The sequence below is a fragment of the Miscanthus floridulus genome, chromosome 3 (assembly GCF_019320115.1).
Source record: "Miscanthus floridulus cultivar M001 chromosome 3, ASM1932011v1, whole genome shotgun sequence".
Classification (NCBI taxonomy): domain Eukaryota; kingdom Viridiplantae; phylum Streptophyta; class Magnoliopsida; order Poales; family Poaceae; genus Miscanthus; species Miscanthus floridulus.
In genome coordinates this window covers 13,781,936-13,854,024 of record NC_089582.1, presented here as the reverse complement: position 1 = coordinate 13,854,024, position 72,089 = coordinate 13,781,936, and the positions used below count along the sequence as shown (strand labels likewise).

Sequence of the window (72,089 nt, the reverse complement as noted above, 5' to 3'; positions counted from 1 at the left end):
GTACTCAATATAAATCTCCTCAGGTGGGTAACAAGGCGCGTGAGGCGCAAAAAGACCGTCCAGAATCAGAGGTGATGTGTTACGCGACTTGTTTTTGAGTGCTGAAATATTACAACAAAAATAGGTTTGAATAATTTGCTCTGGGATTTCGTTTAATGACTTAGCTAGATTTCCCGTAGCTATTTCCATTGCAATTGCAACATATTTGATCTACGCCTCCTAATGGGGTTAAACCCACCCCACCCTGCCGCTCGTGAGACAACTCTGCTGCCCCAACCCCACCCAATATTAAAGCTGTTCAACGCACCCCGCCCCAACCCACTTCACCGCTCCAACCCGCCCAACCCGCAGCTCGCAGGTGCAGCACTCAGCTTCTCCGAGGCGAAGAACATCGAGGGAGTCGCAGAGCTGTTGCAATCCGTCCGTTCCATCTCATGCTTGTCGGCCTGCGCAAGAGCTGATCCATGCCGGCTGCCATGGCCGTGATGATGGCACCCCAACCCGCCTTTTATCTAAACCCGACCCACCCGAACTGAGATTTCCACCACTCCATGCACTTAATAGTGATGCTGATCCCGATTATGTCGGTGTCCTCCGAGATTCGTAAGCTCGACCATAGAAAGAAGGATTGCTCAAGCTTCCTGCAATCATCATATGCATAATACACAGTATGACCTCTACGCCACACCCATCCACAATCACGGGATATAGGTAGAAACTGAGTGATTGGCTTGGTTTCTTTACCATTATTTCTCACCCGACAGTTTTCCCTTCAAACAGATGCCTGAGAAATGGGTAGCGGGAGGTGTCGCGCCGGAGTGGGCAGCTAGACTCACTGCTAGAAATTCGAATATTTCTGTGGGTGATAAATTGTTCTGTGCGTTTTTTTCGGCACACACAGAAAAATTTGTTCCAAAATATACCGACAGAAAAATACGAAAACCCACAGGATAATTATATCATTTTTCTGTGCGTGAGAGTACACACAGAAAAAATTCAATTATTCTGTGTGTATTTTTAAAACACACAGGAAAACAATGCGCACACATAGAAAAATTGTAATTTTTCGGTAGGTTTCTATATTACCTACAGATTAAAATTACGTATGCATGGAAAAATAATCCGAAACTTAAATCCCCACGACCGAAGCCTCTTATCCTCTAGTCCGCATTCACCCCCGCAACCCTCCTCCACCCATCCGCCGCCAGCTCTCTTCTCGTCGCCCCAGCTCCGCTGCTTCCCCTCCCGACGCCCGGACGTAGCCCTCTCGTCGCGCGGCCGACGCGCGGGTGCGGCCCTCCTGGCGCGCCGTCCCTCTCCCAGGCGTGGCCCTCTCAGCGCGCGGCCCCTCCCAGGCGTGGCTCTCTGGGCGCCTCCCCCCAGCGCACCGCCCCTCCCGGACACGGCCCTCCTGGGTGCGTCCCTCACGGTGTGCCGCCCCTACCGAGCACAGCCCTCACGGCGTGCGGGCCCTCCCGAGCATGGTGGATCTGGAGCCCCTTCTCAGCCCGACGTCCAGATCTGCAGCTCTGAGCTCAACCACATCAGGGCAGTTGCAGCTCCGAGTGCAGCCTCCTTCCAGTGGCCGAGGTGAGCCCTTTGCCAACGACAAGCACCCACAACACAAGCCAGGTATGCATGTTCCTTCTCTTCCCTTTTGTGCAAATTTGAGAACGAACCCTAATTTAAGCTATTTGGTTATGTGTATTCAGAACAGATCTGATCTAATCCCATGTGTATGCTGTAGGATGTGGATTGAATTTTGTTAATATAACTAGTACTGATTTTTTTACCAGAGCAATACATGTTGAAAAATCTGTACTATCCTATTTTCAGTATTTGACTAATACATTTTTTTACCAGAGCACCTGCCTTGATGTTAGTCCTTATTTTTTTTGTATGCCATTGCTGATAAAAAAAACAGACATACCCTGTTAGGCACTAGATTGATGGAACCGCAACCGCAGGAATTAGGTTTGTGACAATTGGCATGAAATTGGATATTTGTTGTTTGATTTGCTACTGGTACATACATAATACATATAGGTTGTGCTGTAATTTGTCTATTCATTTTACTTCTTTTGCGTAGCATGCGTTCTTAGTCTATTCATTTTCCTTCTTTTGCGTAGCATGCATTCTTATTTGTATTGATCAGTAACTGCACTATGTGGGCTGAGCAGGAGAAAACAAAATTTGAGATGGTAGGAATTTGTCTTGCATTAATTTTTATGTCCCTGTTTTGTATGCATATGGTGGTCAAAATTCAGGTGTGCGGGGAGTTTAAATGGGACTTCTCACTAATTCAGGTGTTGTTAGCTCATCGAGTCGTTTTATTAATGTTTCAGAAATGGTTTGTAAAGTATTTTGCTTTTTGGTTGGGTGTATGAGAACACTAGCTATTGTGTGACCAATAGACTGTTTGATGGAAACAAAAATGAGGTAGCTAGGTTAACTTAGGGTAACCTGTAACCGTCTGAGATGGGAATGAGGAACTTTCATGTGGTTTAGCCGTCTAGGGGACATACTGACATACTGTAGTGATGCTTGAGTTTGTAGCATAAAGAATGGATGTTGGAGTCAGGATTGAATTTGATGATGCCCTTACAAATAATATTAAGAGCATAAAGAATGGAGGTTGGATTCAGGATGTTCTGAAATTTCAGCCTCTTTTGCATAACTATCCATCAGCTTTAAGATAATTCATCAAGTATGGGCCAATGTCCTTCAAATATTTAGATTTATTAAGAAGTCTTATTAAGCCTTTGATTTGTGTGAATTAATAATACTATGACATGGATATTATCCAGTTTCTTCAGGATGACAGCTTGTAGTGTGACCTCCGTAGCAGGTTGTTGTATTTAAATTATATGATGTATAATTTAGTTGGTTCAATTATATGAATGTATAATTTAGTTGGTTCCTGGCTCTGCAAAATTTCTTCTTTCTTATCATCAGTGCGATTTCTAAGACCTGTTTTGTTACTCTATGCTCTATCTTTGTTACCCTTGTTGGGTTTCATCTCTAGCTTACCACAACTTGCTTATAATTAGAAGGTTTTGGTGTTGTTATGCTAAGTGGTACAGAGAGATAGTATCTGATAGCTCTGCATAAAGAGCATGTCTTATTGGGATGCTACCTGATTTGGAGTCCTTTTTTAAAAATTTAAAGTTCTGTTGCTTGGCATATGTGCATGTAAAACAAAATTCCTCTAACAACTCAAACCATAGTTCGTCATTTTATTAAGGTGCTGCATTTTGAACACATTTGGATGTGTAATATTTCTACGAACTACCAATGTATTCTTACATATTTTTTGTACATGACTAGATACATTCTTGATAAACAGTCAGATATTTAGGTCTTTTCGTTGATTAATGCTATCTTTACTGATCATGCTTGAAACTAGTGCATTCTGATTACTATATTTGCCTTCCACAGTTTTATTAAGATCTCTGAAAGATACCCATGCTCATGCGCTGTAAATTGTATGTTGCAGGGAATGGGTAGCCTAATGTTAGGTCCTGATTGCATATCTATTGGATTTGGTTCTGTGACAAGATAATTTTTTTATGATGATAAGGTATGTTGTTTAATCTGTTTGTTGAAGTTGAACCACAGTTGAAAACGTTCTCTTCCATTTGTTTGTCTTTGTACTTGTTTCTTACTTTTTTTCCACTCTTGGTACTATGGGTTATTGCATAGAAAATGAACTATAAGTTATCCACATTGACAAATATGATGGTAGGTATTGATGTATGTTGTAGCATGGATTCGATGATTAGACCTACATCAACTCAGTGCCATACATCTACCTATCATAATCCAGTATGTCAAAATCCTGGTTCTGGACAAAGACTATAATGGTCGTTTAAGGAAAAGCTGGAGCTCTGGTTGAGTATGAGCACTGCCCAATTGCCCAATTCTTGAAGTTGGCCTGTGGCTGCTGATTTGTTCTGCAGCTAAGGCTTACTTCATTAATTCGCATAAACTGTAAGCCTTTCCCTTTCCTTGCCTGTGTGGCCTCCTTGAGAGAGAATTATGTGTCATGATGCAGGCGGTTCTCAAGCAGTTCAGTACGCGATATAATCAAGATCCTTCTCTTGTTGATGAAGTGGAGCTTGAGTGCCACCAGAATCTCCAAAGGCTTTACAGTACTACAAGAGCAGCTAAGGTCTAAGTTAACTTCAGCTTATCACATGCCTCACAACAAATACTAGCCTAGCTGATTGTTTAAAGGTTCTCTCGGCAAAAACTCTTGTTCTGTAGCATTTCCAGCGAAATATTGTACGAGGGGTGGAAGGTTTCATTGTGGTTAGCACCAAACAGATGGAGATAGGTGAGTTTTGGTATTAGTTTTTCTGCTATATCTGTGTGCTTCCTTATATCTTGGGATATTTTGTAATCGTGGTACGATGTTTCTGTAGTGAAAAAACTAGCTGAGGATTGTTGTAAATATGGAAACGACAATCAACATTTTGGTTTTGCTCTTGCAAGGGCATCTGAGGAGTTCGGTAAATCTCATAAACAAATAGAGAAAGAACGGGAGGATCTTCTTAAAAGTCTTGGAGAGCAGGTGATGAAAAATTTTCACTTATTGATAGAATTTTCAGGGTTGTGAATGCTCTTTAATCCCTGAAGTAGCCTAGATCATCTAAGTTGATATATCTTTGATGTTAACTTTAGCTTATTGGCTTTATTGACAATTTTACAGGTTTTTGAGCCTCTTCGAGAAATGATAATGAGTGCTCCTCTTGAAGATGCTCGATTGCTAACTTACCGCTATCAACGGATCAGACAGGACATAGAGTCTGACTTGTTTGTTTTGCAGTGGATGTACATCATTCCGCTTGGTCTTATTGTCATGAATGCTGTTACGTCAGCGGCCAACATACCATAGGAAGCTGCAGGGCAGGGCCAACCTGGAGCAGAACGGGCACCTGCTGCTGCTGCCGGGAGGAGAAGATGATGGGTGCCTCTATGTTTTCCCATACCGTAGGTATTATCATCCGTTTAACTATCGTCACATTGTTTTCTGTTTTTTTGGGTATGGTGTCAATATTACCTTGACTGCATCATCTGTGGTACTGCATGATGATGCCATCTTTTGCTTGTGTTGAAACACGTAGCGTATGCGTATCCAAGATGAATTGATGTGGTTCCTATACATCTATAGCCATTTTTGGTCACTAGTTTGCCATTGGAGACCATAAACTTTAGGACCTGAAGCCTGCCCACACATCATTTGCAGTGATGACTTCATACTTGATGCTGTAGCAAAAACACATACTAATTTCAGCTGTTGAATTTCCTGCTGATAATTCATGCTTTCATTCCTTGTTCATGCTGAGAATTTATTCTTTGTTTTAGTAAATAAATTATTAGTTTTTGGAATGATGAGCTTGCTTCTAGCTTCTATCTAATTTGAAGCCTTGTGACTTTCAGATTCATGGGTAATGGTAGGAGATTGAACCTGTCTACCTGGCCAGAAGAACACATTTGTTGTGCGCTGATGGGCTGATGGGCTTTCTTTTCCCTGGCTGTATTGAGCTGCTCTATTATAGCAAAATCACCTTCAATGGTGTGGTTAAACACATTTGTTGTTGAGAAACTGCGATCAATCTTTAACACAGTTCGAATATATGTTTTGATATTAAGTAGTTTGATATATGAAATTTGAATGCTGGATGCATTGTTAGACCACCCTTATTTTGTGCGCTAACCGAGACCGACAGAAAAATAAAAAATTTCCTGTGAGTGTGCCTCTACGACTCTATCGGGACAACATCGACAGAAAAATGATTTTTCTGTCGGGCTTTTCCTTTTTCTGTGGGGATTAACGCACACAACATTTAAATTTAATCTAGGCTAAGGTAAAATTTCTATGCGTGTAACACCCACAGAAAAATCATTTTTCTGTCGGGCTGTTCTTTTTTTCTGTGAGGATTAACGCACACAACATTTAAATTTAATCTGGGCTAGCGCAATTTTTCTGTGCGTGTAACACCCACAGAAAAATTATTTCTGACGGCGAACACACAGAACAATTGAATTTTTCTGTTGTTATATTTCTGTGGGTATTTTTCTGAGAGTACACCGTCAGAAAAATATTTTTCTGACGGTATTCGCATTTTTCTGTGTGTTTTCGCACACACAGAAAAAAGCGAGATTCCAGTAGTGACTCCACCTCTGCTACAAACTTTTCGGCCCAGTCTGCATACCTCTCCCTTAGAGTAAATAGGAATAATACCATATTGTCTACCCACATGACGTGTTAGTCCTCTATATCCTATATAATCAGCCCATGAGGCCAAATGTAATACAACCATTATCCCACCAATTCTATTCTCCTTTATGGTATCATTCGCCTAGGTTTAGATCCTCACCCTAGCTGTCGCCGCTTCAACACCGCGCGCCCCTAGGGAGAGATCGAACTCCGCCGAGGGCAGCGCCCCTATTTAGGCATCTGATCCTATTGATCCGGATGCCATCGTCGTCATCACATAGCAGGTCGGGATCTCCCCTTCGTCATCGTCGGGTCACCACCGCCTCGTCCCCAGGCTCGTCGCTGGGCAATCGCCGTCAACACCTTCCTGATCTTCGTCGCATGGAGGCAGATGGATCTCGCCCCGTCCCATGCTGCCGTGGTGGCGGCCAGGCCCGGCCACATGCCCCGACCCTGAGCTGCCATGGAGGCAGCCAGACTTGGCTTGTCGCTGCTGTCGGGCGGATCTACAGCATCTCCACCACGTCGATCCAAGTCGGCGCCTTTGACCCCGCGCGTCCGCGACCGGCGTGCGCCCCACGCCGCCCAATCGAGTCGCGCTGCCATCGGCCAGGACGAGCCACGCCGATGCGCACTGTTGCTGGGGGCGCCACCTAATCGGGTCGCGCCGCCGCCGTCGTGCCATCCCACTGGGTACACCCGATCCCCTACTGTTGTATCTTGTCGGTTCGCCCGATCACTGATCGGGATTGAGTCACCCACCGCTCGTCGACCTCACGCGTACTAGTCTGACCACGACATTGACTTCACTAGCACATCATCGGTTCGTCATTGATACCATCGCTGAGTATTGCACGCATCTTCTCTGAGCAACAGGACTGCTGTTGTGTCGCCTCATCGGGCCGCAGCATCGCCACCCATGTGTCCTCTTCGCCGTGCATCCACATCGCCATCTCCTATGCATCGACGACTGTGCCACGCAATCTTTGCTCCACCATCTGTCTGCACAAGGCCTTCGTCCTGCTGATTGGGTCTTCATCATCGAGTTGCCGCTACCCACGCCATCGTTGAGCCATGCTCGCCAGCTGCTCCCTCGCGTCGTCGCTGAGCCCTGCTCGCCGATGCGTCCGCTCCCGCACTGCTTCTTCTTCGTCTAGCACAACCACGTCGCATCCCCGTGGTTGAGGCCTTCTCCTTTGTACACCCAGTATTGGCAACACTGATGCATGCTTTTGTCCCCGACGCGCTGCTAGGTCTGGCAAATCTAGCTAGCGCCTCGACGCACAGGCGGCTTGATAGCATCGACTTCGGCATCGACCCTCCCGTTCCCACCCCACCTTTCTTCTACGTCCACGACAGCCCTGACTACGTCAACCACGACATCGCCCCCTTCCATGATGACTGCCTTGACGCATCTCCGTCATCCCCATGGCGCCACTTATGCGCCTGCTGCTCCATCGACACGGCAACCCGACCACGACTACGTCGACCTCGGCAATATTCAGCACGGCGTCTTCGACCATGACTATTGCGCCCTCACACTCGGCTACCTCAACAACAGCATAAAAAGGGCTACCGCCTTGCATGAGGACTCATCAGCTTCATTTCCAGCCACAACATACACGATGCACCGACTGTTATGAATGTGGGGGATGTTAGCTTTAGCTTCTTCTCTAGTCTCACTGTTTGTGGCGCTCCCGCTATGACTACGGGGGAATGTTAGAGTAAAAAGGAATAATACCATATTGTCTACCCACATGAGGTGTTAGTCCTATGTATCCTATATAATCAGCCTATGAGACCAAATGCAGTACAACCATTATCCCACCAATTCTATTCTCCTTTATGGTATCATTCGCCTGGGTTTAGATCCTAACCCTAGCCGCTGCCGCCTCCGCACCGTAGGCCCTCGGGGAGAGATCGATCTCCGCCTGGGGCAGCGTCCCTATTTAGGTGCCCGATCCTATTGATCCGGCTGCCATCGTCATCATCGTGTAGTAGGTCGGGATCTCCCCTTCGTCATCGCTGGGTCACCGCCGCCTCGTCCTTGGGCTCGTCGTTGGGCTGTCGCCGTCAACACCTTCCTAATCTTCGTCACATGGAGGCAGATGGATCTCACCCTGTCCTGTGCTACCATGGTGGCGGTCAGGCCCGGCCACCACTACCAGATTCAAAGGCCGATATACACTCGGCAAAGCCATTGCCGAGTGTTACACTCGGCAAAGGGCGCTCGGTAAACAGTGTATCGGCAAAAACCTCTTTGCCGAGTGCACTTTATCGGGCACTCGGCAAAGACTTTGCCGAGTGCCAATCCGACACTCAGCAAAGAAAAGTGGCCGTGACGGCGAGCGCCACCGTGACGGCGGCTTTGCCTAGTGTCAAGGTCAAGCACTCGGCAAAGGTCCCTGCTTTGCCAAGCGTCGTCGACTTAGACACTCAGCAAAGGTGGCCACTATGTCGAGTGCTGCCGGCAAGACACTCGACAAAGTATGTGATGTTTGCCGAGTGCCTGTCCCGTGGCACTCGGCAAATCTGTGATGTTTGCCGAGTGCAATGGCCTTTGCACTCGGCAAAGCATGTTCTCAGATAGTTCCCAGGTAGTCACTTTGCCGAGTGTCATGGCCGTTGCACTCGGCAAAGTGACTGAAAACAACCTTTTTAATTTGTTTTTTACATCCTATCCAAACAAACAGAAGATATATATAACAAACATCACCAACATCACATATATATCATCAATAGCATATATATATCACCAACACCACATATATATCACGAGGGGGTGGATTATGCACGCTAGGGAGGTTGTCACCATAGTATGTTGTTGTGAAGTTCGCCACCTCCTCCATAATGTATGCCTCTGCAATGGAAGCCTCGATTTTGCATTTATTTCTACATTTCTTTCAAAAAACCTTTAGACATCTCTCGATTGGATAGCACCAACGGCCCTGCATAGGCCTCCCATTCGTGCCTCATACGGGAGGTGCAAAATCAAGTGCTGCATCAGATTGAAGAAGTCGGGTGGAAAGATCTTCTCCAACTTACAGAGCAACACAGGTGCCATTCTTTCCAAGTCAGCAATCACGGTCCGAGATAACTCCTTGGCACAAAGCTGGTGCAAGAAATAGCTCAACTCTGCCAACACTAGCCAGACATGCTCAGGGACATAGCCTCGAACCATCGTCGGAAGAAGCCGCTCAATCCATATGTGGTAGTCATGACTCTTCATCCCTAAGACTCGCATAGTAGATAAGTTCATTCCCCTCCTCAGATTAGCTGCATACCCATCAGGGAACATTAACGTCTGGATCCATTCTAGTACTTCCCTCCTTTGGGGCTTGCTCAAGACAAAATTGGCCTTAGGCCTTCTCCATGTCTTGCCGCGACTAGGAGGCTTCATATGTTGGTTTGGTCTATCGCATAACGTTGCCAGATCCACTCTAGCCTTAACGTTGTCCTTTGACTTGTTAGGAATGTCCATGATTGTTGCCCAAAGTGCCTCGGCGACATTCTTTTCAGTGTGCATTACATCAATGTTGTGTGGAAGGAGAAGGTCATCAAAATAGGGGAGCCGAGTCAAGCCCGACTTATGAGTCCACTTATGTTGCTCTCCATATCCCACAAAATCACCTTCTGGATTGACCACGAGACCATCTATCTGTTCACGAACCACGGCACCAGTCATTATCGGTGGTGCAGGGTCTATCACTACGACACCTTTCGTAAAGTTCTTGATGTCTCGTCTGAATGCACGGTCAAGAGGGGGGAATTGCCGATGTTTGTTGGATGATGAATACTTGCCACCCTTCTGCAACCAAATGAACCTCAGACCTTCCTTGCATACTAGGCATGGGAACTTCCCGTGAACACACCAGGCACAGAATATCCCATACGCCAGGAAGTCATGCAGGGAGTAGTGGTACCAAACATGCATTTTGAATTTTTTCTTTGTAGCTCGGTCATATGTCCATACCCCTTCCTCCCAAGTATGGACCAATTCATCAATCACAGGCTCCATGAACACACCCATATTATTCTCCGTGTGTCCAGGAATTATCAATGACAAGAATACGTTCTGTCATTGAAAGCATACGCGGGGGGAGATTGAGGGGGATAACGAACACGGGCCAACATGTGTATGGGGTAGCCATCATTCCATAAGGATTGAACCCATCTGTTGCCAGCACAAAATGTACATTATGAGCCTCTTTAGCTTTCTCATGATTAATGCCATTAAAGTGGGTCCATGCTTCACCATCGGATGCATGTACCATCCTGTCAGGATTATATCGTTTGCAATTTTTGTGCCATGTCATCTGTTTCGCGGATTTCTCGGTCATGTATAGCCATTGGATCCTCGGTATGAACGGAATGTGCCGTAGGATTGTCGCAGGAATATCAAGCTGCCTCTTCTGGCCATCACCAGAATCTACCTCTAGCAACCTAGAGGATTTACACTTTGGACAGTACTTTGCTTCCACATATTCTTTACTAAATAGGACGCACCCCTTCGGCCAAGCATGTATCTGCCCATACGGCATCTTAAGTGCACGAAGGAGTTTTTATGACTCATGCATACTCTTTGGCAGAAGGTGACCCTTCGGAAGCAGGTTGTCAATAACTATCAACATACCATCGAAGGCGTCTCGACCCAGGCTATACTGGGACTTTAACGCCATTATGCATCCAATGGCATCCAGTTGAGAAACCTTTGTCTGGCCGTGAAGGGGTTTCTGTGCCATGGCAAACATGTCGTAGAACGCCTTTGCGGTTGCCTCTAGCTCATCCTCGGTACATCCTTCAGCGAACTGTGCCTCATGATAGTCATTTAACATGTCTGCTACCCCGGCATCAGCATCATAATCCTCGGCGCGTGGTCTCACCACCTCCTCTCTCATACGATCGGCTTCACCATGGTAGACCCACCGGGTATAGTCTGCCGTAAATCCATTCTTCCAAAGATGTTCCCCCATGACCTTCTTTGTTTGTCTTTTCCTGTTTGCACATTTGCTGCAGGGACAACAAACTTTAGTCGCTCCTTTAGCAGCCACGCCAAATGCCCGTTCTAAGAAAGCATCGGTCTTGTCGATCCATTCATTGGTGACCTAACCCTGACTTGCGCGGCCCATGTACATCCACTCACGGTCCTCCATCCTCTAACATATATAGCGACGAGTAATATAAACATCAATTGCATCTACACGACGTTCCTACTATCTAATAAGTGAGGATAGGTCATAATCCCATGCGAGGATCTGTAGATGAGGTTAGTTTCCATGCTCTATTCCTATCCGAGACAGAATTTCGGCAGCACCTCCCTGCTGTTCTCCAAATACACGTCCTGCTAGGGAGAGTGTGTATCTGGAGAACAAAAGGGAGATGATGCCGAAACTCTGTCTCGGATCGTGTAGACCATGGAAACTAACCCCACCTATGCATCCGTGGGCTGTCCAAAAAATGTGGACAATTCGAAACATATACGGTTTTAGATATGGAAATATCTGCATATTTCCAACCGTATCTCTTTCGAACGGGAGACGCCAAACTAGGTTACGTGATCTACGACCATGATACGGAAAGAGGGGTTATACCTAGGGTGGCGGTGGAGTCAGGCTAGAGGGGCCGTGGCAGGTCGGTGCAGTGGCGAGGCGACGCGGTGCAGGCAGACCCGCAACGGCGAGGAAGGCGATCGGGGTCGCCGAGGTACTCCGGCTCCGCTCCGATGGGCTCTTCTCTGCAAAAAAAGAAACATAAAACTGACAATACAAAATTTCGGCAGCACCTCCCCTGTACGGTGAGGTTTCCAAAACCTGCAAGAAAACCAACGACATGATGGCCGACATGCACATATATATGAACGGCACGATGGCCGACATGCACAAGATTATGTAAGGAACACCTCAGCCTCCTGCGCTTGTATGCCCGCCTCTGCTAGAGCAATGAGCTCACTCAGTCTGGCAGTGTCGTCCGCATCCTCGTCTCCCTCATCAGACAACACAATCGGTGATTGAACGGTGCGACCAGCTCGTGATCTATGGTCATCTAACCTCTTATCCTCATACCTTGCACGAGCCACCTCTGCGGCATGTTCCCCGCTGCAACCAATCCCTTCATGTATAAAATGCAATCAGTTAGCAACACGATTATATTACATTTAAAACCAGGCAATGAAAAAAAAGGTTTTCAAGCATTCACTGGCACATAATGTAGCAACATGCTCGTTCAAGACCTGCATCTGTACTCTTGTCTCCTCCCTTGCCTCATTCCTTGCCCTCTCCTCCTCTAACATCATCTGCCTCTCCAATCCCCATTTGTTAAGCCCAACATCGATCGGGTTACAAATACCGCGCTATCTAGCAAACTCACGCATCTTTTCTTTGTGATGTTTAACGAATAGGTTGATGTAGTCAGGTCCATATCTCCTCTTCCGTGCAATTAGTTGCCTCTTCTTTAGTTCATCCAAGAACTTAGCTTGACCATCATAACATTCCCAACTGCATTTCCTAGTGATCTGTTCAAAAGAAATATTATATCATATATGTCTTAGCAAAACAAACAAAATACAATTTCATGTTTACCAGAAAAATAACGAACCTCATCATACTCAATCATATGGCCGCAATAATGGCCTATTCCAAGCTCCGAAGGGACTAGGCCATAGTTGGATTTTACACCACATTCGCACATGACAGGAGGTGCTTTATAGATTACCCTTTCTTTCTTCTTTTCCTTAACCCTCCGCGGTTCTTCCGGCCATTGGTTCTTAGGACCATACAACCACTCCTTGAAACGACACTTCGCCATTGAAAACACCTAAACAATGAGACATTAGTACATGAACACATATAACTCAAGATTTTAACACATACACTTTGCACTTACTTCATGCTTGTTTGGACACACAAACTCCAACGTATTCTCAGGGTTTATCACAGCTCGATCTCCGCAATCGCACAGAGGAGGTTCCTCGAGTCGTCTAACTGTGGCTAGGTGCTTCTCCTTAGCCGTCATTGCCGGAGGGTTAGGGAGGGGCGGAACCCACCGCTTGAAGTGCTCACGTGGATGTCTCCCTCTAAACCAATCGTCGAAAAAGAGGTACCTAGAATCAAACTTGTCTGCACCATCGATCCATTGAAAGAAAAACCACCTCTCATGGTCCTACACAACGAGATTCCAACAAAATATTAGTACCATACTTACACAAATAAAGAAAAAGGATAGTGCAAACAATTTCTTACATTAAACCGACTACATGTGTAGAAGCAACGCGCGGCTGTGTCCGGATGTTTCGATTAAAAAACATGGGCCGGGAAACTACAGTCACAGTTAGGGACAGGAAGGTCAGGAGGGACGGGGGCATTTTTGCTAGACGCGTCGGGGTATAATTCTCGAGGACGACCCCGTTTTCGCCAAAACTCCTCCCGAAACATTTCTTGCATCTTACAAAACGGATGTAATTTAACAAACATAAATCAAAACATCACAAATAAATATCAATGAGAACCATAACTACAATACAACCAATTTCGTTCTAAGAACCGAAAGCAGTTAACATTATACCCTAAACCTAGGGTTTCTCTTTTGATCCACAACAATGAACCCATACATAACTACATGCGCCTAGGTTTGATAGCTTTTTCCACGCCTTGGAATCAACCTACGGTTGTATAATACATATATTGAGGGATACAATGAAACCCTAAGTGATGACGATTCTTAGGTTCAAAAATCCGACTAATATATACCGAATCGATGCGAAAAAAACAAGGAGGTGAGCGAGGATACCTTGCTCTCGAAGATCTATGGATCAAATCAAGGTTTTCAAGGTCCAATATGTCGATTCATGAGGTAGGGCGAAGTGGGGAGAGAAAAACCCGAGAGGGAGGAGAAAGAAGAGGAAGAACGCTCGGGCAAGAAGGTTGGGCTGGGGTTAAATGTAGGGACCTCGGCGCCACTCAGTACGGCGCCGAGCTCGGCGCCAGTCACTCTGGCGCCGAGCCCCCTGGCAGGGCATCGACCATGCCCAGGAGCTCGGCGCCAGAGACGGTGGCGCCGAGCTCGGCGCCAGCATAAATGGCGCCGAGCTAAGGGTCCATTTCCTGAATTCTTTCTGTCAGGGGTCTATTTGTGAGAAACTTTCAAAAAAAGGCCAAATTGTAAAAAAATTCGGGGTGCCCGTGCATCAAAACGCTCTGTCCAAGAGCTGCACAGGAATGGCATCAGCATGCACGTGGTCTTCAAGCAGTCCTGCCGTCAATGGTTGAATCTGCAGCCTTGGCGCTTGCAGCTCAGATTGCCTTGTCACTAGGCATCCATTGCCCGATATTTTTGTCTGACAATCAATAGCTTGTGACTTTCTTCAATGGGAATGACCACACAAATTTGCCACATTGGGATATCAAGTGCTTCACACAGAGGTACATAAATCATTCGTCAAGGAATAATGCAAAGATTTTTAAGATTCATCGAAAGCTCGATACCACGGCTCATGTCCTAGCTAGTAAACAGCTGTCCTACAAGCACAGCCTTGCAATATGAATTGGTGACTCATTCACCATCATTGCAGCACACTGCTGCTAATAAAGTTTGCTTTTTATTAAAAAAAAGCACCTTGCTCTTATCAACCATTCCATTTGCAATGTGTAAGTGGAGCTCACCGTCATCACAGGCCGGTCGGCAATATATTATATGCTACAACTATAAAACGGTTTACATCCTTCTCAATGACTTGGCTTCCACAGGAATGAGAATATAGCACGAAGCTTCGTCTTGCTTTCCATGAACGGAACAGGGCAGTGAATGGGACGACCAAGCTTTACGGTAATAATAAATAAAAGGGGAGGGATATATTTTGTCTATTAGGGCTTGCTTGTTTCTCATGCTCTAAAATTTAATTAGTAAGCTAAAGTTAAGTACTAACTTTAGACTATTTTAGTTCACTTGTGTAGTCTAATGAACTAGTGACTCTTTTGTGAGGTTGGTTAAATTTGACAATATTTTAGACTACATGTTTGGAAATTCAAGAGCTAAAGTGGTTTAAAGTTTAGTGACAAAACTTTAGACCGTGGCATCCAAACGGGGCATTTTTGCTGCATTGCTCCCTTGTGTTCTTCCTACCGGTTCCCAATGTACCAGAGTCTTTACTCCTTATTAATTATCTAGTCAGCCAGTGATGTCACCATAACCAGTCCGTTTAAATGGAGCTCACTGTCGTCACCAATAACGGCCAATAATACAACTATAAAATGGTTTACAGTAGTAAAGAAAAAGGGGTGGTAGTAATTTCCATATAGGAGAAATGCAGTGCAGAGGATGCGTCGGTTTCTAGGAGAATAGCACAAGGAGGAAGCTGCAGTGTAACTTCCGAGCAACATGACCAGCAAACCTTGTCTGTCGCTGTTGGCTTTCACTATCTGCGCCAGTTTTTACTTGCGAAATTGTCAAACCAGCGATCTGAGTTGCAACTTTGCAAGTAGCAGTTGTTGCAGGGAGGTCTGACGGGCTTCTGGCGATGATTATTGGAGGCTGCAGACACCTCTACCTGCAATGGCGTGGGTACAAGGGGACAAACAGAGAACAACTGTTTAGTACAGTGCTAGCGATCCATTTCTCCTCTGTTGTGCTACGAATATGCAGGTCAATAATCGACCTGGATGCTATACGTGGAGAAATTTTACAATGGTAGAAAAAAAACATGGGTTATTCATTGGGCGAGATCGAACGGTGAAAAAAATAAGAGGTACTCTATTCAAAGTACCTGAAGGTACCAAATAGGTGGGGATAGTACCAAATTAGGTGGGACCAGTACCTATATTTATTTTTTCAGAGAAATTTAATTATGTAATTTGTGTATTTTCATTAAGGGCAAAACTGAGGTCTCGTATTCCATATTTGTTTCAATCTAAGCCCATTCTTGCTCTGTTTTCTTCTCCCCATCGTTAGGAACACCCGGACCGGGGGACGGAGGCGGGAAGAGAGAGCGGCACATAGGTGCAGGAAGGAGTGGAGTGGAGCGGGATGCTTTCCAGGCCACCGACCTGCTGCCATCTGACCACACCCGCACATTCTGCTTCTTTCTCCACCAGATTGCCCAAGCATCCACCGGTTCATCCACCTGTCTGCGTACTAGCTCACTGGAGGCCGGAGCACGTGATCCAGCGGGCACAATCGACACAGTCTGTACCTCGACATCAACATCGCCGTGATTGCTCACTTATGACTTGAAAGGTACAGAAGCTCGTCGAGCAGCACGGCGTCATCGGTGGGGGCAGCGGTGGCTAGGGGCTAGCCGAAGGCGGCGGCGCTGGATGCCCTGAGTGGAAGGCATCTGCGGACTGTGGCTAGCTAGTTTGAGACGCACGTGAGAGTGAGCCAGCGAGGCACCATGCTGCCTTGTCGGACAAAGGACCCTGTACGATAAAAATTAGATTTTATAAATACTCTTTGTCAGATAATTAGCTAGAAAATAATACAAATGAAAGTACTTGGAAGTACCAATGGTACTTTTCCAACCATGTCCAAATACATAGTGTCAGTTAGGACAAAACTCAAGTCAACATGAGGGCTAAAACTGAATTCACGCTAATTTCAATCATACATATAGCGATCAGTCGTGTACAGAAATACATCATAGCAAACTACAAACCGAATATTCACAGCCAGGCATGAAAAAGTAGTTTTTATTTGTCTGACAACGCTTTTTGAAGCGCGGACCTTGACAAATTTTAAAACTATATATATAAGACGGCCCCCCGAAATTGAAGTAATGAGCTCGTACATAAATAAGTCTAAGCACAAATCAGTCGCCACCTTTGAACTTCTACTGCTTTCTCTTATAAACCCTCCGGCTGGGTCTTGGCATGGCCTTCAGAGTAACGAGTGCAGCACCATGCGTGGAAACCCACCGCAGAGCATAATCCGTGGGTTCTGGTTCATGGACCAAATAATCGAGCGCATCTGATCTTGCTATCTCCTCCAGTTGTTGCACACTACCACCGTTTTTTCTTTCCTTTTTGCCCCCATACACAATAGAAATCTCATCGTTGGAGAACCAAGACACATGAGGCACAAAAATCCCGTCCAGAACCAGAGGTGCGTTACGCAAGCTGTTTTTGGGCGCTGAAATACAGCACCCAAAATAGATCCCAAAAACTGGCTCCGGAATTTCTATTGATGACTTGTTAGCTAGAGTTCCGCAGCTATTTCCATTGCAACATATTGGATCCGGGCGCAAGAATTCTGTATAAAAGGCATATATTTCTTTGTTGGAACTGGGTGGAAGAACATAGGAATGGAAAGTGTCCTGCAAATTAGGCAGCAGCGTGAGTTATCCTATTGCAGATTCAGCCACAAGCTTGAACTCAGATGTCAACCGCTGGACGCACTTAATACTCATCCCTATGATATCGGTGTCTTCGGAGATTCGTAGGTTCATATCTATAAAAAAGTGTTCCTCAAGCTTCCTAAGATCATTATATTCATAGCGTAGTGTGACCTCTACGCCACGCCCTTCCACAATCACGGGATGCAGGTAGAAACTGAGGGATTGGCTTGGATTCTTTACGATTTGACACCTGAGACTTTTCCCTTCAAGAAGATGCCTAAGAAATGGATAGCGGAAGGTGTCGTGCCGGAGTGGACAGCCGGACTCCACCTCTGCTACAAACTTTTCAGCCCAGTCTGCATACCTCTCAAATTTTTGGGCAACGGAGGAACTCAACTTTTTCTCCTTGCCCAAGCCAACAAGAGAAGAGATGGAGAAGTTTGCAGCCCGGTCGACAATCCGTTGAAGGTAGGAGGAACTCGTTACCACAACATGGCCATCGTTCTCATCCTGCGGCTTGTGCTTGTTGAGCAGTTCTATCCCCTCCATATAGACTCTCTTGAGAACCTTCCTGCTACGTAGCAATGAGATATATGTGGTTGGTATCCTCCCTGTCTTCTCAAGGGCAATATCCAAGCGAGAGAGTGCAATCTCGAGCCTTGCGATTGTGTCTGCTCTGGACGCCTTGTCTTCGACCTTGGTTGAGATGTACGAGAACACTGTGCTCACACCCTCCTCAACGACGGCTGAAGGTAGTGCCATCAAGTTACCGTACAGCTGTTTTGTATATCTGCTGAGGATACAAAATAATGAGAGCTGTACTTTGACACGCGTATGAGACAAGCATGAAGCCCAAAGGATACAGATGGAATTTTATCTTACTGAGAAGAAACATTATTTTAGACCTTTCTTGTTAATTAATTATCGTGAGACATGCTAGAAAAAATATAAATTTATAAACCTCTCACAAAAATTAAAGCATCAGGCCATTGATTTGTTATACTATCTAATTGTCATCAACAAAAGCAACTATGGGATCTACTTTGTTTCCTCAAAAATTATTCACCCTCTGCCATTATGAAAATACACAAAAGTGACCACGACATGTATCAAAATTAACAACATTCCCCTTATATCATGAAAGTAATCTAAAATCTTCATTTAATTAAAGAGTTAAATGCACCACAAGCCCCTGAACTTGTAAGCGTGTGTCACGTAGGTCCCTGAACTTGGAAAATGCATTTCTGGCCCCCTAAACTTGTTAAGTGGTACACATAGGCCCCTGAACTTTGAAAATGCATTTATGGCCCCCTAAACTTGTCAAGTGGTACACCACAGGCCCCTGAATAGTAATTTTTGCTATTTTTCCAAAACTTTTTTAGAAATCCATTTGCAACGCTCCGTATACACAGTCATATATATATACGGTACAGAGCAGCAGGGCATCCATCAGGCGATATGATGCAGCAGGGTGAGACAGGAATGCAATAGACTGTAGGTTTGGCATTGAACGTGTAACTGCATGCTCGGCGTGCATGCCTTGGTACAGCGGCGCCTGACTCGCTCGCTCTCTTGTGCCTGACTGTCCCTGCCTGCTGCTGCCTCCCTCCATGGATGGAGAGACACAAGGAGAGAGAGAGAGACAGACAGACAGACCCGCGCGGTTGTGCTGCTGCTGCTGCCGGCGTCTGGCCGGTGCTGCTAGTGTTGTTGGCATGAGGAAGAAGAGAACCGGTGCTGCTGCAGTGCGCGCATGGCATGGCGCATGCGACCCAGGCTGAGGTCGGCCGGCCGGGTGATCGGGTCAGGTCAGCCACGCACATGCATGCATGTCCATATAAGTCGCCATGCGCGCACCTATATATATGTCGTCGTAGCACATAGTACACCGCACACACGTCAGCACATGCATGCATGCATTGTACGTACCAGTGACCGACCACTCATGCCAACGCAGCAGCTCTGCCGACCCGGCCAGCCTCACCCTGCTGCATCATATCGCCTGGTGGATGCCCTGCTGCTCTGTACCGTATATATATATGACTATGTATACGGAGCGTTGCAAATGGATTTCTAAAGAAGTTTTGGAAAATAGCAAAAGTTACTGTTCAGAGGCCGGTGGTGTACCACTTGACGAGTTTAGGGGGCCATAAATGCATTTTCAAAGTTCAGGAGCCTATGTGTACCACTTAACAAGTTTAGGGGGCCAGAAATGCATTTTCCAAGTTCAGGGACCTATATGACACACGCTTAGAAGTTCAGAGGCCTGTGGTGCATTTAACTCTTAATTAAATGACCCACCTATATCAAAAGTAATCTACAATCTTCATCTCGATTACCCAACTATGCCATCATGAATGATAATCCAAAATACCCACCTAATCTTCATCTAATTAAATGACCCAGCTATGTCTTTATGGCGAAAATATAAAATAACATATAATTTTGTATTTAGGTGCGTTGTATCCTAAAGCCCAAAAGGTACAGCTCAAACATTTGGTGGTGAAATTCAACACCGAACAGATAGCTCAATACCTCATGCTGAGATTTTAGGAAAACACATGAAAAGCACGTGTCGAGCTGAATGTCAAAGGGGAGAGCTATGAATAGGGAGTGAAAAGAGGTAACTAAAGTTTATTTCAACTGGACAGAAAAGAAGGATCTGTCTATATATGTACGGCTGTTCGGCTGATGATTTTTGCGCCTGATAAGCCAGTTAATGCTGTTTTGTTGTGAGAGAAAAATACTGTACCATGGCTGATAAATTGGGCTGAAAAGTTCAAGCAAACAGGGCGAATTAAACTGTGAACCCTAGGTCTGTTCATGGATTTCTAAAATTCATCTCTCTCAAGTTACTAGCTTGGGCAGGAGCATGATTTATGGACTAGGAGCTGGCAGCACCGTTACCTTTAGTTTCCTGTTACTGCATCAGAGAGGACAGGAGCAAACTGGCGATCCCATCTTCGTGTAAAGAATAGGTGGCCGGAGTCACCAAAGTGTGGCAGTTTTGCGGATTCTTATGGAATCAAATGAGATGCATGCATGCAAGCAATATATATAGCAGTAGAAATGGGGGCATATCGAACATATTTTCTGGTAGTCACTAATCGAAAGGTACCATGTAGTCTTTCCTCGTCACTTGGTGAGCTCTCTCTTAATTATAACCACTCCGCTTGTCGTATTTTGTAAGTGGAGATCACTGTCATCTTTCTGACAGACTTGCCATCTTTTGCCAAGGAAAGACAATATAGCAGATGCTTCCTCTTGCTTTCCACGAAGCTGCGTTACTTGCCTTCGTAGTTCACTTTTGTCCTTACTGTAATGGAAGCTTACTATTGTTCTTTCACCAACCTACCACGCCCATTAGCATTTTTCTATGCTAGAAGAAAAAGTAGGAAGGCCTATTTCACGTTAGGGGGAAGTCTATATATTTTTGGCCATTTAACTATTTGCTCGAGTTTGTTTTTGGCCATAAAACTCTAAAATCAGAAATCTTTGAGCACTAACACTACTAGAGAACAGACTTTAGAACGATGTCCCAAATTAGCATTAGCCTCGGTATTTTTTGCCCCCAGGACTAAAGGACCCTTTAGTCCCGGTTGGTAATACCAACCGGGACTAAAGGTCCCTGCCCAACGGTCGTCCGCAGGGCAGGGATCTTTAGTCCCGGCTGGTATTACCAACCTAAAGGTTTACCTTTAGTCCCGGTTGGTAATACCCCAACCGGGACTAAAGCTTTTAGTCCCGGTTTGGGTGATACCCCGGGAATAAAGATTAATCTTTAGTCCCGGTTTGGACCCCTAACCAGGACTAATAATCCCGGCCTATAATTCAGCCCATTTCTTTCTCCCCGAGCCCGAGCCATTCCATTCAAACTCACTGCCTCTGTTCTTCAGCTTGCTGTTGTTCTTGCTCTCTCCCCCTCCATTGGTGTTGCTCTTCGATTTTGGAGGTAACAAACTTAATCCTCTTATGTTTTATCAGTAGCTTATCTCATTTTGCGATGTAGATGCATGTGTAACTTTATATGTTGGACTTTATTATGATTTTATATGTCATTTTTAGCTCAAAATCACATGATGATTTGCATATATGTTTGGATAAACAAAAGTTAAATTAGTTCATCAAAATCACGTCTCGCTTGTCCTCGCTGGAGCACGCGCCATCCTCGTCCCCGGTGGCTTACGTGATCTTAGAATTAATTTTTCCATGAAATGAAAAACTTAGAAAATTGTTAGAAAATTGTAGAAAATCCGTACTAGTTGAACTTGCGGACCGTGTTCAGCTCGGCAAGCATGTTCTCTGCCGAGCGGTAACGGACGTCAAGGAGGAGCTTTGATTCTACGAGGGAGAGCGGCAACGGTCGTGGAAGACCGTTTTCCCTTTCTCGTAGAATCGGAGCTCTTCCTTGGCAAGTACGGTGCCGTCCGGTGGAGAAATGCTCGCCGAGATGATCACGTAAGCAAGGTCAACTAGTACGGATGGTTATTTATAGAAACATGTTTTTGAGCTATAATTTGATGGATATTTGATAACTTCAGACCTACAAATGTCATCTACAAATGTTACTATCCTCGGCAACCTAAACGCTCACGAGCTCGCCGATATCGAGCAGGTCACTTAGAATTATTTTTTCCATGAAATGAAATACTTAGAAATCATGCCTTTTATTTTTTAGAATTAAATTTTCCATGAAATGAAAAACTTAGAAAATAGTTAGAAAATTGTAGAAAATCCGTACTAGTTGAACTTGCGGACCGTGTTCAGGTCGGCGAGCATGTTCTCTGCCGAGCGGTAACGGACGTCAAGGAGGAGCTTTGATTCTACGAGGGAGAGCGGCAACGGTCGTGGAAGACCGTGTTCCCTTTCTCGTAGAATCGGAGCTCTTCCTTGGCCAAGTACGGTGCCGTCCGGTGGAGAAATGCTCGCCGAGTTGATCACGTAAGCAAGGTCAACTAGTACGGATGGTTATTTATTGAAACATGTTTTTGAGCTATAATTTGATGGATATTTGATAACTTCAGACCTACAAATGTCATCTATAAATGTTACTATCCTCGGCAACCTAAACGTCCGCGAGCTCGCCGATATCGAGCAGGTCACTTAGAATTATTTTTTCCGTGAAATGAACTACTTAGAAATCATGCCTTTTTTTAGAATTAAATTTTCCATGAAATGAAAAACTTAGTAAATAGTTAGAAAATTATAGAAAATCCGTACTGGTTGAACTTGCGGACCGTGTTCAGCTCGGCCAACATGTTCTCTGCCGAGCTATAACGGACGTCAAGGAGGAACTTTGATGCTACGAGGGAGAGCGGCAACGGTCCTGGAAGACCGTGTTCCCTTTCTCGTAGAATCAGAGCTCTTCCTTGGCCAAGTACGGTGCCGTCCGGTGGAGAAATGCTGGCCGAGATGATCACGTAAGCAAGGTCAACTAGTACGGATGGTTATTTATTGAAACATGTGAAATCCGTACTAGTTTTGTTTAAATATATCATTTTAGAAAATATGAAATTTACACTAGTTTACAAAAATAAGTATAGAAAGTAGATGACAACTGGTACCGGATCATTGGCCTCTCGTTCGGTTGCGAAACGACTGAGGCCAGAACTCCCTCTCATTATCTGCGGCAAGTGTAAGCAGAAGATTGTGATGGAGTACCGAGTCAAGAGACAGGGACCCAACAAGGGTCGTGTTTTCTACAAGTGTTCGGATCGCGATGTGAGTTTCTTACGCATTTTATAATTATGGCTAATTGACCTGCTTTTCTTGAATATTTTTGACTAAATATTTTTTTGGCTTTAATTTCAGTGGGAGGGCAATGAATGCGATGGTTGGTACTGGGAGGAAGATTATGCTATATACGTGCAAAATTTGGGTGCGCTTGAGGTAGCGGCTGTTGCTGATGAGGCAGTGAGCCAGCAGGAGAAGCTTATTGATATTCAACAGAAGAATGATTTGTCTGTTTTAGTTGCGTACGATCACGAAATAATTATGTTACTAAAGTGCATTGTAGTTTTAGTTTGTTTAGTGATAGTTGGGATTGCTTATGTTGTAGCCAGACTTAGTTAATTAATCAACCGTGTGTGTGTCATTTATGTTGTGTAATAAAATACTTAATTATGTTCAAGGTTTTCATAATTTATCGTGTAATACAGATTATGTCACGCTATTGGATGTACAATGCCGATCGCCGCTCCCAAGACTTTATTGAGGGCTTGCACTATTTCTTAGGTGTGGCCGAGGCAAATAAGCGGGATGGTTTCATGTGCTGTCCATGTGCCCTATGTAAGAATTTAAAGGAATATTCAAGCTCAATGAGTCTTCATTCACATTTGCTTAAGTCAGGTTTCATGTCAAACTATATATGTTGGACTAAGCATGGAGAAAGCGGGGTCATGATGGAAGAAGGTGAAGGAAAAGATTTAGACATTGATGACATTATTGCTCAGTATGGTGCCTTTGATGATACTACAATGGGGGGAGATGAAGAAGAGGTAGCGGTAGAAGATGATCTCGGTGATGCTCTTGGCGATGCCATTCGTGATGCACAACAAGAATGGGAAAGTGAAAAAGAGAAAGTTAAGTTCGAGCGCATGCTTGAGGATCATAGGAAGTTGCTATACCCGACGGCCGAAGAGGGGCAAAAAAAGCTAGGTACAACACTGGAATTGCTACAGTGGAAGGCAAAGAATGGTATATCCGACAAGGCATTTGGGAATTTATTGAACCTCATAAAGATGCTTCCGAAGCCAAATGAATTGCCCACCACTACGTATGAAGCAAAAAAGGTTGTCTGCCCATTGGAATTAAAAATCCAGAAGATACATGCATGTCCTAATGACTGCATCCTCTACCATGGCAATGAATACGAGAATTTGGATGAATGCCCGGTATGTAAAGCATCGCGGTATAAGATCAGGCGCGATGATCCTGGTGACGTCGAGGGTGAACAACGTCCTAGAAAGAAAATCCCTGCCAAGGTTATGTGGTATGCTCCTATAATACCACGCTTAAAACGTTTGTTCAGAAATAAAGACCATGCAAAGTTGTTGCGGTGGTATAAAGAAGACCGTAAGGTAGACAATATGCTGAGACACCCAGCTGATGGGTCCGAGTGGAGAGCGATAGACAGGGAATTTCTAGAGTTTGCAAATGAGGCTAGAAACTTAAGGTTCGCCTTAAGTACAGATGGTATGAATCCTTTTGGAGAGCAGAGCACTAGTCATAGCACTTGGCCAGTTACTCTATGTATCTACAACCTTCCTCCATGGTTATGCATGAAGCGGAAGTTCATTATGATGCCGATCCTTATCCAAGGTCCGAGGCAACCTGGCAACGATATTGATGTCTATCTGAAGCCATTAGTTGAAGAACTTCTAGTTTTATGGAACAAACCAGGTGTACGTGTCTAGGATGAGTACAAACAAGAACACTTTGACCTACGAGCAATGTTGTTCGTAACAATCAATGATTGGCCTGCTTTAAGTAATCTTTCAGGTCAGACAAACAAAGGATATAATGCATGCACACATTGTTTTGATGACCTTGACAGTATATATTTGAAAAGATGTCGAAAGGTCATGTACCTTGGCCATCGTTGATTCCTTCCTTTGAATCACCAAATAAGAAAGAAAGGGAAGCATTTTAAAGGTAAGCCAGACCACCGGAAGAAGCCTCATAACCGAACCGGGAAAGATGTACTCGCAATGGTCAAGAATGTGAAAGTAGTATTTGGAAAGGGACAAGGCAGTGAATCTGTTCCCAAAGATGCTAAGGGACACGCACCCATGTGGAAGAAGAAGTCCATCTTTTGGGAGCTACCCTATTGACAAGTCCTAGAGGTCCGCAACGCAATCGACGTGATGCAGCTGACAAAGAATCTTTGTGTGAACCTGTTAGGATTCATGGGTGTGTACGGGAAGCCAAAGGATTCACTTGAAGCACGCTAGGACTTGCAGGGCATGAAAGAACAAGACAACCTTCATCCAGAGAAGACAGATGATGGACGTTATTACTTAAGTCCTGCTAGCTACACGCTTAGCAAAGAAGAGAGGGACAGCATGTTCGAATGTCTAAGCAGCATCAAGGTCCCATCGGGATTCTCCTCCAATATAAAGGGTATAATAAATGTGCCAGATAAGAAATTCCTAAACTTAAAGTCCCACGACTACCACGTGCTTATGACGCAGTTGCTTCCAGTTGCTTTAAGAGGAATTCTACCTCCATATGTACGTCTAGCCACCGTGAAGCTATGTGCATTCCTCAATGCAATTTCTCAGAAGGCAATCAATCCAGTGGAACTATCTACTCTATAGAATGATGTGGTTCAATGTCTTGTCAGCTTTGAGTTAGTGTTCCCTCCATCCTTCTTTAATATCATGACACACATCCTAGTTTATTTGGTGAAGGAGATTAGTATTCTTGGACCTGTGTTCTTACATAACATGTTCCCCTTCGAGAGGTTTATGGGAGTCTTGAAGAAATATGTGAAAGTCCGTTCTAAGCCTGAAGGAAGCATCGCCCAGGGCTATGGAACAGAGGAGGTCATTGAGTTCTGTGTTGACTTTATTCCTGACCTTGCCCCGATTGGTGTTCCCGAATCACGACACGAGGTGCGACTCAGTGGTAAAGGAACTTTAGGGAAGAAAACATATATCGGCATGGAAGACGATTATTTCAATAAAGCACACTACATAGTTCTTCAGAACTCGTCATTGGTGCATCCGTACATCGAGATACATAAGGAGTTCTTACGATCCAAGTTTCCAGGGAAGACTGAAGCTTGGATTAGGCGTCAGCACATGGAAAGTTTCAGTGATTGGTTGCGAAAAGAATGTCAAGGCGATAACAATATTGATGAGCAACTGTATTTGTTGGCTAGGCAGCCATCGTGGCATATCCTCACATACCAAGGGTACGAGATAAATGGGAATACATTTTACACAGTTGCCCAAGATAAAAGGAGCACCAATCAAAATAGTGGTGTTCGCATAGATGGCACAGATCCAAATGGGAATATACAAACATATTATGGCCGCATAGAAGAGATATGGGAACTAGACTACGCACCTAATTTTAAAGTCCCTTTGTTTCAGTGCCAATGGGTGAAGCTGACCGGAGGAGGAGTAACAGTCGACAAAGAGTATAGAATGATAACAGTGGACCTCAACAATATTGGGTACAAAGAGGAACCATTCGTCCTTGCTGCCAATGTGAGTCAGGTGTTCTATGTGAAAGACATGTCTACAAAATCAAAGAGAGGAAAAAACGAAGACATCAACTCAATGATCAATGAGCCAAAGCGCCACATAATTCTTTTTGGAAAAATAAATATAGTGGGAATTGAAGACAAGTCAGACATGTCAGAAGATTACGAAAGAAATGTCCGAATTCCACCCTTCATAGTGAAGAAAGATCCAAGCATCATGTTAAATGATAAAGACAGTCCATGGTTACGACAAGATCATAACCAAGGGTCATACGTCAAGAAGAAATTCACTGTTGTGCCCGCATGATACAACGATGCATGTTTAATATATTATGTTTTAGAGACGGATATTATGTAATATGTTATGACTTCACAATTGTAGATCTTGCTGAGATGATCAAACTTAGTATTCAGAGTTTTTCATCTGAGGTCATTTAGTGTCTCATTTGAGCAAGTTTGACCAAGTTAAATTTGGTCAAATAAAAAAACAACACTTTGACTCTAGTATTATGAACTCTAAATGACTTCAAATTGAAAAGTTTTGAATACCAAGTTTGTTAAACTCAAAAATATATACAATTGTTGTTTTGGTCAACTTTCCATTTGAGAAAGTTTGGACGGTTCAAATTTATGATTTTTAAATTTCGACGCCTACAAACTAGTTTTCGGAACCCTAAATTGTCTCAAATTGAAAAGTTTTGAATACCGAGGTTGTTAAGCTCATCAATATATACAATCCTTATATAGGCCATTTTTTCATTTGAAAAAGTTGTAGAACAAAAAATACTACATTTTCTTTATTTTTATAAGTTGAACAAAAAATTCCTATCAATTTTGGTCAAAAACCGAGAAAAAATTGAAACATTGACGTTACAATAATGTGATAATAAATTTCCTATCGAATAATATTAGTTTTATTAATTTTAAGTTACAAATATATTTTTGCATTAACAAAATACTTAGTATTAGTAACATTTATATTCTATATTCATAAAAGAAATTAAAAACTTTAGGTTACAAAATTTTCCTATTTACAATAAATAATTAGTTAATCAATAGTATTTTTTAAAATAAATATTGCAAAGTATTGAAGTTGCTATGGAATTAATTGATTAACCTAGTATTAAACAAAATCAAAATTCCAGGCCTTTCCAAATACGCTGGCGGGTTGCCAAAATTTTCAGGCCTTCAGTCCCGGCCCAGACCAAGAACCGGGACTAAAGGGTGGGCGGCAATTTCGGTGCCCGCCAAAAAATACCTTTAGTCCCGGCTGGTAACACCAACCGGGACTAAAGGACATTTAGTCCCGGCTGGTAAGACCAACCGGGACTAAAGGGTTGGACCTTTAGTCCCGGTTGGTCTTACCAGCCGGGACTAAATGTCCTTTAGTCCCGGCCTATATATATCGAACGTCTGTTCTATTTATCTTCGATCTCGCCTCCGTCGCTCAGCCCCACCCGGCCACGCCATCCGCCGTCATCGAGCTCGTCTCTGCCGCGCCGCCGTCGTCGTCTACCCCCACCCGGCCGCGCCATTCTCTCGGCCCGCATCGCCGCATCCCGTCTCCACCGCCGCACCCGACCCCACCCTCCGTCGCCGACGCTTCCCGCACGCCCACCGTACGGCCTCCGTCTTGATCTGCTGCTCTCGATCGGCCATGTTTTTTAGATTTTTTTTACAAAGTCTCGGCCTGTATGTTAGATTAAAATGTATTAAATTTTAATTAGTTGTTTATTGTTAGTTTTTTAGTTATTTTTTAGATAGTTTTTGATATATTAGATTTAAATGTATTAAAATTTAATTAGTATTTTATTTAGATAGTTTTTTTAGATAGTTTTTTATTATAGTTTTTGATATATGTTAGATTAAAATGTATTATCTATTACTAGTTTATCTAATTTCATGTTAGATTTATTTAATTGGATTTAGTAATTATATATTCTATCTCTCTATATATATTATATCTAGAGAGAGATTCTATATGTATACATATGTACTTAATTATTTCTATATGTATATATACATGTACTTATTTTCATGTGTTGAGAGAGAGAAAATTGTATCTAGAGAGACATTCTATGTGTATCACATGCATATCTAGAGATATAGACATATGCACTTATTTCTATGTGTTGAGAGAGAGAAAATATATTGTATCATTCTATGTGTATATATATACATGTACTTGTTTCCATGTTTTTGGATCGAAAGTGTTTTTGATTCGATTCCAAAGCCTATACCTTATTATTGTTTATCCTTATGAAATATTATGTGTTATTATATTTAATTGGATTTAGTAATTCTATATGTGTTATCACATGTACTTATGTTATGTACCATAGTAATTCTATCTATGTGTTATCTTGAAGATACAAATGGCTGCTCCGGATGATAACTTGAGTGATGACATAATGGCGGATATTATCAATGCCAGCACCAATGTGGATGTAGATGACACGAGTCAGTACTTTGCTGATTATGAGGATATCCTGAATATGCCGGTGGTTGAAGATCAACAAATTGTCGCGCTAGAAAATACTGGCGAGGTATATTCGATTATCTATCATCTCTTATAGATGCATGCGTACGTATATTTATTGTTAATCATTGTGTTTCTACTCATGTAGCCGGTCTCTGGATCTACATCAACCACCGACAAAAGTAGGAAAGTCCGAGGGCCAAAAAAGCTATTAGAGGGCCGTTTCATAATATCAGAATTCGACACCAACACCGGCAAACCATTGGGACCACATGCTCAGACATATGTCAATCAATGTGGGTTCGTTGTAAGGGATAGGATCCCAGTTAGTGCTCGTGAATGGAAGCAGAAGATATCCGCTCCTAATGTTAGTTTTGTATCTGATCGTGACAAGAACCTAGCTTGGAGAGATATCACTCAGCATTTCACATTACAAGCAGATGATGCTTTGAAGGAGCTAGTGAGGGATTGGACAATAAAGAAGATGGCAACATTGTTCCAGAGTTGGAAGAAGACATTGTATAAAAAGTTTATCTTGAAGAATGCTACGCCGAATTTCAATGCTAAGGCGTTTGTCAAGTTGGAGTCCCATTGGGATGCCTTCGTAGAATACAAGACATCTCAAGACAGTGAGGAACATGTGATGAGGAATCAGCAGAATGCCCGACAGAAGCAATACCATCATCGCATGGGATCAGATGGTTATAAGAGTGCTATTCCCAAGTGGCAGAACCTAGAAGCAGAGATTACTGCCAAGGGAATCATACCTGAAACAATAGAGAAGAATTGACCTCAACGCGCGAAGAATTGGTTCTACGCTCATGGGGGAAGCCTAGACCCAGACACTGGCAAGCTAATTTTCGGCCAAAAAATTGAGAGAGCAACACAGAGACTAGCTTGTGCTAGGGAAGAAGCTGATAGTGGTGTTTTCAAGCCCAACAGAGAGAAGGATGAATTGACATATGCCCTAGAGAATCCCGAACACGGTGGTCGAACAAGAGGCTATGGGGCGGTTCCGTGGCTACACGCATTCCCAGCAGACAAGGATACCTACAGAAGCCGCCAGAGAAAGAAGGATGAGGAGGCAGAACGAATCCGTGCATTGGAGCAATTTGTTGATGAGTCACGACAAGCATTGCTTGAATCGCGTGAACGAGAAAAATCTCTTGAGGCAAGAATGCAAGAGGAGATCAAGAGGCAAGTGCAGCTAGCAATGAGTCAAATGCAATCGCAATCAACGCCGGGAGTCACCATTAGCCCCGTTGGTCAGATAAAAAGCAGTTGTGCTTCTACGGAGCTGCCAGTTATTCAAGACGACGCTGGGTTGTGCTTCCCTATTGATGACATTATCGAGCCTCTTACAACATGTGAGCTGCACATTCCAGATGGTAATAATGCATCAATCATGGTGGCTATCGGGGTTGTATCTCCAATAGACCGAACGAAGACACCAAGAATCCATGGGTCAGTTATTCAACCTGGATATGCTAGCGTCTCGGTCGATAGAGTGCTCAAAGGTTACAACAATGTTCCTCTTGACATTGAAGGTGGTGATGGGGAGAAGACACTAGGAGAAGCAGAGAAGACATTTATTCAATGGCGCAAACGCTTCATCATCATTCCTGGGGCGCCACCGCTTCCCCTACCTCACCCTAGGTACGAATGAAAGTGAATGAAATATTATTTTCCATTAATTTTCTATTGGCTTCAAAAATAATTGACACACAACTTGTTTTTGTAGCAGGGTCTCCCCCTAGCCTAGCCTAATCATTCATTCCCCATCTCATCACAGTGTCGCGGGGGGCGAGACGACTTCATCCCCACGGCGATCGCCAACTCCTACACCGGCCCCATCGCCTCCACAACGATCTCCAACTCCTACACCAGCCCCACCGTCTCCACAACGATCTCCAACGCCTCCACGCCGGTCTCCACCAACACTGGCCACATCGCCTCCACGCCGGTCTCCAACACCGCCCCCACCCCCTCCACAGCGACGCACTACAAAGACGTCTAAGGTCCCGGCGGCAAAGAAGACCCCGAGAAAAAGGGTTATTTCTCAAGAAATACTTCCTGAAAAGACTGATGAGCAAATAGCAGCTGAAGAAGACAAAAAAGTGAAATATTTTTTTATAGATACCAAAAACAAGAGTCAAGCGAAGCTTAAGGAGAAGCCGTACTTTTACCTACCACGAGAGGTGCTGAGGCAGAAGGTCGATGCTCACAAGAAAAAGATGATTGAACTTCATAAGCATTCGCCACTATCAGACTATGACCGCTCCCTCGTGAAGTCACATGATGCAGATAAGAAAAGGAAAAGAGCATCAGGGAAGGATGTCCCACAGCTCGGACAACAGAAGCAACCAATGCAAAATCTTGTTGTTGCTAATGAATATGGTTCCAACATAGAAGTCTATCGACCAGACAACTCTGGAGAAGTGTTGGTTCAAGCCCTTAATGCTTTTTTTCAAGATACTGGTTTAACCTTGGATCAATTGACGGGCAAAGCTCCAATCCAGAACCTGGAAGTTGATACCTGGAAGACTTATAAATATGGCAAAAGTCTGTACAACCCTGCGGCTCTGAATGAATTGGGTACGCAAATGTACTTGCTCAACAAATGGTACATGCAGGCGTGTGGCAGGGGTGAGCAGTGGATCTTTGTCAGATTGAGAGACCATCATTACTTCCGTGGCGATGACATCTTACATATTAGTTTCGAAGAATTGCATCAACTATACCACATGGACGCTCTGGACAAATCAATCATTAGCTCCTTTTGTTTGTAAGTGATTCTTACTTTTATTTAATAAACTCACTTCCATGCGTACGTGTATATAATTATCCTCACATGTAACTTATATTTATATACAGATTCCAGATGTCAGAGCTCCAAAGAATACAAGACACCAGTGTTGGCTTCATTGATCCTTATATCGTATTCAAAACCGGTATTATTGTCAAGGAGCGGTGGGTATCTGAAGCACAGGAGAATATCATGATGTTCTTCGTGAAGCAGCACGACAAGACAACAATACTTTTCCCGTATAACTTTGAGTAAGTGTTAATAATAATGTAGTCTACACATTTTATATAATATCAATACAACTTATATGCATGTACGTGTGTGTATAAACCAATGCAGGTTTCACTGGATACTCATTGTCATTGAGTTAAACTCAAGTCGGTTAGTAATCTTTGACTCGTTGAGAAAAGAGCGGGCACTATACCAAGATATGATAGACATTATCCAGGGGTAATTTCGATCTCTCGCGCACAACTATTATTGAATAGACTTTGCCATAATTTATTAACGATCGTACATTATTGGTCGCATAGGGTTTGGAAAGAGTTTATTCGGCAACATCGCAAGGATTGCAAGGCACCACTTAATGTAGTTGAAATACCAGTAAGTTGTACTATATACACTTCCCCACGTGTTTAATTACTATATCGTACTTCAATTTACGTGTGAGATGATGAGAATAATCTTCTTCTCGTACAGTGGTGTTTGCGGCAGGAACCAGGTAATAACTTGTGTGGATACTACGTTTGTGAATTTATCACTGCACACATAAGAAGAACTCCTAAAGATGTCCTCAGAGTACGTATATATCAATTTTTTATTTATTTTTAAATGAATATATATATATATATGTATTAATACTTTTCCTTTTATTTCAAATGCAAGACTGAATGGTTGAAACGAAGGGTCATGCAAAAAGACCATCTAAAAGCAGTTCAAGAGTCAATAGCAGGATATCTTCTAGAAAAAGTGTTAAATCCCAACGGCGAGTTCTACTTTGATCCTAAGGAATAAATGATGTAAATTAAATGTTTATTGATATCGTTATTTTCGAGAACAAGATTATGAAAGTGTTGTATATATACATATATATATCTATAATATATATAGGTTCATACTTTATTCGAATATAATAATGCTCGAGATGAGAATTAGATGTAATTATATGCGTGCGTGTATTTATATTAGCAGCGTAGAATACGTACATAAAAACATATTATATATTAAACAAATACGTGTAACTGAATTGAAAACAAATTAAACAAAAAAAAGAAAAAGAAAAGGAACCTTTAGTCCCGGTTGGGGTTACCAACCGGGACTAAAGGGTGCCTGTGCCTTTAGTCCCGGTTGGTAATACCAACCGGGACTAAAGGTCCCTCTTTAGTCCCGGCTCGATGACCCAGGACTAAAGGTGGCACCTTTAGTCCCGGGATCGTTGTCCCGGCGCGGTAACCGGGACTAAAGGCCGTTACCGCTCGGGACAACAAGTCCATTATGTAGTAGTGTAATAAGCTGTCAGTACCGAACAAAATTGGTCAACTTGTACCAAAATAACTATTTGTTTTAATAAATGACAGAAGAATATTTTTTTAGATAACGAAATCACAGAAAGATATGAAATCTGTACCAGTTTTTTTTTCTAACTAAAGTTTGAACATTCTATTGGTTCTTGAGGAAACTACCTACGTACAGTACTGTCCTCTCCACCCGTTGATTTAACAAATGGGGCTACTGCTTTATTTTCAGGAGCACAAGATCTTCAGTAATTTATATGGCACTCATGCTTGGGATACTGATGGAATTAATGTAAGCCTAATAATCTTTACCTTAATTCTGCTATAGATTGCTCCAGCCACACGCGTGTGGATCACCAGCTGCACCCCGATCACAGCTTTGCCATTGAAGGAAGGGTACAGGTCTCCAAGATAAGGCGAGCTCAGGAAGAGAGTAGTGAAGGTGTGCACTGGTTGGGTATTCAGCCGGCGAGTGGGACGACCAAGCTTTTATAGTAGTAAAAGTGGAGGAAGGAGGTCCATTGTTTTGGGCCCAGTGTGTGAACAAGTTGAATTGGGTGCGCTTGAAATGAAATGAGCAGGAAAGGTCAGGGAAATGCAGACGATATGGGTCCGCTGCAGCGTAAATTTAATTTGAGATGCCAATAGTTGCGAGCCCTTAGTATAGCAGCCCCAACTTATGTCTGTGCTCTCTGATATATAGTCGTAGGAACAAGCACAGAAATAAACATTTCTCTGTCATTGTGCTATCCTCATAACGGTAAAATAGCACAGCCTCCATGCCATGCTCATCAGAATACATGCATGGCCATATATCGGTTCAAACTTGGTAGCAGGTTTCCTTGCTCCAAATGATACCTGAGAGTTTGACCTTGGAGAAGATGCTTGACGTACAATAAATAAGGTTGCAAAAGACGTGTAGTGATCGATGAAGTCAGCAGTCTTGACTCCAAGGAAGCGCTGAGGATGCTTCTCAGCAACTTCCTTCCTTCCAGTATACAATCATCAATCATGGCGTAGGAGGACCTGACCTGACACACGGATGATATATAGCAGACGGATCGGAACGCGATTTCTGAATGGCAACGACTCGAAAACTTGTCCGACGGTACACTAACAGAGACTTTGCCGAGTGCAAAATTCTTTGCCGAGTGTTAAAAATCGGGCACTCGGCAAAGACCTTCTTTGCCGAGTGCTGCACTCGGCAAAGAATTGCACTCGGCAAGATTTCTTTGCCGAGTGCCGGGCACTCGGCAAACACGGGCACTCGGCAAAGGACTTCTTTGCCGAGTGCCGGACTCTCGGCAAAATATCTACACTCGGCATAGGCTGCCCGCGAAAACGGCGTCCGGTCACGGCCTTCTTTGCCGAGCGCCTGCAGTTAGGCACTGGGCAAAGATTTGTTTTTTTTTTTAAATTTCTTTGTCGAGTGCCCCAGATCTAGCACTCGGCAAAGATTTAATTTTTTTTTAAAAAAAATTCTTTGCCGAGCGTCTCAAATCTGGCGCTCGGCAAAGAATTTTTTTTTATTTTTAAAACACTTTGCCGAGTGCCCCCGGGACGACACTCGGCAAAGATTTAATTTTTTTTATTATTTCTTTGCCGAGTGCTCCTGTGGATGCACTCGGCAAAGAGAACATTTTAAAAAAAAATTGAAAACATTCTTTGCCGAGTGCCTGATGTCTGGCACTCGGCAAAGACACCCTTTGCCGAGTGCCATGCCCCGGCGCTCGGCAAAGTTTTTTTTTGTTTTTTTGTTTTTGGCCTCCAATTTTTTTGTGAAGCCTTTTTAAAGCACTAGGAACTCCTAGTTACAATTTGGAGATTTTTTGTGGCTTTTTGTTATATTTAGTTACTTTATTTCGTTTACTTGAATTTTTTCGGAAATTAGAAATTTGAACTGCATGTGGTACGAATAATGAAGTTTAATGATTCAAAAATTGATAGTCATGTTAGTGAGTGTTGTGAGAGGCCGTATCCAGGAACGGACCCAAAATTTCGGACATCTTGTTCACGAAACATGTCCGCGAAATTGCGTGTCAAGTGTTTATAAATTCTATAAAAAGCAAACGAAGTCCGAAAATCTTGAAACTTGTTGAGATGTCGTGATATCATATGTGGAGGCTATGATAAAAATTTCAGAAGATTCCGTGCACGTTGTCACATACGATGCTTACAAACCAGGACATCTCTACATGTGATATCATAGCCTGGTTTGTAAGCATCGTACGTGACAACGTGCACGAAATCTTCTGAAATTTTTATCATAGCCTCCACATATGATATCACGACATCTCAACAAGTTTCAAGATTTTCGGACTTCGTTTGCTTTTTATAGAATTTATAAACACTTGACACGCAATTTCGCGGACATGTTTCGTGAACAAGATGTCCGAAATTTTGGGTCCGTTCCTGGATACGGCCTCTCACAACACTCACTAACATGACTATCAATTTTTGAATCATTAAACTCCATTATTCGTACCACGTGCAGTTCAAATTTCTAATTTCCGAAAAAATTCAAGTAAACGAAATAAAGTAACTAAATATAACAAAAAGCCACAAAAAAATCCCTAAATTGTAACTAGGTGTTCCTAGTGCTTTAAAAAGGCTGCACAAAAAAATTGGAGGCCAAAAACAAAAAAACAAAAAAAACTTTGCCGAGTGCCGGGGCATGGCACTCGGCAAAGGGTGTCTTTGCCGAGTGCCAGACATCAGGCACTCGGCAAAGAATGTTTTAATTTTTTTTTTAAATTTCCTCTTTGCCGAGTGCATCCACAAGAGCACTCGGCAAAGAAATAATAAAAAAAATTAAATCTTTGCCGAGTGCCGTCTCGGGGGCACTCGGCAAAGTGTTTTAAAAATAAAAAAATTTCTTTGCCGAGCGCCAGATCTGAGACGCTCGGCAAATAATTTTTTTTTAAAAAAAATAAATCTTTGCCGAGTGCCAGATCTGGAGCACTCGGCAAAGAATTTTTAAAAAAAACAAATCTTTGCCGAGAGCCTCCCTGATCCGGCACTCGGCAAAGCCGCGGGCGCGGGGACTTAGCGGTTTTTTGGCCGACCGGGCAGTCCCAACAGCCAGCCAAACCCGCGCCCACACGCCTGCCCCGCCCCGCTTCCACGCCGCAGCGCGCCCACAAGGCCCCGACTCGCCCGCGCTGCACCCGCCTCCGCGCACGCGCGCCGCGTCCGTCGCCTTTGCCCGCCCGCGCGCAATGGGCCCTCGATTGCCCACGCGCACGGCCGCCCGAGCCGCCGTGCCCTCGCGCCCACGCCCCCGGCCGGCCCTACCACGGCCGCGCCGCCGCTGTACGCGCGCCCTTACGCCGGCCGCGCAGTGCCCCCCGGCCGGCCCTTCCCCCAGCCGCGCCGCCCGCTGCCCGCGCGCCTGGCCGCGCCGTGCCCCCGGCTGGCCCTTCCCCCGGCCGCGCCGCCCTGACCCCAGCCGGCCCTGCGCCCCGGCCGTGCGATTTTTTCGATCGCACCCTGCCCCCGGCCGCGCCCCGTGGACCACCCGCCCCGACGCCGTCTGTGCCCGACCCCGTCCCCGACTCTGCCCGTTCCCGACGCCGCCTGCCCCTACCCCGTCGCCCGTCAGGTATGCCGTCTCACTTATTATTGTCGATGTAGTGGTAGTTGTAGTAGTATTAGTTGTACTAGTGGTAGTATTAGTACAACTAGTGGTAGTATTAGTAGTAGAATTAGTGGTAGTAGTAGTAGAAGTAGTCGTAGTAGTAGTGCAACTAATGGTAGTAGTTGTAGCAATAGTGGTAGTAGTAGAAGAACCAATGGTAGTAGTAGTAGCAATAGTGAAAGTAGTAGTACAAGTAGTGGTACTACTTGGATATATTCTTCTGCATGGATTGATATCCAAACTACATAGCTTCTGTTGAGCCATATGTGCTTGTCGGCCATCGTGCCGTTGTTTTTTACAGGTTTTGGAAACCTCACCGTGCAGGGGAGGTTCTGCCGATTTTTTTTGTAAATGACAGTATTTTGTTCTATTTTTGTAGAGAAGAGCCCATCGGAGTTGAGTCGGAGTTCTCACCACCGTGCCGGTCTGCCTACACCGCGTCGTCTCGCCACTGCACCGACCCGCCACGGCCCCGCTAGCCTGACTCCGCCGCCACCCTAGGTATAACCCCTCTTTTCGTATCATTGTCGTAGATCGCGTAACCCAGTTAGGCGTCTCCCGTTCGAAAGAGATACGGTTGGAGGTATGCAGATCTTTGCATATCTATGACCGTATCTATTTCGGATTGTCCACGCTTTTTGGACAGCCCACGGATGCGTAGATGGGTTAGTTCCCATGTTCTGCTCTGGTCCGAGATAGAGTTTCGGCATCACCTCCCTGTTGTTCTTCGGATACACACTCTTCTTGGCAGGACGTGTATCTAGAGAACAGCGGGGAGGTGCTGCCGAAATTCTGTCTCGAATAGGAGTAGAGCATGGAAACTAACCTCATCTACGCATCTATGGGTGGGATTAGGACCTATCCTCACATATTAGACAGTAGGAACACCATGTAGATGCAATTGATGGTTACATTACTCGCCGATACATATGTTAGAGGATGGATGACCGTCAGTGGATGTACACGGGCTGGAGAAGTCAGAGTGATTACACCACGGAATGGATGAACAAGACCGATGCTTTCTTGAACAGTGCATTCGGCAACGCTGCTAAAGGACATTGCCTAGTTTTGTGTCCCTGCAGCAAATGTGGAAACAGGAGAAGGCTAAACAAGGTGGAAATGGGTAAACATCTTGTGAAGCCCATCGTATGAGAGAGGAGGTGGTGAGACCACGGGTGGAGGCTTTTGATGCTGATGCCGGGGTAGCAGACATGTTAGATGACTTTCACCAAGGACAGTTCGATGAGGGACGTGAGAAGGAGGAGATGGTGGTAGCCGCACAGGCGTTCTACGATATGATGGACTCGGCACAGAAACCCCTTCACGATTGGTCAACAGTGTCTCAACTGGATGCCATTGGACGCTTAATGGGGTTGAAGTCCGAGTTAAACTTGAGTCGACCTGGCTTCGATAAGATGTTGGCCGTGATTGACACCCTGCTTCCGAATGGCCACATTCTGCCAAAGATCATGTACGAGTCACAGAAACTCCTTCGAGCACTTAAGATGCCATATGAGCAGATACATGCTTGTCCGAAAGGGTGCGTCCTATTTAGGAAAGAACATGAGCATGCAAAGTTCTGTCCAAAGTGTAAATCCTCCAGGTACCTGGAGGTAGACTCTGATGATGGCCAGAAGAGGCAACTTACGATCCCCATGAAAATCCTATGGTACCTTTCGTTCCTACCGAGGATCCAACGGCTATACATGACCGAGGAATTCGCAAAACAGATGACATGGCACAAAAATGGCAAACGGTACAATCCTGACAAGATGGTACATCCATCCGATGGTGAAGCTTGGATCCGCTTTAATGACAAACATTGTGACAAAGCAGATGAGGCTCGTAATGTACGTGTCGTGTTGGCAACAGATGGCTTCAATCCTTATGGAATGATGGTTGCCCCATACACATGTTGGCCCGTCTTTGTTATCCCCCTTAATCTCCCCCCCCGGTATCTCCTTTCAACGACATAACGTATTCTTGTCGTTGATAATTCCTGGACACCCAGGGAGTAATATGGGTGTGTTCATGGAGCCCGTGTTTGATGAATTGGTCCGTGCTTGGGATGAAGGGGTATGGACATACGATCGAGCTACAAAGACAACCTTCAAAATGCATGTTTGGTACCACTACTCCCTGCATGACTTCCTGGCGTATGGGATATTCTGCGCCTGGTGTGTTCACGGGAAGTTCCCATGCCCAATATGCAAGGAAGGTGTGAGGTTTATTTGGTTGCAGAAGGATGGCAAGTATTCATCGTTTGACAGACATCGTCGGCCTACTCGTTTGACCACTACGTCGTCGCCTCCGATGCGGAGTACCCCAACAAGGCGGCGCGGGTGAAGGCAGAGTTTTGGGTAAGTCTCCCTTGCACAACATTGCTCAATACATCGCATTCATTGGATTTTTCTTGAAATAATGAATGGATACATCGCTTTTGTATGCAGACTTATTACAGATGCGAGGAGGGATTTGAGGACAGGGCGGAGCAGGCGACTATCAAAGCCTGTAAAAAAATCATCACCGACATGCATCACGAGGCGCGCATCCAGGCCATCGTAACCTACTACGGGTCGAAGCTTGGAGAGAGGAAAACCAAGAAAGACGCAAGAGAGATGCAGCTGACCCGGGAGCAGTACCTTGAGGTAAATGAAGAACATCAATATTGATTCGTTTTGAGATTAAGTTGGTTTAATTTGATCTTCTTATATGTCCAATACTTGATGACGTGTAGATGATTCCCTGGTGGTGCCAAGCATATCCCGAGTGCTGGGCGATGATGGTGGACAGGTGGTTCATGGAGGAGTACCTCAAGATGCACAGGGATGCCCGGGACCGTCGTTTGCTGATGCAAGGTCCAGCACACCATCAAGGCAGCCGCAACCTCATCGGATACAAACAAGCATGGGTACGCGAATTGATTTATCTATTATCACGCTCAGTTCTGTCTGATTTCTAATCATCATGCTGTCTTTCTCGCAGTCGGCATCACATAGTGGCCAGGCTTGCTCAGACTTCTAGGCATGGTGTATGGCCCACAAGGGCAAGGCGACGTCCTACGTCTCCTTCAACCTGGAGGACCCGCCCGAGGCATACACAAACCCGAGCGTCCACTCCCGCATCAGTGAGTACACTGAGGTGGCGAGGTCGCTCCATGGGGCAGACCATGATCCGAGCACCCAGGACTTCGATGGAGAGGCCGTCATGAGGGCGGGACAAGGCAAGAAGCATGGGCGGTTCTAGCTTGGCGACGGCGTCATCGACACGGCCTCAACTCTCTCTCTCTCCCAGATCCGAGCACGGAGCACGAGCGAGAGCCCGGCCATTCGTACACGGCCGACCGCTGCACAGCACTGGGTCGACGCACTCGAGGTTATTCCTATTTTACTCATCATACATTGATCTTTATACACCTTAATTAGCTTTGCATTACTGAAACATTGGAGTGAAATATTGCAGGCTCGGCTGGAACAAGAAATGAAGGAATGTCAGGAGCTGGAGGCCGAGCGGGCCGAGCGGCAAGCCTAGGCGCAGAGGCTGATGGACATTACGGATTTCCTACAAGGGCTTGGGCAACGTATGGGCTTGTCTCTGCCACCTGGGCTGTTGGTTCCACCTCTGCCTCCGCGTCCTGCAGCTGCAGCTACTCCTGTGAGTATCAAAGTTTTTTACTTTCGCTTGTGCTTTGCTTATATGGCCTCTATCGTCCTAGATTAGCTATCAAAATAATCTTGTCTCACATACAATCTTTTCTCCTTTGTGCAGTCTCCATCTGACGGTGGTTCGAATAATCCATCTCATGCACCTACGAATGATGCATCTAGGCCTTCACCACAGTCGCAGTGGCCGAGATGAGTGCATGTTGTATTTTTTACATTTGTTGTTCACTTGGTGATGGACTTGTGATATACTTGTGATGCACTTGTGAACTTTGATGGACTTGTGGACTTATTTGGATGGACTTGAGCACTTATTATTATATATTGTGATGGATGTGATATGGGCGGATGGATGAGATATATATGCGATGGATGAGATATATATGTATATATGTGATGGATGAGATATATATGTGATGGATGAGATATATATGTGATATATGTTTGTATGAATGTATTTGTCATGATGAAATGCAAAAAAAATGCCGTTTTGGGTCACTTTGCCGAGTGTTGCACTCGGCAAGCGCAATGGTCACAACACTCGGCAAAGCTGGCAAAATGGGCGACCAGAAAACAGATTTTCCAGCTTTGCCGATTGCTGTGACTATAACACTCGGCAAAGAAATTAAAAAAAAAAATTAAACGTTGCCGAGTGCCTGGCGTGTTGGCACTCGGCAAAGCAAATTTTCAAAAAAAAAAAATAAAAGCTCTTTGCCGAGTGCCTTCCAGGTTGGCGCTCGGTAAAGATTTTTTTTAAAAAAATACAAATCTTTGCCGAGTGTCTGGCGGGTTGGCACTCGGCAAAGAAAATTTAAAAAAAAAATAAAAGCTCTTTGTCGAGTGCCTTCTGGGTTGGCGCTCGACAAAGAATTTTTTTTTAAAAAAAATAAAAAATCTTTGCCGAGTGCCTGGAGGGTTGGCACTCGGCAAAGAATTTTTTTTAAAAAAAAAATAAAAGCTCTTTGCCGAGTGCCTTCAGGGATGGCACTCGGCAAAGAAATTTTTTAAAAAAAATAAAAAATCTTTGCCGAGTGCCTGCAAGGTTGGCACTCGGCAAAGAAATTTTTAAAATAAAAATTAAAAAATCTTTGCCGAGTGCCTACAGGGTTGGCACTCGGCAAAGCCACCGTCAACTGGGCCGGCGCCATGACGGTCGCTTTTCTTTGCCGAGTGTCCCTAGGGCACTCGGCAAAGCCTTTGCCGAGTGCCCGACAAAAGACACTCGGCAAAGAAGGCTTTGCCGGTCAATTTTTTGCCGTGTGTTCTTTGCCGAGTGCCGCACTCGGCAAAGCCTTTGCCGAGTGCAATTTGGCCTTTGCCGAGTGCCTCAGACACTCGGCAAAGAACCTGAATCCAGTAATGGTAGTTGGCCTCGGCCATTCCTGTTGGATAGCGCGTTCAGTGACTACAGCGGTCCAAATAATCATCATCTATACATATGGTTCTGATGATGTTGGAAATTTACTTTTGGGGTCCTTCCGGATTATATGTTGTAGGTTGTAAATCTTACACTACTAACAGAAACAATATTTAAAGGTGGTTCATTTTTTCCTAGCTGCAGTTGGATCAAAAACCGTCCTAAAGTATGTTTAAAAAAACCGTCCTAAAACTGGCTATACAGACAGAAGTCGGTAGTACTGGGATGGAGTAATTTAAATAACTACTACTCTGTAGTATCTAGCACAGCACTGAGTAATTAAGCGACTATCGGATGGCAAGTCATGTACAGGGGAAATTAGCTAGCGTACAGATGGCGGCAAGAAGTAGTTTTGTTTGTCAAACAGTAGGCATGTGCATGTTACAAATAATGGAGTAGTACCACGTACTCACTACCGGAAACAGGATCTTTGCCGTGTGTCCAAGGCACACGGCGAAGCTCAAAAACAATTGGCAAAGGCTTTACCGAATGTTACACTCGGCAAACATGTTCGTGCTTTCTTGACAAATCTCATGAGATCTTGACACATACTTTAGGACGTTCACAAGATGATAACATGAGATCTTGACAAATCTCATGATTTTCAGACTTGGTTTGCTTTTTTTAGAATTTAAAAACCATTCGGTCACATGTTCTGGTCGTGTTTCCTAAATAAGATATTCGAAATTTCTTTTCATTTCGCGGGTAAGGCCTCACACTGGACTCAATAACATGAATATCATTTTTGTATTCATTTTATTCTATTATTTGAATCACTTGCAGTTCAAATTTGATTTATACCAAAAAAATCCTTGAAATGTAATAAATTAATTAAATATAGCAAACAGATTCAGAAATATACCAAATCTTAACATCGAGTACCACAAGTTGTATGTGGAGAGTAGAAAAAATTTCATGGTCAGAAAAGAAAAAAACTTATTTATTTGCCGAGTGCAAAAAAAAACACTCGGCAAACTTATTTCTTTGCCGAGTGAAAAAAAAACACTCGGCAAACTTATTTCTTTGCCGAGTGCCACTAACGGACACTCGACAAACTCCGAACGGTCGGCATACTAACTGACGGATGTCCACATGGTTTTTTGTTGCCAAGTGTCTCTGTTTTGCCGAGTGTTTTTTCCTAGTTTGCCGAGTGTGTTTTTTTCTTTCAGCACTGTTGGCAAAGAGTTTGTTTGGTGAGTGCCATTATTTTGCCAAGTGTGTTTTTTGCAGCACTCGTCAAAGAGCTTGTTTGCTGAGTGCCCGATAGAATGCACTCGGCAAACATTTTTGCACTCGACAAATCGGCTGTTTCCGGCAAATGATCCAACCAAATAGTGGACACCACACTGACTAGTTTTGTTTCTCAAACAGTAGGCAGTGGGCTTGTGTTGGTTGAGTGGTGACTGGTGACCTAGCTACCTGCTGCCACTTCTCCTTGTGCTTGCTCGTGTATTGTACCTCCTCCTGGTTTTAGGCGCAACTGTTGTTTCCATGCTTTCCTTTTCCACGCAAAACGTTGCAGCACCATGTTTAGAGTACCAATGCATTTCGTACTCTGTCAGGTCTGGCTGACGGAAGAAACAATTGATTGCGTCTGATTTATTTAGTTCCTCGACCACTTGCTGTATGCTAGCATGAGAAGCGTCGCTATACTCTGTGACATCTCCCATGATTCTGACTGCATAAGTATCCTGCGTTGATGACGCTTCATGAGGCATGAAGGCAGCTGTCAGCAGCAGAGGTGGCTTCCCATCGCCTCTGCTCTTGCTTCTGCCCACCACATCAAATGAGCTGCACGACGATCTGGGCTCTAGTGCTGGTACATAGTAGCACTGAAAAATGCAACAAATAACTTGCTCTGGGAATATATCTGATAGCTCTGACGAGACATTGTTGTCAGCACAAAGCCCATGCCTCCTTCCTTTGCAACATGCTGGGTCTGGGCGCATAGTTTGTGTGCCCTCGATATACTCCTCTTGAAAACCCACCCATGGAGGCCCATACGAATGGGCAGTGTCTTGTAAATTAGATAGCAGGGTGAGTTCTCCCATTGCAAATTCAGATGCAAGTTTGAATTCAGATGTCAATAATTGCAAGCCTTTAATACCAACCCCAACTATGTCCGTGCTTTCTGATAGTCGTAGGGTCAACAACAAAAAGAAACATTTCTCAGCCATCGTGCTATCCTCAGGATCACCAGCACAGCCTCGACTCTGTTGGCCCACAGGATCACCGGCTCAAGTGAGTGAACCATTCACCAGTCTTGTCGAGCACCCACTAGTGTTGCCGAGCACCCACTAGCCGTGCCGATCACGAACAAGCGTTGTCCGTCCCCACACACTATGGCTAGGGCTAGAAGAAAAAGGGAGAACAGAGCATTCACACACAGTACAAGACAACAGCGTTGGCCGAAGCCCTGTCTAAGAGATGATAAATCTGAACTCTCTTTACTGAGTTGCCGTAGTAGTCTATTTATACAACTCTATCCATCTAGTCCTAGTACAGCGCACATGCTGTAACAGTAACTAGATAACATACAGGGCTGACTCTGAGCCGGCCACTGCATGTACCTACAGTGCTGCAGGTGAGCCGTGCGGCGCCTGCACCTGCAGCGGCTACAGTATCACAGCAGGGGGCCAGTTCGGCGTTGTCTTCCCTTGCTATGTTCACACAAGGTAGCAGTAAATTATCTAACAATCTTCCCCTAATCCTACTGCTAACCCTTGTACCCCCTCCATGCCGATCATCTCCTTCAGCTCCGTGAGTCGAAGACGTCCGTGCGGTTTGGTGAGGATGTCTGCGAGTTGCCGACCAGTTTTGACAAACTCGATGACGATCTGCCCTCCATCGACATAGTCCCAGAGGAAGTGGAACTTCACGTCGATGTGTTTACTCCGGTCGTGCAGAACCGGATTATTCGCGAGGGCGATAGCGGGCTAGTTGTCCACCATCAGTGCTGGTGGGTGAGCTTCCACGCCGATCAGCTCGCCCAGCAGCCGACGTAGCCACACAACTTGGCACGCCGCTGTGGCCACCGCTACGTACTCTGCATCGCACGTAGACAGCGCCATCACCTTCTGTTTCAACGACGGCCATGAAATTGGGGTTGACCCAAGGAAGACGAGCACGCCAGAGGTGCTCCGTCGTCCGTCGATGTCCTCCACCATGTCTGCATCGCTGAACACAGTGAGCTGCAGCCTACTCCCTCTGGTCTTTGGGAAGATGATCCCATGATCCACCATCCCCTTGACGTAGCGTAGTAGCCGCTTCACCGTAGCCCAGTGATCCTCTCTAGGATCCTCCATGAAGCGACTGACGTAGCCCATGGCGAACACAATGTCCGGCCTCGTGTGGACTAGGTAGCATAGACCGTCGACGATGCTCCGGAAGAGTGTCGCATCCACCTTCGCCACGGTGCTGGCCTTCGTCAGCTTCAGCTGCTCCTCCATCGGAGTCACACATAGCTTGCATTCAGCCATGCCGCTCCTCTCCAATAGTTTGGAGGCATATGCGCTCTGACCGAGCGTGAGTTCCTCTGTCCCCTGTCTCACCTCGATGCCGAGGTAATAGGAGAGTGCACCGAGATCACTCTTTCGAAAACAAGCCGCCATCTCGTGCTTGAAGCTGTTGATGTCCTCCGTGCGCACGCCGGTGACGATTAAGTCATCCACATACACGCCGACGATGAGCTCCTCCTTCCCCTGTCGCCGCGTGTAGAGCGCGTGCTCAGTTGCGCACCGCTGAAACCCAAGCTCACCCAGCGTGGCATCAAGCTTGGCGTTCCATGCTCGTGGGGCCTGCTGCAGCCCGTAGAGCGCCTTGCGTAGTCGGAGCACCCTGTGCTCCTCTCCCATGACGGCGAAACCTAGAGGTTGCCTGACGAAGATTGTTTCCGCCAGTTCACCATTGAGGAAGGCCAATTTAATGTCCAAGTGATGGATGGGCTAGTCCTTTGCTGCTGCCAAGGCTAGTAGCAAACAGACCAACTCTATGCGCGCTACTGGCGCAAAGACCTCCTCGAAATCTATGCCCTCGCACTGAACAAAGCCTCGGGCGATGAGGCGCGCCTTGTGTTTGACAATGGCGTCGAGCTCGTCCCGTTTGACTTTGTACACCCACTTCAAGCTGATCGGTCGGCATCCTGGAGGTGGATCGATGAGCTGCCAAGTCTCATTTTCCTCGATCGCCTTCATCTCCTCTAGCATCGCTCGACGCCAGTTTCCATCATGCTCGGCCAGCGCAAACATGGGTGGTTCCTTAGCACCGACGAGTAGCAGCTCTACGTCATTGAGCAGCCTACCTGCCAAGCCTGAGGGACCTATGTCGTCGATGATGTCGTCCAGCCTGCGGAACCGCACCTCCTCACCTTCATGGAAGGCATCCACGAACTCAGTGATGTCACTTGGAGGTGGGGCGAACTCGATCAGCGTCGATGGAGTTCCCTATTCCGCCAGAGTGCTCGACATAGCACCCTGAGTGCTCAGCACCCTGGTTGCAGTGCTCGGCACTTTTTCTGGACAACTCGTCATAACTCCTGCAATATTCGGCCACACTGTAGGAGTGCCCAGCCTCAGTCTTGGAGTGGTTGGCACCACTGCAAGACGTCTTGGCTCCACCACGGGAGTGCTCGGCACCCGTCCTGGAGTGGTCGCCACCACTGCAGAACCTCCCGGCACCACTCCTAACATGCTCAGCATTCCTCCAAGAGTGCTCGGCCCTCCTTCTAGAGTGCTTGGCATCCCTCCCAAAGTGCTCGGCACTGTCCTAGGAGTGCTCGGTTCTACCGTCAGAGTGCTCGGCACTCCTTCTGGAGTGCTCGGCACCTCTTCCCCGGCTTCTCCACCACCGTGGATGACCAAGTACTTGACGACGAAGGTGCTAGTGAAGCTGCCAGCTTCCCCCGTGCTCGGACTACTCCAGTCCCAAGCCGCCTCCTCGTCGAACACGACGTCGTGCGAGACAAGCACCTTGTCTCCATTTGGGTCATAGAGCTGGTACACCTTGGTACCCTCCGCATAGCCTAGGAACACCATCGGTGTGCTCCTGTCCTCCAGCTTGGTGAGGTTCGGCTTCATCTTCCTGACATGGCCGATGCAGCCGAATGTCCGGAGGAAGGACACGCTCGGCTTTCGCCCATACCAAGCTTCGAATTGCGTCTTGCCCATCAGGGCCTTGGTTGGAGCGTGGTTGAGGATGAACACCGCCGTGGTCACCGCCTCCCCCTAGAACCTTGCCGGCATGCCTTTGGCCTTCATCGTTGATCGGGCCATGTCGACCACCGTCTGGTTCCATCGCTCCACCACTCCATTCTATTGTGGCGAGTACGGCGTGGTGTGGTGTTGCCCCACACCCTGATCCACGTAGTATGCAGCGAACTCCACCGAAGTGAATTCGCCGCCGCGATCAGTCCTCAGCACACGGAGCTTCTTGCCGCTCTCGGCCTCCACGTGCATCTTGAACTTCATGATCACCGCCGCCGCTTCGTCCTTTCTCGTTAGGAGTTGCAGCCACATGTAGCGACTGTAATCATCCACGAGTAGGAGGAAGTACCGCTGAGCACCATTTGTAGCAGGCATGATTGGCCCACTGAGGTCGCCGTGAATGAGCTCAAGAGCGTCCTTCATGCGATACTTGGCCGCCTTTGGGAAAGGTAGCCTCCTCTGCTTCCTGGCCAGGCAGCTGTCACATAGCTCACCTCCATGCTTGATGTGGGGTAGACCTCGGACCATCTTCTCTAGCCGACCAAGTGCGTCGAAGCTAAGATGTCCGAACCGGGCATGCCACATCCACGGTTCCTCGGAGTGCCTTGCCGCCAGGCACACCGGCTGCTCTACCTTCAGGTCGAGCAAGTACAACTGGTTCAGGGACCTCTTCACCTTGGCAAGAAGTCACTGCTCTCGTTCCCTGATCCTAAGGACTCTGTCCTTGATCAGTACTTCGCTACCGCGCTCATCCAGCTGGCCAATGCTGATGATGCTAGAATGCAGCTGTGTGATGTAATATACATCCGTTAGTGCGCGGTGCTCCCCGTTCTGGCACCTAAAGATGATGGTGTCGTGCCCTTAGATAGCCACCCTTGAGCCATCACCAAACTTCACCGTACCGGTAACATCGTCGTCGAGTTCGGAGAAGGAAGCCTTGGAGCCCGTCATGTGGTTGCTGGCACCGGAGTCTAGATACCACCGCTGCTCCTGGTCGGCGCCCACATGTCCGAGGTGGACTTGGGCGCGTGGTTCGTCAAGGATGATGGTCTTTAGGGCCTTTCTAGGTCCTTCCACCGTCATCGCCTCTTCCCTCTCCTCGGCCTCGATGTCGTGCAATGCACAGAATATCGCCATCAGCCATCAGGATAGTGGCCTCATCCTCATCATCAGCTTGCGCTAGATGAGCTTCAGCCTTCTTCTCCTGCTTGCGATTTGGGCACTCCCGTGCCCAATGGCCCATCTTCCCGCTGCGCCGGCAGGCATTGGGGTCGACCTGCTTCTTCTCCGAAGAAGCCTTGCCGCAGCGCTTGCCATCGCCACCGCGGCTGAAGGAGACTACCTTCCTAGAGTTCCTCCAAGCAGCACACTCCTCTTTCGTCAGTAGGAGTTTCCCGCTATCCTTCGTTGCTGTCGCCTGCTCCAGGCGCTCGTCCACCGCCCACAGACGGCTTGTCACATCCTTAAAGGTGAGGGTGGACAAGTCCAGCATCGTCTCTATGGAGAGAACGATCTGGATGTACTTTGCTAGCACGGAGTGGAGGTACTTGGAGACCGCCTCCTCTTCATCGATGGTGATGCCATGGATCTTCAGCTTGCTGATGAGCGTCTGCAGGCGGAGGGAGAAGTCCTCCACTGCTTCACCATCCTAGAACTTGAGGTTGGTGTACTCCTGCTTTAGAAGCTGGGCCGTTGCCTTCTTTGCGCGGCCAGAACCGACACGCATCGCCGCAATAGCCTCCTATGCATCCTTAGCTGAGCTCTTCGCCCCCAACGGCTCCCTGTACTCCATCGGTACAGCAGCGAGAATAACCTCCAACGCTGACATGTCATCTTCCTCATTGTCGGTGCCCTTGTCAACAGTATTCCAGAGCCATCAGGCTCTGAGCTTGACCTTCATGGTCACCGACCACTCTCCATAGTTGGTGCGAGTCAGCGTCGGCCAACTGGTGCCGCTGACCTCCCGCAACGTGCGAACAACGACCCCCGGTCGTGGCTGGGCAGCCACAGCAGTCCCACTGTTGTCGCCCATCTCCGAACTGTCCGTCATCGCCAGCGGTTAGTCTGGCGACAGCGATTGTACGGCTTCGATACCACTTGTTGGCCCATAGGATCACCGGCTCAAGTGAGTGAACCACTCACTAGTCTTGCCAAGCACCCACTAGTGTTGCCGAGCACCCACTAGCCGTGCCGACCACGAACAAGCGTTGTTCGTCCCCACACACTATGGCTAGAGCTAGAAGAAGAAGGGAGAACAGAGCATGCACACACAGTACAAGGCAACAACGTTGGCCGAAGCCCTGTCTGAGAGATGGCAAATCTGAACTCTCTTTATTGAGTTGCCATGGTAGTCTATTTATACATACTCAAGCTACCGTTCTCGCTCTACCGGCACCTCCACTGATCGAGAGGGCGACACGAGCAGCAACGCTACATCCAGCCCTCAACATCTTGAGTAGGGCCAGCCGAGCCCACCACCCGAACGCCCTCAACTACATCGACACGACCAACGTCATCTTCGACCACATGCGCCAAGCTACGCTTCAGCAACGGGAGCTACGTACCATTGCCATGACCATATCCGATGGCGTGGCCACCCAAGCTTGGTCACTTGATCAAGTACTCATCTTCTTCGACGGTCGGCTCTACCTCTCGGCGGCATCATTGCTCCTACGTGACCTTTTGTATGTTCTATGCTGAGGAGGTTCGGTCAACATGGAACTCCTGGCCCTCGGCGCCCACCCTCCACCGACGAGGGGCCAACACAATGAGGTGCCGACCAGCATCCTACCTGGACGCCCGTGGCTACAAGGGTGCCCCATCATGTCGACAACGGTGGTCTTCCTCGACAACCTGAGTCGTCTTTGCCAGGCGAGTTTGACTTGGGCTCTTTTATGTTCGGCACCATGCTTGACTTGACGACATCACCGACAACACGATCAAGTGCCATGGTTTGGCGCCGCATCCCTGCCTACCTTGCCCCCAACGCCGACAACCGCATCCATGACTTCATTGCTCCACCAAGAGAGATGGCACACTTCATATTCGGGGTAGCCATACCGCAACCTCTACTTGTTGCGGCTCGCCAGACGACAGGAGCTAGCACGAACACTGGCGCGCACCTCTACTTCTTCTATGGCTACATCAACAATCTCCTTTACTGCTTCATGTTTTTGCCAACAAGCACACGGGAGAACATCATCGTTGCTGACCCCATCTACGGCCGCATGCTTGGCCACATCGAGGCCATTCTTCCTGGCGAAGCTTTTCCACCAGCTGGCGTCGACGACTGGACCCTACTTCGGCACGAGGACGCGCCGAGTGGAGAAGGGGGGTTGGTGTCATACGCTCAATGGAGGCCCCCAACCTAGAGCTAACGGGCCAAGAGGGGCCCAAGGAGGGGCGCCAGGTGCCTCCACTAGCGCGCCCTAGGGGCCGTGCGCGCCCAGGAAGGAGGGCGCCGCCGCTCTCGTCGATCTCGCCGTCGTTATCCAAGTTACCATATCGAGTCTATTAGAGTTTGGATAGAGTTTGGTTAGTTATGGAATTGGAGTTTGTTAGTATGGAAGGAAGAATCCAATCCTATAAGGATCTCCCGTAGGTTGCTTAGAGTCTAAGTCCTATAGGGACTATAAATACTAGGGGATGTAATCAATCAAACTAAGCAATAGACGAGTGATTGCTCCTTGCCTATCTCTCTCCCTCTCTCCCTGCGCCTGCTTGCTCTCTCTCTCTCAACGCCGCCTCTCCCTTCCACACCGCCAACCCTAGCCGCCGCCCCTCTGCCCTAGTGCCACCAGCCCCCTCCCCCATCACACTTCTTACAATGGTAAACAAGTGTTTGGCATGGTGAAGGATATGGAGGTCGAGTTCGGAAAGAAGAAAAAAGAGGGGAACACGACAAGGAAGAAAAAGCTGGAGAAGGAGGAATGTACTGTCGTCATTCCATTCAAGAAGAAGTCGATTTTCTTTAGCATAGTGATAGCACAACTGGCAATGATAGGCATGGTACTATCACTGCCTGTTCAAGCCATGAACCAGCAGTGATACCTATCACTATCGCTTCGTGGCTTGAACCAGCGATGACAGTTGTTTTGCACCAAAAAAATCATAACTTTTCATTTGAGATAAGATGAAAATAAACTTTATATCAAAATTATAGAATATAAAGAGATCTAAAACTTTAGTTCACTTGTGTAGTCTAATGAACTAGTGACTTTTTTATGAGGTTGGTTAAATTTGACAATATTTTAGACTACATGTTTGGAAATTCAAGAGCCAAAGTGGTTTAAAGTTTAGTGGCAAAACTTTAGACTGTGGCATCCAAACGGGGCATTTTTGCTGCATTGCTCCCTTCTTCCTACCGGTTCCGAATGTACCAGAGTCTTTACTCCTTATTAATTATCTAGTCAGCCAGTGATGTCACCCATAACCAGTCCGTTTTAATGGAGCTCACTGTCGTCACCAATAACGGCCAATAATACAACTATAAAATGGTTTACAGTAGTAAAGAAAAAGGGGAGGTAGTAATTTCCATATAGGAGAAATGCAGTGCAGAGGATGTGTCGGTTTCTAGGAGAATAGCACAAGGAGGAAGCTGCAGTGTAATTTCCGAGCAACATGACCTGCAAACCTTGTCTGTCGCTGTTGGCTTTCACTATCTGCGCCAGTTTTTACTTGCGAAATAGTCAAACCAGCGATCTAAGTTGCAACTTTGCAAGTAGCAGTTGCTGCAGGGAGGTCTGACTGGCTTCTGGCGATGATTATTGGAGGCTGCAGACACCTTTACCTGCAATGGCGTGGATGCAAGGGGACAAACAGAGAACAACTGTTTAGTACAGTGCTAGTGATCCATTTCTCCTCTGTTGTGCTACGAATATGCAGGTCAATAATTGACCTGGATGCTATATATGTGGAGAAATTTTACAATGGTTGGAAAAAACATAGGCCATTCATTGGACGAGATCGAACGGTGGAAAAAAATAAGAGGTACTCTATTCAAAGTACCTGAAGATACCAAATATACCAAATTAGGTGGGACCAGTACCCATATTTATTTTTTCAAAGAAATTTAATTATGTAATTTGTGTATTTTCATTCAGGGCAAAACTAAGGTCTCGTATTCCATCTTTGTTTCAATCTAAGCCCATTCTTGCTCTGTTTTCTTCTCCCCATCGTTAGGAACACCAGGACCGCCGCCCCAGCTACGCCGCCAGCGCCCAGCGTCATCCGTCTCTGCTGAGATCTGATGGGCGGTGGGGGAGTCAATGTGCAACTGTCGTGGTCCTCAGCAATAGCAAGGCGTCCTTGATGTAGCTCGGGGGCCAACGGCATGTGGGGGACCGGGGGACGGATGCGGGGAGAGAGAGCGGCACATAGGTGCAGGAAGGAGTGGAGTGGAGCGGGATGCTTTCCAGGCCGCCGACCTGCTGCCATCTGACCACACCAGCACATTCTGCTTCTTTCTCCACCGGATTGCCCAAGCATCCACCGGTTCATCCACCAGTCTGCGTACTAGCTCACTGGAGGCCGGAGCACGTGATCCAGCGGGCACAACGGTAGCCTCACCGGTGGCCACTTCGGAGACGCGCCGGCGCAGTCTGTACCTCGACATCAACATCGCCGTGATTGCTCACTTATGACTTGAAAGGTACAGAAGCTCGTCGAGCAGCACGGCGTCATCGGTGGGGGCAGCAGTGGCTAGGGGCTAGGCGAACGCGGCGGCGCTGGATGCCCTGAGTGGAAGGCATCTGCGGACTGTGGCTAGCTAGTTTGAGACGCACGTGAGAGTGAGCCAGCGAGGCACTTGTCGGACAAAGGACAAAAACTCAATTACAAAATTACCCTCTACGAAAAAAATTACATTTTATAAATACTCTTTGTCAGATAGTTAGCTAGAAAATAATACAGATGAAAGTACTTGGAAGTACCAATGGTACTTTTCCAACCATGTCCAAATACATAGTGTTAGTTAAGACAAAACTCAAGACAACATGAGGGCTAAAACTGAATTCACGCTAATTTCAATCATACATATAGAGATCAGTCGTGTACAGAAATACAGCATAGCAAACTACAAACCGAATATTCACATCCGGGCATGAAAAAGTAGTTTTTATTTGTCTGACAACGTTCTTTGAAGCGCGGACCTTGACAAATTTTAAAACTATATATATAAGACGGCCCCCCGAAATTGAAGTAATGAGCTCGTACATAAATAAGTCTAAGCACAAATCAGTCGCCACCTTTGAACTTCTACCGCTTTCTCTTAGAAACCCTCCGGCTGGGTCTTGGCATGGCCTGCAGAGTAACGACTGCAGCACCATGCGTGGATAACCACCACAGATCATAATCTGTGGGTTCTGGTTCATGGACCAAATAATCGAGCGCATCTGATCTTGCTATCTCCTCCAGTTGTTGCATACTACCACCGCTTCTATCTTCCTGTTTGCCTCCATACTTAATAAGAATCATCTCGTTGGAGAATAAAGACCAATGGGGCACAAAACCCCCGTGCAGAACCAGAGGTGCGTTACGCAAGTTGTTTTTGGGCGCTGAAATGTAGCAACTAAAATAGATCCTAATAACTGGCTCCGGAATTTCTATTGATGACTTGTTAGCTAGAGTTCCGCAGCTATTTCCATTGCAACATATTGGATCAGGGCGGAAAAAATCTGTAACACGTCTGGGTGGAAGAACATAGGAATGGAAATTGTCCTGCAAATTAGGCAGCAGCGTGAGTTCTCCTATTGCAGATTCAGCCACAAGCTTGAACTGAGATGTCAACCGCTGGACACCTGTATGATATCGGTGTCTTCGGAGATTCGTAGGTTCATATCTATAAAAAAGTGTTCCTCAAGCTTCCTAAGATCATTATATTCATAGCGTAGTGTGACCTCTACGCCACGCCCTTCCACAATCACGGGATGTAGGTCTAAACTGAGGGATTGGCTTGGATTCTTTACGATTTGACACCTGAGACTTTTCCCTTCAAGAAGATGCCTAAGAAATGGATAGAGGAAGGTGTCGTGCCGGAGTGGACAGCGGGACTCCACCTCTGCTACAAACTTTTCAGCCCAGTCTGCATACCTCTCAAATATTTGGGCAACGGAGGAACTCAACTTTTTCTCCTTGCCCAAGCCAACAAGAGAAGAGATGGAGAAGTTTGCAGCACTGTCGACAATCCGTTGAAGGTAGGAGGAACTCCTTTCCACAACATGGCCATCGTTCTCATCCAGCGGCTTGTGCTTGTTGAGCAGTTCTATCCCCTCCATATAGACTCTCTTGAGAACCTTCCTGCTACGTAGGAAGGAGATATATGTGGTTGGTATCCTCCCTGTCTTCTCAAGGGCAATATCCAAGCGAGAGAGTGCAATCTCGAGCCTTGCGATTGTGTCTGCTCTGGACACTGTGCTCACACCCTCCTCAACGATGGCTGAAGGTAGTGCCATCAAGTTACCGTGCAGCTGTTCAAGATACAAAATAATGAGAGCTGTACTTTGACACAAATATATGAAGCTTGAATTCCAAATGATATCTTACTATCTTACTGAGAAGAAACATTATTATAGACCTTTCTTGTTAATGAAATTAATTATCACGAGACAGGTTAGAAGAACTGATAAATTTGTAAACCTCTTGCAAAAATAAATGCATCCCGCCAATGATTTGTTATACTCTAATTGTCACCAACAAAAATAGCTGTTGGATCTATTTTGTTTTCTAAAAAATTATCCACCTCTGCTGTTATGAAAATACACAAAAGTAAACCCCCCCCCCCCTAAATCTATCAAAATTTCCCACATTTAACCTATATCACTATGAAGAATAACCTGAAGTAATCCATAATCTTCTTGTCAATTACCCATCTATGCCATCATGATTTTGTATTTAGGTGAGTTGTATACATGGGTATTAAAATAATGTAAAGTAATCCCATCTATTCTGTTATATAAATAATGTAAAGGAATCCCCTCATTTGTGCATCTAAATATCTCACATATGTTACTGTATAAAAATAGCCAACAATAACCCTTTGTATTTATTACATCTAAGTTATGTACCATTATAAAAAAAATTAACCCATTAACACAAAAGTCAATAGCAAAAAGCTAACTGCCAAAAGGTCAGCTTCTTGTTCCTTCATAATTCACTTTTGTTATTACTGTAATGGAGTATTTTATTTGAGTTGCCATGTTCTTGAAGCAACCTACTGCACCATTAGCATTTTTCAATGCTCGAAAAAAAGGCAGGAAGACCTCTTTCATGTTTATTTTTGTTTGATAATTGAAGTCCTTTTTCATGTTAGGGAGAGAAGTCTATATATTTTTGGCCATTTAGCTATTGCTCAAGTATGTTTTTGGCCAAACAACTCTAAAACTAGAAAGTTTTTACCACTAAGCTATCAGTATCTAACAAAATTGGTCAAATTGTACAAAAAATACTGTCATCTCCGCCTGTTGATTTAACAAAAGGAGCTACTGCTTTATCTTGAGGTGCACAAGATCTTGAGTAATATATAGGGAGAATTATCTATTTGGCACTGAAACAAATCAGTCTTTCTTATTTGGCATGAAAAAAATCGAACTTTCTTATCTGACATCAAGTTCAAATTTCCTTCCCTAAATGGCACTACCGTTCATTTTATCCATTCATCTGTTAGTGGACTGTTTGGACCATGTCAGTTTTTTACCAATATGACCAAAATAACCCTCTTGTACTCGCACAGGCAAAATTTCTCTCCCCGACTCCAACTGCCCCGAGCGTTCCTGTCTCCCGCGGCGTTCTTCTCCGTAAAAAAACCAAACCCTAGATCGATGGAAGGAGGAGGAGAGGATAATGGAGCAGAGGATCCCACGGCCGGCGGCGCCTAGCACCAGCTGTGCACGTCCTTAGGCGGGGGTGGGGGTGGGGGGGGGGATCACTTGGTGGAGCCAAGCCGCGGCGGGGCGGGCCGGCGCTCTAGCCAGCTCGCGGCGCGGCGGCCTCGCTAGCCGGCAGCCGCAGATCCTGGCGCACAGATCGCCGGGCAGCGTCCCCAGACCGTGGTTCGTCGCGCAGAGGTCAGGCACGAGCAATAGAAGCTGGAAAGGTAACAAGGCTGGCTATGCATAACTATGAATTCCCGAACACTTGCTTTGACCCTTTTTTGCTTGACCATCTGCCATCCCTCTAAAAGGAAATATGCCCCTAATAAGTTAAGTTTTCTATTTGCAGTTGAACTGCTCAAGTTTTGCATTAATGTACTTGTATGCAGTGTGCCAATTCCTTTATCACAACCAACCGTAGCTTTATTTTGAGGTGCACAAGATCTTGAGTAATATATATGGCACACAAGCTTGGGATTCTGATGGAATAAATGTAAGCCTAATATTTACCTTAGCTCTAGATTGCAGCAGCCGCGCGCGTGTGGAGCACCAGCTGCACCCCGATCACAGCTTCGCCACGGAAGGAAGGGTCCAGGTCTCCAAGATAAGGTGAGCTCAGGAAGAGAGTAGTTAAGTTGTGCACTGCTTGTGTTCAGCGAGTGGGACGACCAAGCTTTTATAGTAGTATATAAGAGTGGAGGAAGGAGGTCCATTATTGTTTTGGGCCCAGTGTGCGAACAAGTTGGATTGGGTGCCCTTGAAATGAGCAGGAAAGGTCAGGGAAATGCAGATGATATGGGTCTGTTCCTAGGAGGAAGCTGCAGCGTAAATTTGAGATGTCAATAATTGCAAGCCTTTGGTAGCAGCCCCAACTGTCTGTGCTCTCTGATATATAATAGTCGTAGGAACAAGCACAGAAAGAAACATTTCTCTGTCATTGTGCTATCCTCATAACGGTAAAATAGCACAGCCTCCTTGCCACGCTCATCAGAATACATGGCCATATATATGTTCAAACAATATAGTTTAGAACAATATGGTCGTACTAGGTAGAATACATTGCCACGCATAGAACAATATGGTGGTACTAGGTAGAATAAATAGAGCTTGATTTTAGAAGAATTTTGGAAGTGGTTTCACGGGAAACGGAGTAAGGATGAGAAAGATATGATTTTTAGAAGTTTAAATATAGTTTGAGAATTAAATAGAATTTAAGGAAATAATTTGGTGTATGGAAAATGGGTGAAAATAATATAGGTAGATTCCTGGGGGCATCTAGTTTATTTAGAAATTTTCTTGGAATTTTTCTAAGTAAGGAAATTAGGTATTTAACTTTCTGTGTACACTAACCGGGTGCACCTAGCAATATCCGTGCGCTGTGCGCTGTATGAATCTGGTGTGCGTGTGACAGGTGGGGCTAGGATGTTGGCGTCGAGTGCCACTGACGTGTGGGCCAGCCTAGCCCTTTAACTGGAATGGAGGGCGATGGCGTCACGGCTGTGGGCCCACCTGACAGAGTAAGAGGAGGAGACAGACAGAGATGGCGCGAAGACGGGACGACGTCACTTGGTGGTCCCACGCTAGAGAGAGAGAAAGAGAGGGAAGAAGGAGACGGCGCCGGACGGAGGTAGCCGGCGTGACGACGGAACAGGGGAAGAGGAGTCGAGCTCGTCGGAGCTTATTACGCCGGCGGCGTCGAGCCTCGGGGCAAGATGTGGAGTGGCGGATGGTGCTCGGGAGGCCAACCCTATGGGGGATATACCCCCGATACCCACAAGACATGACATGGGCCGCACCCCAAAGGTGGCCCAGCCCACAAGATCAAAACGTGCACCACAAGGCTACAAGATATGATTTATTGTATAATACCAAATAGAATATTTTTCTTGTAACCCTACCCCTCCAGAGTATATAAGGAGGGGCAGGGGTCCCCTAGACAATAGATTGAATCTCATACTCAATCAATTTAAAATAACACAGCACAGGACGTAGGGTTTTACGTCACGCTGACGGCCTGAACCTGTATAAATCTTTCGTCTTGTGGCTCTATTACCATCTAGTTCGTATCTCGCGCACCTCCACTGATTCATCTACTGCAATGGTCATACCACTCGGTAGAATGCCGGCTGTATTTCATCGATAGTGACGCGCCAGGTAGGGGGTGTGTGTTCTGATTCTATGGCCAACCAGATGAGAATCTTTTCTTCAACCAATGTCACCGACAACTCGGCATTCGGCAGCAACTCGACGCTGGCACGCAACGGATTGCTTTTCTCAACGAACGGCTGCACGCACTAGAGTCCGACGCCTTGCCATGCGCTTCCAACAGACACAACACACGACAACCAGATCGAAGTCAAGCAATCTAAGAAAGCTAAGTCAAGTCGCTTCCTGATTAAATATTGTTGTTATACTCCCAGATATATCCATATGTCTGCATGATTTCTGTTGGCAGCAACCCGATCAGATACGCAAGATCGTTGCCGCAGATCATGATGACTAGCAATGAAGAAAGGCGGCCGGCGATAAGGCGATGTAGAGCAGTGTTTCCACCCAAAGATGTTAATCGGCCGTTCAACCTAATTGGAGTAGTTGAAGAGATATACAACCACATATGCATATGGATCTACACCACCATGCAAGCAACCTCACGTATCTCAGGCATGCAAGGAAGATCTCGGACTACACCCTCGCCTCGGTCGGACATGCTCAAGGGCATCGCCTCCCCACGTAGATTGACTCCGTCAGGCTCCGATTTCGCCCATTCGCCTATGACTCAGCATACCCGTCCGAGCTATCAAGCGAGCCGTTCGAGCTATCAAGCAAGCCGTCCAAATCACATCCATCTACTTAGACATCATTACTCGCCGGCTCCTCTACTCCACTTGGCGTCAATGAAGCTAAGTCACACTTTAATTTTCTTCTAAATATTCTCTAATCTTCATACGTCTCTAATGTCTCTCCATGCTGTTTTCTCCATAATTATTCTCCAAATGACTTTTTTCTCCACGTATAGCATCTTAAAGATGACACATGCTTTCAACTCAATAAATCCCCGAACAATCATGTTGACGCTCGGATGTCCCCAGAGACGGCCCTGTCTTCGGCTTCTCCCTACACGTGCAGGACGTCTGCCCTCTACGTTACGGGTGGTCGGCAGCGGCTCCTTGGCGACGCTTTGTTCTTTCTACACGTACACAGGCTCCGCGCTCCGCGTTATGGTTAATAGGCTAGCCAGGGCTAGAGACTCAACTACAAACTAACTGTTCGGATGGTTTATATTAAATATAAACACTTCATCCAAAAATGAACATAATGTTCATCTATAACTGATCGTCAAGCTGCATATGCTATTTGATCACTGCGGATTTTCCTTTGGGTTTCATATATTTTATTTTTATATCATGAACTACCCATTCTACATATTTTTATTTCAGGGGCCTAGTTTAGTCAACGAGCTTACGCTCGGGGACTAGATCCATTAGGAAGGACAACAGGATCATCGTCTGGGTGGTCGCACCACCTGGCACTCGGATTTCACCGCCAACCAACTGGCCAGACCGTTCGGTTCATGGACTTCATCGCCGACCAGTTGATCGGACAGTTCGATGCTCACTTCCGCTCAGGCATTCACTTCACCGCCGATCAGATTGCTCGTCGCTTCGGCTTCATCGACAGCTACGCTGGGGACTTGCCAGCTATGCTCGGGACTCCTCGGCACTTGGATTCTTTGTGCAAGAGTCGCCAGCTAAGCTAGAGACTCCCTTGGGATTTTGCTATGTCTCATCGCTGTGCTTTCAAGCTACTCCATGCTATTCAGATCAGGGTGCTGATCTTGGACAACACTTCTGGGGTCTTGATAAGTACATGACAATTGACGTTGGCAAGCTTTCATTAAAATTCTTTGACCGTGCTATGATATTCATTTTTTTTATCTTCCAGCAGGCTCGGGGACTAAGTGGCTACACTTCACCTAGCGGTGAATGTAGTACTTTTTTAATTTTTATGTTGAGCCCCTTACATCCTTTTGGCAAATTTTACTCGAGTAAGTCTGAGCCTAGCTCCTAGTTGAACTGCTCGGACATCTGCTTCAACTGCTGGGACGCCATTTTCAACTGCTCGGACGCCTGGTTAACAGCTCGGATACTTGTTTCAACAGCTCGGCTCCCTGTTAAACTGGTCGGAAGCCTATCTCTTGTGATCAGCAGCAAGTTGGACAGCTTGGACAAGCTCAAGATGACGTTGCTCAAAGTATACAAGGCGCTTGGGGACTAGCTGTGTGGGATATATGCCCGGTACCCACAAGACAAGACATGGCCGCGCCCCAAAGGTGGCCTAGCCCACAAGATCAAGGAGTGCACCACAAGGCTACAAGATGATGTGATTTATTGTATAATACCAAATAGAATATTTTCCTTATAACCCTACCCCTCTAGATCAAATCTCATACTCAATCAATACAAAATAACAAAGCACAAGACGTAGGGTTTTACGTCACGCTGACGGCCTTAACCTGTATAAATCTTGTGTTTTGTGTCTCTGTTACCATCTAGTTCGTATCTCGTGCACCTCCACCGATTCGTCGACGAAGGCGCAGCCGTTGGCGGGGTTGTCAGCAACGGTGAGCGCCCGTGCTGGTGGTGACGGCTCGCCGAAGTGTCCACGGCGGCGCTGTGCCGTGTAGATGGGAGTAGGAGCCTTTTTCGGCTAGTTTGCCCCTTGTACGTGCTTGCGGGTGTGATGTGGATACGCTAGAGGTGTTGTGGAACCTAGCCAAGCCTTGTCGACTGCAGCCGGCGACGATGGTGGCTCAGCAGAGCATAGCTTCCGGTGCTAGCGTAACACAGAGGGAGAGAGAGAGGGAGACAAGTAAAGGAGAGGGTGGAGGAGAGGTTGAGGGACTCACCTTCTACCCTAATCGGCCAGAGATGCAGCGGAGAAGGAGAGTATTGAGGGCGACTCCAATGGCGACGATAGCGCCTGAACTGGGGAAAACTAACCTAGCGCTCTAAATAGAGGGAAAGAGGAGGAATGGAGGGGAGATGGGATGTTCTAGCTCCTTGCGGAGCTCTTTCTGGTCATCGTGATGAATGAGCGCCACTGGCCGAGCCTATTTATAGGCTGGCCATGGCGGTGCCCTGTGTTGGGATATATTTCCCGACCGATGGGATATTTATAGGCCTTTGTCCTGCTGATTGGGTCTTCATCATCGAGTTGCCGCTACCCACACCATCGCTGAGCCATGCTCGCTAGCCGCTCCCTCGCGTCGTCGCTGAGCCCTGCTCGCCGATGCCTCCGCTCCCGCACTGCTTCTTCTTCGTCCAGCACAACCACGTCGCATCCCCGTGGTTGAGGGCCTCTCCCTTGTACGCCTGGTATTGGCAACAACGACGTGTGCTTTCGTCCTCGACGCGCTGCTAGGTCTAGAAAATCCAGCCAGCGCCTCGACACACAGGCGGCTTGACTGCATCGACTTCGGCATCGACCCTCCCGTTCCCACCCCGCCTTTCTTCTACGTCCACGACGGCCCTGACTACGTCGACCACGGCATCGCCCCCTTCCACGACGACTGCCTCGACGCGTCTCCATCATCCCCATGGCGCCACTTGTGCGCCTGTAGCTCCATCGACACGGCAACCCGACCACGACTACGTCGACCTCGACAATATTCAGCACGGCGTCTTCGACCATGGCTATTGCGCCCTCACGTTCGGCTACCTCGACAACGACACAAAAGGGCTACTACCTTGCATGAGGACTCATCAGCTTCATCTCCAGCCACAGCATACGCGACGCACCGATTGTTTTGACTGTGGAGGATGTTAGCTTCAGCTTCTTCTCTAGTCTCACCGTCTACGGCGCTCCCGCTGTGACTGCAGGGGAGATGTTAGAGTAAATAGGAATAATACCATATTGTCTACCCACATGAGGTGTTAGTCCTATGTATCCTATATAATCAGCCCATGAGACCAAATGCAATACAACCATTATCCCACCAATTCTATTCTCCTTTATGGTATCATTCGCCTAGGTTTGGATCCTAACCCTAGCCGCCGCCGCTTCCGCCCCGCAGGCCCCCGGGGAGAGAACGATCTCCGCCGGGGGCAGCACCCCTGTTTAGGCGCCCGATCGTATTGATCCGGCTGCCATCATCGTCATCTGACGGGTGGGACCCATGCATCAGTGAGTGAGAGAGAGGAGAGGGAGCGGGCGTGTGTTTGGCTAAGCTGGGCCGGCCCAGTGCGAGAGCGGGCACGCTCGGGCTGCTGCCGATGCCGTCCCATTGTGGGAGAAGGGAAGGAGGGCGGCGGGCTGCATTGTGGGCCGAGGGGAGGAGGGAAGAAGAATGAGCCCAGTAGCTCTTTTCCATTTATGAATTCCTTTTTCTTTTTTTTCCAGAAATTTCTATAGGGTGTTTTGTGATGAATTTGAAGCAAAATTAAATATGGCTTTTCAAGAAGAGTGTACCACCATATGTTCAACAAGCAAAGCAAGCAATCAAACACTTCAAGGCATTGTCACTCATGTAGTTTTATTTCTTAAGTTGATCTAGTTGTGATAAAATAATTCCTATGTAAGTCATATTTATTTGTTTTATAGAAAGTTTTAAACAGTTCAAAATTTTAGTGATTTTTAAACTAGGCAAAAATTCAGGGTGTTGCACATGTCCGGCAGGAAAAGTCAAGGAAGCACTGAGGATGCTTCTTAGCGACTTCCTTCCAGTAGTATACAATCATGTATCATGGTGTAGGATGGATCGGAACTCGATTTCAGAATGCGACGACTAGAAAACTTGTACGGCCATGGTTGGCCTCGGTCGTCGTCGCTGTTGGATTTTATTAGCGAGTTGAGAAACTACTAGATCATTATTAGTAGCTTTATTAGTAGATCGGCGGTGCAAATAATCATCATTTATCCGGGTCCTTAGTCATTACTGCCTTACCATCACACTCTTAGATCACTTAATAAGCAATATGCTTTATTAGTAGCTTTTATTTTGCTTTAATAATTGCAATGTTTTGGCCCGGAGGATGTACTGTACAGGTCATGTTTGCCTCTGCCTTTTTCACTGTTGAGCTGACTCAGCCATGTCCTGCCCATAGCGGGCTGCTTTTCGTGCTCAGCAGTGTGGCCATCGAGCGGTCCATCCTTTCATCATGGAGTAGCTGGAACGTTCAAGGAAATGCAGAGGCGGCTTCCCCCGGCCGTGTGCCTGCCTAGGATGCCACAACAAAGTGATGAAGGACAAGTTCACGAGGACTAGGCCGCACTACTTGACAATCTCAAAGCAATGACTTGCACTACTGCGACATCATTATTATTCGTGTGCGTGCATGTGTTGTGTACGCATTACTGTCTGGTGTCCGCCACTCTGCCGGCCGTGGTACCAAAGGTTGCTATACCAGCCTACTACAACCACAAGTTCACTGAGGTAGAGCTAGCTGGAGGTAGCTGCACAACTGCACATCCTGATGTATGCAATGACTTGCAAGTCTTTGGTCTAGTCGTCGCCTCACCATGCATTATTAATTGTACGTAGGACGTGCCTTGTCTGCACATGCATGTAGCGTTGCAGGTGTACCTAGGCGGTGTTTGATTCCCTGACTAAACTTTAGTCCCTGTCATATCGGGCGTTCGGATGCTAATTAGGGGAACTAATAAACATGACCTAATTACAAAACTAATTGTATAGAGGAAGACTAATTTACGAGATGAATCTATTAAATCTAATTAGTCCATGATTTGCCGTACATGCATCATCTTGAGCGCCGAGGACTGTAAATAGGCAAGAGATCCCCAGCCAGCCGGCGGGCCGCTGTCCTCAGTCCTCGCTTGGTGGCATCCAGAGAGCAGACCAGCAGCAGACCTCGGCGCGACCATGGGAGCAGACCATAGTAGGCTGCGGCGACTTGGGCGGAGGAGTAGTGCTGACGCCTGACACCGAGCGGCGGGGAGGTGGCACGCGCATGGAACTGGAGTCGAGCGCGCACGGCAAAGGCGCACCACGCGCCAGAAGAGACCCGACGGCGAGCGACCGAAGTTTCTGGGACGGAGAGTGTGTAAATTTGGAGAGCCACTTACACGTTGGAGACGTTTTTTCCCTCAAAATAGCCATATTTAGCTTTAGAAAATGTTTTTTTCCACCGTTGTCTCTAGGGAGTAACGAGTGCAGCACCATGAGTAGAAAAACCAAAGCAGAGCATAATCCGTCGGTTCTGGCTCATGGACCTAATAAACGAGCCCATCTGATGTTGCTATCCCCTCCCGTTGCTGCACACTACCGTTTCAACATTCCTCTTTGTCACCATCTCTATATAGGAATCCTGCCTCCAAAAGACGGGCAACGGATCGGGCCACATCACCCGTTTACCCGCTAGCCGTTGGATCGAGCGTTCATGCGATCTGGTCCGTCCGATTGCGGGTCGGTTCGGGCGTCGACCCGTAAAGCCACGAACCTTCCCGAGGGTTGCCCGTCGTGCAGAGGAAACAGAGCCGCGCGGCGCAACCGCGCTTGACGTGGCCGTCCTCCGCCCCCCCCCCCCCCCCCCCCCCGCACCTCCCTCATCCTGACGCGGCCCGGTGGGCCAGCTGCCCCAGTGCGGACTGGGTGCGTGCGCGTCGTTCCCGGTGACCCTGGCGCAGGCGAGGTACGGGCGCGGCGACCCCGGCCTCTCCGGTCTCGGACATCCCCGGCGCGACCGGTGTTGCGAGCGTGGCGGCTCCGGCCACCCCGGAGCGGGCGGCGAGCGCAAGAACGGTGGCTGCGGCCACCCCGGCGCGAGCGTGAAGCTCGAGCGCTGCAGCCACGGCGGCCCCCACTCCCACGGCGACCCCGGCACGGCATCCCCGTCGGTGGAGCGCTCGGCCCTCGCAGTGGAGGTCTCGGTCGTCCAGCGCCGCTAGGCTCCACTCCAGCCGTCGTTCGGTCTCCCAGTCCCCCTCGTCCCTTGAAGGATCATACTGAGGTTCAATCCAAGCTGACGAATAGAACGTCTCCCCACACGCAGCAGCCCCTCATGGTGTCTTCTTCTTCAATTTGGTAAGGGCTCACCTTGTGTTTTTCCTCTTGCTCATGTGGTGCTTGTCCTCAATGATGCATGCTGAAGCTTGAGTCAACCATTTATAAGACTAATTTTTTGTCAATCTTGGTGGGATGGCTACAATCAATTTGCGAAGAGATGGCTTGGACCCTGCACAGCAGCAAAAACCAATTCTATGTGCACCTGCACCTTGACAAAACTGTTTCCCAGCTATAGCATTTCCTGGTTCGATTCGTCTCTTCCATTTTCGCTTGAACCACTTCAATACAATAAGGGCCAATTGATGCAGATGTTTAAAGCAGATATTAGTTCATCCTTGATACAGTAAGTTTTTAAATTGACATATCTTTTTTTAATATAAATTACAGCAGATCAGATGTGGAACGCAAGCCGGTGATGAACTGGACATCGACGACAACTATAGCGCACAGGTGATATTTGACAAAATTCCCATGAGGTAAACAGCACAACCTTTTGTCTCCATGAGTATACCATGAATCAAGGCATGTTGGGGCTGTCTTTGTGATCTTGTTTTCAGTACTGGTTCTATCCAGTCCTCTTTGTACTCACTGTATGATAGCTACTAATGTGTGTGAAATGTCTTTAATACCTGCTATTTATGATTTAGGAACTAGTAATAGCTTGGTCACTGTCCTGGACTAGCTTGGTCACAATTTCTTAGGTGTGCAAAGAGAATACTATGTTTCAGTTCTTAAATAACTATTTGCTTTTCTATTCAGTTCAAGCAGCACTTAAATACTGACTGAATTCAGGCACAAGGTGTTTGATATGTCTGTCATGACTAGGTAACAACAAATAGAGGTGTTCTTGACGCAACCCCTTGAAATCTAAATACCTTCTTGATAAATACATTCTCAGCCTGCAATGGTTGTGCTGCTGAAGGCTTCCCCATGTGATGCTGAAGGTTTCCCCATGTGCTAATGCCACTTTTTTTCAACTTTTATACCCTCTTAATGATCACATCACCTTGCTGGTGATCCAGGAGCAATATTGCATAGACCACAGGAAGCAATGCATTCTGAGTAATGATTGTCAATAGGATCTTAATCAGTGAGGTTTTTTTTCTCTCTTATTTTGCTTGACAGATGGAAGTAACTTGCTGGACTCACCTCTTGCTTGAGGTCCAACTTCACATGATTGTTGATTTTGTAACAGCAATAAGTCATGCTCAAAGCACAGAGTTAAGATAAAAAAAACCCTGAATGCCACAAGCCCACAATTGTGGCTGCTCGTGATTTTCCGTGGAAGGGCTACTAGCCTACAAAATCCGCACGGAGACAGGCCATACTCAGAGCTGGCCGCTGCATGGTCGCCTGTGAAGCTTCTCTCCCCTGCTTTGATCAGGCAGTGTCGTTGCTGACCGCTAGGGAAGCAGTGCTGAAGCGGCCATCCAAGCCTCTCCATGCTTCAAAGAGGTGAATAGAACAACCTAGATAATTCGGTGTGTATGTACTTGTTCATACAAGAAATTTTAAAATCCATAGAAAAAATAATGATGCATCCCTAAATTCTGAAACTGATTGTATATATTTTCTATCTATTGGTATCAAGATTATGCCTAACACATTTGGTATTATGGCTTATTTCCTAATCAATTACTTATGGTTTTGAGATATATTAATTCCTCTTTACATAACAGTCCTGCTCACACGCTAGCTAACATGTTTCAGATTACACTTAATAAAGAGCTTACCCGTAATTAGATCAATTCCTATAAATTCAGGGATTGCCAGCATGCTCTAAATGTATCTATAAATTTGTGTTAGAACTGAAATTAGAAATACATAGTTGCATTCATTTATGTAAAAAAAAAATTAAAGCTACAAATTGAACTGTAGTTAGCTGAATATCCTAGGTATTGATTGTATAAGTCAAATGCACTTTTTCAAATATCTTATCCTCACATGGGCCTCACTAATATGTGATTTTCAATTCTAAGCTTTCTTAGAAAATAGTCATTTAGTATTTGACTAATCATTGAATTTTTATAATATATCTACGATCATACTTTGCTACCTGTTGAGCGCAGACCTTCATTTACAACTAAAAACTAAGACATGCAACGCATAAGGATTGTTACCTGAAAAATAATGCTTTCACAAGTAACAATCCTACAACTACCATTTTTACTCATTGATACCTTTTTGAGTAGAATGGGTTACAACTTACAAGACATCCCTATGGGTTAAAAGAACTTAAAAGTGTTTTTCTTCATGCTATTGCACTACCGGAAACAGGGACTTTGCCGTGTGCCATAGGCACTCGGCAAAGACCAAAAAACACTCGGCAAAGGCTTTACCGAGTGTAACACTCGGCAAACAGCACACGGCATCTACAGAGTCGGTAAACAACTATTTGTCGAGTGTTTTTTATCGCGCACTCGGCAAATGGTTTGCCGAGTGTCAAATTTGACACTCTGGCAAAAAAAAAGTGGTTTGCCGAGTGTTTTTCCAAAATACACTCGGCAAAGGATTATTGTTTGCCGAGTGTTTTTGGAATTACACTCGGCAAACCTATTTTCCAAAGAAAAAAAATATTTTTTCTCAGCATACTATTACTGTTTGCCGAGTGTTTTTTGAAATTACACTCGGCAAACCTATTTTCCAAAGAAAAAAAAATATTTGCAGGTCTTGATTGGAATTCTAGCAGCTCTGATTCTGTAAGGTAAGGATACTTCCTGCTCACATAATGGACATAAATAACAAACAAAAACAATCATCCCTACAATCGTATTCAGATCCACGAGTTCCTGCCTCGGGCCTGGTAGTAGGCGTTCATGGCCACCCACGCCCGTGACAGGAGGCCTTCGTCTGGCCGGGCGCAGCCGCCAGTGCCCTGGATAGCGCCACAGTCGCTCTCGGAGCAGGCAAACTCCAGGTTAAGAAAGTTGATAGCTACAGCTGTTGTTGTTAAAGAATACCTTGTGTTGTTGATCTGAAAATCAAGGCTGCCAGCTGCCAGAACAAATTGCTGCTCACTGGCAATGGACTGACCTGCTGCACAGAAACAAATTTAGAGCAAAGCCAGGCACGCACTAGAGAGGAATCTGCAGGATGCTTACCTTGTCTTAGTGCTGCTGCTGCTATTTGAAAACCAGGGAAGGCATGAACACTGACGACTGTCACTGCTGTACATATAGAGACATAGAAGGAACAGATGGGCACAAGCTGCTGGAAAAGAGAGATGAGAAAAATGTCGATTCAGAAAAACTAGCAGTAACAAACTCAGAAATTTTCATGCCATGAGTTACAAATAAAATAGTGAAGGAGAGTACGTCCAACATGAAGCAAAACGGCTGCTGCAATAAACAGCAGGTAACAAAGGCACAATTAAAAACACAATGCTATTGCAACAAGTGCTAAGAAGATACTTCTAAGTACACGCACGAATGGCTAGCTCACAAGCATATAAGTTATGATGATACTTCTAAGTACACGCACGAATAGCTAAAGCGACCAACAAGTAGTCACCAGAACTAACCTTTTCAAAAACAAAATCATTTCTGCATAGGCAGAGCAACCAATAACTAGCTGTCCCGCCCAGCAAAACTAATTCGTTTCTGATGTATAATCTTTTATTATATTCTCTACTTACACAATCTAGATGACAAATCGTTAGCTGGTGAAATCTACTGCACTTTGTTAGCACATGATCTGCTACAATACTAATTTGAAAAGCTACTACAGATAACATTTTTTACAACAATCGGATATTGAAATACACAAACAAGTATTCATGACTTATTTCTAGAATAGTTACACATTCCTACTTTGGACAATAAACTTTTCGAACTAAACCACAGTTCCACACCATATATTCAGTGTGGTGTTTGATAATTTTCTCATCCTTTCACAAAAATAAGCATCTCTAGATCAATATATATGAAACTGAGGAAAACAACTTGTGCTAAATAAGCCAATTGTTAGGACTAGACAATAATAATTATATGCCAATCTGTTTCAGATACTCAGATATTTGTTTATATTATCAGTAAATTATCACCTGTTTCCATGAGGCGGACTTGACTTAAGATTCAACAGTTAAAGATCACTTGATGAAAACTACATTGAATTGTTTATATGCTATACTCTAGCTGTACTCAAAGCATTTCCTTACTTAAAAAAAGATCATTTTATACCAAGATCTCTTACTCATACAAAGAGTAGAACTTCGGTACTACTCAAGATCTAGTGATCAAAGATCAATTAGATACATAGAAAGCTATCAAATGCGTTGAATGGTTTAGATGCATGGTTGTAATCGGGTTGTATTCAAGTTGTTGTACTCAAAGCATCTTCCTAACAAGAAATAGGGCATCCAATTTCTCCTTGATGAGGAATCAAACCCTAGGTAGTCTTAACTCCACACCCTCAATTAACTAATCTATGATCAAGTTCCTATTGTTACAAATTTAAGACAAGTCATAATGTCATATATCAGTCTCTGAATCCGTTTTACTTTTGCTTCTGGTTTTTGCTAAGAGAGGTCTTTTAGTAATTGTCCATTTTTTTATCAGTAGCTTACATTAAGTTTCTAGATTTCACATAGCAGATAAATTACATCAGAAACTTAATAAAATACTTGTATCAAGCACTCCAAGACAAAACGAAACACTGCCTGCAGTTATAAGAAACATATATGATAAAAAGAAGAAAAAAATTACTAGAAAGATTTGTTCTTCTACAACTACAGAACACTATCAAGTCATCAAGGTAACAGGCTAAAATGCGTTACTATGATATATTACAAAATTTTACACAATAGCTAGCTGCTGACTCTGAAAACTAAACTAGCTGCCCCTGAAAAAATCACAATCCCTGAGAAACCAGAACTTTAATCCCAGCTACTTACCAACCATAAACATATTATTATATATATTATCATATATGTTTCTTACCAACCGGATCCGTGGCTGCCGGCGGGGAAGAAGAAGGGGAGGGAGGGGAGGGGCCGGATCTGCGGTCCCCGAAAGAAGAAGGGGAGGGAGGGGAGAAGCCGGATCCGCGGCCGTCGGCGGGGAAGAAGAAGGGGATGGAGGGGACGGAGGAGCCAGATCTGCGGCCGCCGGGGGGGGGGGAAGGAGAAGGGGAGGGGCCGGATCTGGGGAAGAAGAAGGGGAGGGAGGGGAGGGGCTAGATCCACGGCGGAAGAAGAAGGGGAGGGAGGGGAGGGGCCGGATCCGCGGCCGCCGGCGGGGAAGAAGAAGGGGAGGGAGGGGAGGGGAGGGGATGGGCCGGATCCGTAGCTGCCGGCGGGGAAGAAGAAGGGGAGGGAGGGGAGGGGAGGGGAGGGGCCGGATCCGCGGCCGCCGGCGGGGAAGAAGAAGGGGAGGGGCCGGATCTAGGGAAGAAAAAGGGGAGGGAGGGGAGGGGAGGGGAGGGGAGGGGAGGGGCCGGATCCGCGGCCGCCGGAAGAAGAAGGGGAGGGAGGGAGGGAGGGGAGGGGCCGGCGTCGGCGGTGAAGAAGAAGGGGAGGGAGGGGGCGGGTGCGGGAGGGGAGGGGCGGGTGCGGGGTGCTGGGGAGGGGAGGCCGGGGCGCGGGTGCGGAGGAGTGGGGCTGGGGAGGGGAGGGGCGGATTTTAGGGGCGGACGGTTTTTTTTCTATATTTTTTGGGTTTGCCGAGTGTGGTTTCTGGACACTCGGCAAACCTGCCTTTTTACCGAGTGTTTTTTATGACACTCGGTAAACTTACTGTTTGCCGAGTGTTTTTTGTTTGACACTCGGCAAACTACCATATTTGCCGAGTGTTTTTTTTACCGAGTGTTTTTAGTATAGCACTCGGTAAAGAATTTGTTTGCCGAGTGCCTGAAGGAATACACTCGGCAAACGTAAAAACACTCGGTAAATTTGACGTTTCCGGTAGTGTTGGTTTCCATAACATTCCTGATATTCTATGCTTAGCCCGATCAAGTTTTGGTACCTGCTAAGCTATCTGTCCTTATTAAATAGGTTAATGTACCATATACGTAAAGCCGTCGTTACTTGGAAGTAGTACTCGGTGGATTCTGAAACTTTGAAAGGCTGGCAGCCTGCATTGATTTCTTCAGAATTCTCATGATGACCACGAAGCAACATCACTTCAAATGTACAATTTATGGCAGAGTAAAACTATTTTATATACATAATATGTTAACAAATATATCTATATCTGACAGTCATATACGAACTGCATATCCATCACAAGGTTCAACCCAAATAACCAGTGCACAATACGCTTGCATGTTCCATCAGAAGGTGGCCAAACACTGGCCCAAATTCTATATAAGGCGCGGCAAAGCCGCGCTGTTTTCTAGTACTCAATATAAATCTCCTCAGGTGGGAAACAAGGCGCGTGAGGCGCAAAAAGACCGTCCAGAATCAGAGGTGATGTGTTACGCGACTTGTTTTTGAGTGCTGAAATATTACAACAAAAATAGGTTTGAATAATTTGCTCTGGGATTTCGTTTAATGACTTAGCTAGATTTCCCGTAGCTATTTCCATTGCAATTGCAACATATTGGATCTACGCCTCCTAATGGGGTTAAACCCGCCCCACCCTGCCGCTCATGAGACAACCCTGCTGCCCTGACCCCACCCAATATTGAAGCTGTTCAACCCGCCCCGCCCCAACCCACTTCACCGCTCCAACCTGCAGTTCGCAGGTGCAGCACTCAGCTTCTCCGAGGCGAAGAACATCGAGGGAGTCGC

General features: G+C 46.0%; 2 protein-coding genes, 1 long non-coding RNA gene and 2 pseudogenes across 3 annotated transcripts; 2 read left to right on the top strand and 3 right to left on the bottom strand.

Moving 5' to 3' along the window:
• Nucleotides 1-4,048: 4,048 nt before the first annotated feature.
• On the top strand, nucleotides 4,049-5,486 carry LOC136543192 (SH3 domain-containing protein 1-like). Its single transcript, XM_066535717.1, has 4 exons — nucleotides 4,049-4,171; nucleotides 4,267-4,336; nucleotides 4,425-4,573; nucleotides 4,712-5,486. The coding sequence occupies exons 1-4, from the start codon at nucleotides 4,049-4,051 to the stop codon at nucleotides 4,895-4,897; spliced, it is 528 nt and encodes a 175-aa protein (XP_066391814.1). The 3' UTR covers nucleotides 4,898-5,486.
• An 11,409-nt stretch (nucleotides 5,487-16,895) lies between these two features.
• On the bottom strand, nucleotides 16,896-20,532 carry LOC136545035 (uncharacterized; annotated as a pseudogene).
• A 24,676-nt stretch (nucleotides 20,533-45,208) lies between these two features.
• Nucleotides 45,209-45,883, bottom strand: LOC136543191 (uncharacterized mitochondrial protein AtMg00810-like). The gene is made up of 2 exons (XM_066535715.1): nucleotides 45,586-45,883; nucleotides 45,209-45,441 (listed from the first exon to the last, which is right to left on the bottom strand). Exons 1-2 carry the CDS (start codon nucleotides 45,881-45,883, stop codon nucleotides 45,209-45,211), a joined length of 531 nt encoding a protein of 176 aa, XP_066391812.1.
• A 7,708-nt stretch (nucleotides 45,884-53,591) lies between these two features.
• Nucleotides 53,592-56,976, bottom strand: LOC136545036 (uncharacterized; annotated as a pseudogene).
• A 7,982-nt stretch (nucleotides 56,977-64,958) lies between these two features.
• On the top strand, nucleotides 64,959-67,336 carry LOC136545033 (uncharacterized). The gene is made up of 4 exons (XR_010780893.1): nucleotides 64,959-65,380; nucleotides 65,518-65,606; nucleotides 65,750-66,306; nucleotides 66,488-67,336. It is a non-coding gene; the product is annotated as an uncharacterized lncRNA (long non-coding RNA).
• Nucleotides 67,337-72,089: the final 4,753 nt, after the last annotated feature.

What these genes read in the sequence shown, in the direction of transcription:
- LOC136543192 (XM_066535717.1), top strand. Translation starts at nt 4,049, where the DNA reads ATGCAGGCGGTTCTCAAGCAGTTCAGTACGCGATATAATCAAGATCCT. An exon ending in GTACTACAAGAGCAGCTAAG is followed by an intron (nt 4,172 to 4,266) that starts GTCTAAGTTAAC and finishes CTTGTTCTGTAG; the next exon opens with CATTTCCAGCGAAATATTGT. An exon ending in TTAAAAGTCTTGGAGAGCAG is followed by an intron (nt 4,574 to 4,711) that starts GTGATGAAAAAT and finishes ACAATTTTACAG; the next exon opens with GTTTTTGAGCCTCTTCGAGA.
- LOC136543191 (XM_066535715.1), bottom strand. Translation starts at nt 45,883, where the DNA reads ATGGCGGCTTGTTTTCGAAAGAGTGATCTCGGTGCACTCTCCTATTAC. An exon ending in GTTCGCCATGGGCTACGTCA is followed by an intron (nt 45,442 to 45,585) that starts GTCGCTTCATGG and finishes TCAGCGATGCAG; the next exon opens with ACATGGTGGAGGACATCGAC.